Source organism: Galeopterus variegatus, unplaced genomic scaffold (genome assembly GCF_000696425.1).
Source record: "Galeopterus variegatus unplaced genomic scaffold, G_variegatus-3.0.2 Scaffold1769, whole genome shotgun sequence".
Taxonomy (NCBI): Eukaryota; Metazoa; Chordata; class Mammalia; order Dermoptera; family Cynocephalidae; genus Galeopterus; species Galeopterus variegatus.
The window spans coordinates 204,902-276,990 of NW_007727880.1; positions in this window are offsets into that span (position 1 = coordinate 204,902).

Sequence of the window (72,089 nt, forward strand, 5' to 3'; positions counted from 1 at the left end):
AACAAACAGAAAATTTTTGAAACAGTAAATTTATCCTTTAATTCCACTTTTCCAAGAACTTTTTTTTTTTGCAGCTGGCTGGTATGGGGATCTGAATCCATGACCTTGGTGTTGTTATAAAGCTGTGCTCTAACCTGAGCTGGTCAAAAGATATAAATAAAGGGCATCAAGACTGGAAAAGATTAAATTAAATTGTCCCTATTTGCAGATGATATGATTTTATATATAGAAAACCCAAGAGACACTACCAAAAAACTCTTAGAGCTGATTCAGTAAAGTTCCAGGATACAAAATCAATATACGAAAATCACTAGTGTTTTAATATTCCAACAACAAACTAGCAAAAAAAGAAATCAAGAAAGCAAACCCATTTAAAGGAGTCACTGAAAAATAAATAAATAAATAAAATACCTAGGAATACACTTAACCAGAGGTGAAAGACCTCTACAATGAGAACTACAAATCACTGCTGAAAGAAAGCAAACAGGACATCAAAAGATTGAAACACATTCCTTGTTTATGGATTGGAAGAATCAACACAGTAACAATGTCCATACTACTCAAAGCCATCTAGAGATTCAATATGATCCCCATCAAAATACCAGTGACATTCTTCACAGAAATAGAATAAACAATCTAACATTCATATAGAACAACAAAAGACCCCAAATAGCCAAAATAATCTTAAGCAAAAAAAACCAAAAAAACCAAAAATAAAACTAAAGCTGGAGGAATTGCACTTCTTGGACTTCAAACTAAATTACAAAGCTATAGTAATCAAAATAGCATGATACTGGCATAAAAACAGACACATGGATCAATGAAACAGAATAGAGAACCCAGAAATCAACCCATGTATATACAGCCAACTGATCTTCAACATGGCACCAAGAACATACAGTGGGGAAAGGAGAATCTCTTCAACAGATGGTACTGGGAAAACTGGATATCCATATGTAGAAGAATGTACCTCTCACCGTATAACAAAATAAATTCAAAATGTATTAAAAAGTTAAATATAAGATCTGAAACTTTAAAATTCCTTTAAGAAAACATAGGGGAAGCACTCTAGGATGTAGGACTGGGCAAAGACTTTATGAATAAGACCCCAAAGCACAGAAAACAAAAGAAAAAAATAAGCAAATGTGATTATATCAAACTTAAAACCTTCTACACAGCAAAGGAAACAGTCAACAGAGTGAAAAGACAACCTACAGAATGGGAGAAAATATTTGAAAACTATGCATCTGACAAGGGATTAATATCCAGAATATACAAGGAACTCAAACAACTTTACAGTAAAAAACAAAACAAAACAGAAAACAAAAAACAAACAAACAAAGAAACCCAAATAATCCAATTTAAAAAATGGGCAAAGGAGCTGAATGGACACTTCTCAAAGGAGGACATACAGGTATATGAAAAAATGCTCAACATCACTAATCATCAGGGAAATGCAAATCAAAAACACTTTGAGATATCATGTCACCCCGGTTAGACTGGCTATTATCAAAAAGACAGAGATAACAGATGCCATAAAGGATACAGAAAAAGGGGAACTCTCCTACACTGTGAGACTGTAAATTAGTGCAGCCATTACGGAAAATAGTACGGAGGTTTCTCAAACAACTACAGATAGAACTACCATACAATCAGCAATCTCACTACTGGGTGCATACCCATAAGAATGGAAATTATCATATCAAAGGGATACCTGCACTCCCATGTTTATTGCAGCTCTATTTACAGGAGGCAAGAGTTGGAATCAACGTGAATGTCCATCAATAGACAACTGGATAAGGAAAATATGATATATATACTCAATGGAATGCTACTCTGCCATAAAAAAGAATGAAATTCTGTCATTCACAGCAACACAGATGTACTTAGAGAAAATTACCTTAAGTGAAATAAGCCAGGCACAGAAGGAGAAATACTGCATGTCCTCACCCATAAGTGGGAGCTAAAAGGAAGAAAGAAAGTAATCACAATAATACATTGAACTTTCAAAACAAAAAAAAGAGAACAGAACTGTGGTTATTAGAGGTGGGAAGAGAGAAGGAGGAGGAGGTTAGAGAGAAATTAGTTAAAGGTCACAAAGATTGATTATGTTTTGTAAACATGAAAATACTAATTATCCTGATTTGATCATCACATTTATACACATGTATTAATATTCAAATCTGTACCCCACAGATATATATATATATAATGAATTATGTTTCAATAATAATTTTTTAAAAGTAAATTAGTTTAAACCTCTCTTGAACATCTTCATCTACAAGACTTTTAAAGATATAAGAAAATGCTATTATTTCCAACAGTCTTTTTTTTATTTTTGTGTGTTAAAAGAGACTTTAATGGTAACTTACTAACCTTATTATGCCAATAAAATTACATAACTGACACAATTCCTAACACCTGTTTTAAAATGACACTGCCCATAGCACAAGTTTACAAAGCATTAACTTTCTCACTCATTGTAGAAAGGTCACCTTTCTGTTGACAGAATTTTACATTTATTTTTTTCAATTTTATAATATCTCATCAATAGGTTATTACTGACAGTCACTTGTCATTCAATAAAATGTCAACACATTCACAGCACAGTTTTTTATAAAATAAAAATACATAACTGAGTTTTAAGTTTGACACTTCTTTTAAGGGCTACGTGGAAATAGCTAGTAAAATGTTACCAGATTTTCATAATAATGACTTATCCCAATAAAAACTATAACTTTACAATTCAAACACATTTTAACACTGACCATATTTAGGATACGGTGGTACACAATTATAGGACATCAAAATAAGCTGAAAGCTTATGCAACAGTGAGGACCACAATGTCTACCCTGTGGAAATCAAGCCTCCCTGAGAACATATGCTCTATAAAATGAGCAAGAGTTCCAACGACAAGCTATGTATTAAGTTGTAAAAACAAAATGCTCTCATGATTTAGATAAAAGTTTGCATACATTCTAATGTTTCTCCCTGTATTCTACAGAACACTTAATAAACTCCGGGAGATTTATGCCTGCTGCTGTGTAGGCAACCTATATCTGTAGTCTGCCAACAGTATATAATTGTTCGATCTCTGTTATAATCGAGTCTATACGGCGTTACCAAAGAAAATCTCGTTAATCCCATACTCGAAAAGTTTTATTTCTCCTCCTTGGCTACTGATAATGTGCAGATGACTCACCATGGCAACCATAGTTCACTATTTCCATATCTAAATTGGCGTTTCCACATGACCTTCCCCAGAAAAGTGAGTTATATGCATCAGTCATACTGAGAGCTTGCTTTCCAGTGGGTATGGCCTATGTTTTCCTATCTCAGGTCTTTTACTATTTCATGAACTCCTGCTCCTCTCTTACCAACATGGCTGCCTCTACAACTCCTTCTTCTTCTAAATTCACCTCATCCATGACTCTTTTTTCATTTCCCTTCCCCTCAATTGGGACTAGTGTGTGTGTGTGTGTGTGTGTGTGTGTGTGTGTGTGTGTGTGTGTGTGTATTTCACCACGTCTGTTTATTATCTTCCATTTTGTATGAATATGGGAATATGCCCTTTCTCTCCCACTACACTATATTATAGAGAAGTGTCATGACTTGACCACATGTATATCATTTTAAACACACATGCATGAATATATTATAGGCTTGATAGATTTGTCAAATTTAAATTTTGCTCTTTAATGAGAAATTTCACTTAGTAATACCAGAAAAATATGTTAAAAAGAGTTTCCTAGCATCCCTAGATCAGAAATGAGTATAATAACTTGTCAATTTCTAAGCTTTCTGCCAGTCCAGCTTCAGGAACAATATTTTGTCTTTCCCTGTTTGTTGACTCTTTTATAAATTGTTGCTTTATTTATTTCAATAATTATTTTCATAAAATGTTAATATGCCAAAATAATTTAAAATTGTGATTGTTATTATTTTTCTTGATGAGTTACCCTTAAGAAACTACAAACACTTTTGTAATAATTTAAGACCATAAAGGAAAAAGTGTATAAGACCCCTTAATTGCAGAAAGAAATGCTCTTGCATTTACACACACAATGAGAGAAACATGCTGCACCATAAATAACCACTAATCATTGATAAGTTCAGTGCACAATTTTTCTAGTTATTCAAGCACAAAAAATAAATAAACTCTGAACTTGACATTCCAGAGACCTTACAAATTCTGGAAGATAATGATGTATTTTTTAAAGCCATTTAATAAGCATTCGGCCACATTTCTTTTTTGAAAAAAGCTTGTTCCAATTAAACTGGAGAAGTGAAAATGGTTTATGCTTTTATTTGATGTGATAACCCCATATTTCAGAGTTACGGCATACAATTCCAGATAGCACAAAGAAGTAAAGATGAGCTTGAGGGCATTTTTCTGATATACAATTTTATGATTATAATAATTTTTTTTATTAAAATCTTGTGTTATCTGTTAATTGAAAGTGCATTGGATTATGAGTGGACATTGAAAGTTCTGCTGTAGATTTTAAATTGAGTTGTTACAAAATGCTTCACTGAGGTAAGTACTGAATCCAGAGAACTGCTAGAGGAACAAATCAAAAAAATAATATTTAAAAAAAAATTCTTCTGTCCTCAAGTGTAATTCTTTATTAAATGGTGCTTTTTTAATTGACTGTATCATTTCCTGCTGACTTCTTATTCCTGAGGTCAGCAACTACCATTTTGAAAAGTAAGAACGTATGAATAGAAATGGGTTATTTTGTCTCAACTATAAAATTGAGTTCTAGTCAGGGTTATCAAAATGTTTATCTGAACATGAAGGAGTGATCTTTTTCAACATGAGCAGTTGTCTTGCGGTTTCTTGAATCACTGGAGAGCATTTAGAACAAGTTTAGGACATTCATTGCTCAGAGTAAAAGATCTGAGTTCTAAAATGATGGTTCTAGCAAAAACAAATTCTTCATGCCTCGATACTGAATGTGCCAGTCTGAAAAAGAATATCTCTAGAAATATTAGTAAGTGTGTAAGAAGGTTTTGTAAAGCTACTTTTGGTACATGCGTGGTGAAGTTAATGAAAGTAATTTAGAGTCTCAGGCAGGTGCTTCAGTTTGTTTCAATTCTAAAGAGAATATTAAAGTGTATAATATGAAAAAGGTGAACACACCACTCCCATTTCCCTGTAAAATTTTTGAAACATTTGGAATGGTATGTAGACATTCTTTTATAGTGGAAAACATCAGAAAATTCTCTTAGTCATATTTTGTGTATTCATTTATTTAACTACTAAATAAATATTGAGTTTCTATTATATGAATTAGTCCTGAAGATAAGACCCATTACCTAATTTTAAGAAGAACCAAGCCTAATGGAAGAGATAGACACAGTGATTACAAATGTGTGCAGATTATGTGAAAAGGAGGAAGGGACAGCTATTCCAAAACTGAGTTGATTAGAAATGATTACCCAAAGAAAAGGAGAGTTGGACTGAATTTCGGTAGGTAAATAAAGATTATTAGACACAGAAAAGAGAAAAAGATATTCCAGTAATAAGGGACAGTAAATGCTAACAAAACAAGTATGGTGTGCTTGGGGAAAACCAAAACAATTTGAGGACTTGGAAGCACAAATTGAAAGGCACCACCTGATTAGATGTGCCTAGGAAGCAGATCAGGGCTGTCCTTGCATGTTAATGAAAGGCGCCCTGTAAGTGATGGGAAAAGCTTTTAAGCAAAGGAGTAGTGTGGTTAAATTGCCTTATAGAAAGACAGCTGGTGGCTTTGCAAACTGTGAATTTGAATGGGGCAAAAAGAAAGCAGAAAAACTACTTAAACAGAAAAATTAAAATAAGGCCTCATATGAACTTCTCCTGCCTTCTTTTTGTGATGTCCTCTTCACCTCCTCCTCCTAGTTTATTCTGTTCCAGTCACCCTGGCCTCAGTGGTCATTCATGAACACAATATGTACTCAGGCTTTTGCACTTTGTATTTCTGCATCCTGGAATGCTCTTTCCTCAGTCATCCACAAGGCATTCTCCTGCACATCATTAGGGGCACTGTACAAATTCCACCTTATTAGACAGCCTATATAAGTAGCAGCTCCCTCTCTACCACCCCATAGTGCATCATTTTCTATCCCTTTACTCTCTTTTTCTACATAGCACTTATTGCTAACTACCATAATCTACATTATTGTATTTTCTTTGTTCACCCACTAGAATTTACTTTTCAAAAGAATAGAAAACTTGTTTGATTTGCTACTTTATTTCCAGAACCTGAAATGGTGTATGACATATAAAAGACCCTCAATAACAATTACTAATGATAACGATGATAATGATGATGACAAAAATAACAATTACTGTTAACATTTTTTAAGTACTTACTATGTATCAGATTCTGGTTTAATTAAGTCCTTGATATATGTGATCGCAATCATCACAACGTGATAACATTATTATAACTGTTATTCCCATTTATAAATACAGCAAAGATTTGAAGAAGTCTTAATAACATATTTGTAAGGAAAGATTAGAAGAAACTAATTTTAAAAATATGTAGAGGTAAACTTGGCAAGATTTGGTGAGAGAGATAGAAGTAAATGTTAATGACCAGGTTGTCCACTTAGGTGAAAATTGTTGGAAATTCTTGCCATCAACTTAAAAAATACGTAAAGAGAAAATCCTTTAAAGGGCAAGACATTGTATTCAACATTGGAACATGTATAGTAAGCGGCATAAAAATTATTTACCAATTCTAACCATATCATCTTACTCTACAATATTTGACTTTATTTTTATTTTTAATTATGTAAACAATAACTGATCCAAAGATATTTCAACCAATTAAGTCAAAGATATATTACCAGGACTTGCTTATACTTTAGAAAGAAGGCATATAGCTATCTCATTTGGGAAATAAAAGGGGAAAAATTCAAATCAGAATAAAAATAAAATTTTCTCAATTATGTGTGTTTTTAACTTTAGGGCCACTTTCACTGATGAATTGTTTCATTGCAGAGTTTTAGAAATCCCTTATATCTAGTAAGATAACATTAATGGTTTGTTTTCTATAGTTGATTATTTTTTCTTATAATCCACAATCCTCTCTTTGTAAGGTGCACCTAAATTTAATAGAAAATAAAGCAGAATAGGTTGGTAAATTTCAAAATGGTCCTGTTTGATAGAGCAGTGCCTTTGGACTAAATTATTCTAACTCAAGAGTATTACATTTCTAACATGGAAAGATTACATAGAGCAAGTTAGCACATACGAGTCCAAGTTATTACCTCTTCTATAAGAAATACTATAACATGGGTAATCTGGTAACTAAAAGATATTGCAATTCCATTTGTCTTATTGCAACTTGTTTCTACTTCCTAATTTTCTGCCATTATACGGAGCACAGGTTCAGCAACAAAGGCCACACACCAAATGCATTGATTGGCTTGTGAAGCACATTTGCCTACAGCTGTATCTAGCAATGGGCTAGAATTCTTCCCAGCTCCATGTCTAGTGACATCACATTGATAGTTTGAAATGAGTTATGGTAGGAGTGTTTACACCAAGGAAATTAGCAAACAACATAAAACACTTTTCTGTGTTTGTGTATTTTTCGTTTATCCTAAAGAATGGTTGTTAAATATTTACTGGCATATCACCAGCTATAATCCAGTACTGATCATTCAAAGACTATACACTATCTCAATAAATCTTCAAAAGTAGATAAGATAGTGTGATACCAGCAAAAAAAGGGACATATTTCCAATGCCTCGTAAAATGGTGCACATGCAATACCAAATTAATTCATGTGTTGAAATCAATAAAAAGCATGTGCCAATTAGCTTCTAAAATACACAGAAATTAGAAGTTTAAAGGGCTTGAACGCATAATCTGTAAACCAATGACTTTAGAGAAATTACTGCATCCAACACAAACAGAATTTATTGAAGTTATTTACAGTCATGCTTTTCTATCTAAGGACCTCTACTCACCACAGCTCTGTTATTTAAGTCTCAACGTTGGAAGTAAGTTTTTATTTTTCTCAAAGAATCTTTTATTGTAGTAATATCAAAATTACTTCCAGAAATCTCCACATAAAAAAGTGTCATCAATGAACAAAAAAGTCAGTGATTTGAAAGTCACATACAAAATTATATTTTTAAATGAAAAAGCCAACATTAAATCAAATGCCACATAATAATAGATTTATATTAAGTATGCCAGTGTGTGAAGAACCATGTTATACATTGTAGCAATATTTTATGTATTATCACATTGAATCCTCATGAAAGATCCGGTTTATTACCATCTTCAATGTATACATATGAAAATTAGGACTTAGAATGATTGTATTGTGTTGAGGGTTTCTAGTCAAAAATTAGTTGAACCATGATTGAAACCTAAGTCTGAAACCCCAGGCCCCTTCCTCCTGCATAGTTGCCTAATCTGCTCTAACATTCTCTACTGTATGTATCTTGGGAGAAAAATGGAAGAGGAAAGTCGTTTGAAAATCTCACGAAGTGCAAAATAGAGTACCAACATAGAAAATAAATTTTAGAAGATAAAATCTGAGAAGTTCTGTTTAGTTAAAGAAGGAGCAGTGGTCTTAGAGTCAGTCAGGTGAACTTGTGCATATGAGAAAATTAGTCTGTCTGGGCCTCAGTGTTGTCATCTGTAGCACAGTTATGAGAATTAGATATGAAATTGCATATAAAGCCTCTAGAGCAGACTCAGGTAATAGTCAGGGCTCAATAACAGGTTAATATTACTGCTATTGCTGAAAGGTGAGTCAGAATGATAAGTGAAGAGAATATAAATATCAATATTGACTTCTTTTCCAAAAGCAACCTGCAAATGCACCAACAAAACACCTTTAGACATGGGTTTGACTTCAATAATCAATCTTTACCAAGGAATTTTTGTTTTATATACAGTATTTTGTTTTATGCTTAAATTATAAACTGAGGCTCAAGAAGGGGAATCATAAGGAGATGAGAAGAAAGAAAAGATTGGCTAGTTCTACTCTAAAAATCTACTCTAAAATTGGCCAGTCATTCTAAAATACTGTAATTTTTCTAGGAACTTGTGACTACAATAAAAATAAGACATTAAATAAAATCATAATAAATTACTTTAAAATCTATATAGTTTGCAGTATATGAACATTAAGAATATTAGAAAATTAGAGAGATTAAGTAGCCCTGGTATTTGCAAAGTATTTAGATTCAGAATAAGCATTCTTGCTTTATATTGGTGAATAAAAAATGAATTCATGGGACTGAACAGTTAATTGTAAAAGTAGCAAATTATGGACTGCAGTGCAGGCCAGGATAGGAAGTGATTATTATAATTCAGCGCCTTCTTCACCTGTCTCCAAAACTGATGTCAAAAGTTTAAGATTCTAATAAATATTCCTACCTCACGGCAGCTAATCATTCCTGTTCCAGGTGGTAGCACTGTCACTTTTCCACAGATAACACTTCCTGGGTCATGTCAGTGTCTGCAAGCAACACCAGTATCACTTGTTGGCTCTCTTCTCACACTGAAGCAATGAACTGAGGGTGAAAGTAAAGCTACTGTTGATAATTGGCAAGATACATTCAAGACTCGGAAAGCTGCTTTCTGAATTAAAACATCCATCAGTGTCTCAACTCCCCTCCCCATCTCTCTCCTTCCTTTAAAATAAAACTAAAAAAAAAAAAAAAGAAAAAAGAAAAAAGGGGAATATCTGAGAGGCAAGGAGGACTATTTGGTATTTAGAAACTTACTGATGCAATTCAAAGAACACTATTTTAATTTTTTTTCCTAATTTTGTTGTCATTGAAATTGTTTTAAATGAATCAGTGTTGTGATCCTGAAATTTTCACTCTATATAACTTTAATTTACTATTTAATATTAATTATTTTATACAGAGGATGTAATAAAGGAATCATAAAAATATTTGGGTTTTTTATATGTGTGCAAATCATGAAACAAACATAGTTTTATTAAATCCTCAATAAAACACAGGAGAGATTTGTAACTGTTCCCTATCATAGTAAGTAATAACCATATGTGTACACACACACACACACACACACACACACACACACACACACACACACCCTTCTTCATAAGAACAAAGAGTAATTTTTCAAAAGTGTCACAAGCAGAAAATTTTTTTTCATAGAAGGTATGTATATATATATAACACTGTTATTCAAACAAATTTATTATTAATATGATTTGTTTACTGAGAAGATAAAATAGACTTGAGTATCTTTACCTAGTTTTAACGTATATCTATTCTATTGAGTTTTACCATGCACAAAACATCTTTATAAAGGACATCATGTGTGATCCTCACAACAACCTGGAGGTAGGCAGGGCATGGATATTCCTCCTACTCGACAGATAATGAGTTTGGTTTTTAAACAGTCATATAGCTAGTAGATGGTAATTCAAAAATGATAATCCAGAAATTCTGATTCCCATATCACTGCTCGTTTTGCTTTATCAAGTGACCAGCTAAGCTACAGTGACCCTTAAAAATGGTTAAGTCAAAATATAATACAATGTTTAAAAGAATCAGAAAATTTAACATGACAAAACAAGAATGTGTCAGGCACTAAAGACCTGCACGCAAGGATTGGTGAAATAGAATTCAAGTCTTCAGTAGCTTCAAGGTCAAATAGGAGATAAATTGTATTTAAAGGAGTAACTACAATACAGCCTATTCAAGAAAATACAACTACATGAGATGTGTCTCATAGGGCAGGAAATAAGTATTGATGCATAGTCAGGGCTTAGATCTTAGAAAACTTTGAATTCCAACCCAAGAATTTGATTTTTTTTCCCTTACGGATGATATAATAGAAATAAAGAAATGTAAGCAGAACAGTAACATAATGAGACTTAGTTTTGAAAGCTCATACTGGCAGTAGTATAGGGAATAGATTGGAGGGAGAAAAGGAGACAGTACAGAGGTTATTTTAAAAATCCAGAGGAAGGAAGATTACATAGATAACAAGAACGAAAAATGGGACTCATATATACATAATTTATAATTGATTAACATTAGAAATATGTCCAAAACATTTATAGAAAAATGATGGATGATGGTGCCATTCAACAAAATAGGTAATGCATGATAAACTGCAAGTCTTGTGGGGAGTGTGGAGGAAAGGTGTTTTATGACATCTGATCACTATGAGTTTAAAGGGCATTGGGATGATAAATCACAAACACCCAGTGAAAGACTGAACCAGAGAGAGAAGGAATCACAGAGAGATTGGCTTTAATAGAAGTAACTGCAAATTTGAAAATCAAGTAACCAGTTTTTAGGTTTTTTCAGGGAAAAAGAAAGAAGATAAGAAAAGAAGTTTATTAAATATTTTTATTAAATAATTTTCAATCCTCAAGTGCCAAAGATACTTTTAAGTTTTCAATAAAACATATTTTCATCTAAGTCTATTATTTAAAACACCAAATAGAGTACAGTAAAGAGGAATCAGTACTTTAGGATACTTTTTTGAAAATGTACTTGTCAGAAAAGATATAACTAGGCACTGAGAAAATATAAATCAATACTTTACTGATTTATTTAATAGAATTAGAATTAGTGGGGATCAATGGATGACAAATAGGGGAACAGTGGATATTTTTCCTTTACCATAAAAAAAGGATTTAAATTTGCAACTTTTGATACTTAGAGAACAGTATGGTAAAGTAGCCATCTACCATTGTCACTGTCTAAGAAACCCAGCAAAAAATTGAAAAAGTATTAGTCATTGAATTCTTCATGAAACCAATTAGGTCAAATTTCCTTTTCATTCCCCTACTCCAGAATGACAAAAGACCCAATTTATCCTAGATGGATCTGTGTTCAACTATATGTATACAGAATTGTAAAAATTAAATATTTGTGTTGACTAAACAAATAAAGTACAAAATATTAGTTAGCTTTTTAGAAGTTAAAATGCGATCCTCACTGTTAACATCTATTTTAATTAAAAGATACCATTAGCTATCTATTGTAGTAGGGATAAGCTAGAAAGACAAAATAGAATCAAAGCACAACCACATAAATCATGCTATTATATAGTGTAGAAAGAAAAAGTTAAAAGGAGGAGAGTGGCCTGCCTAGGGCCTAAATTAGAAGGACCTACAGTCCAGTATAAAGACGACTGATTAATTGTGCAAATTGGAAAGACCTTGATTTTTCTGTAAATATAGCCAATTGGAAAAGGGACATGGTAATCAGCTTCAATTCTACTGCCAAAATGATTAATATGATCAAAAGCATTGGTAATGTTTCCTATTGTACTAAGTTCAAATTCACAGGGACCTAAATGTGGACTTTTGCTTAAAAATTATGGTGCATTTCCAGTCAAGATGGCAGAATAGACAGTCCCTAGTGTCACTCTCTCCCACAAATCAACCAATTTACAATTATAAGAAAGCAAAGACAGCCAATCTGGGGCCACTAGAGCTTAGGGGAAGAGGAGGAGAGACCTACAGAGTTCATAAAGGTGAGAGAAGCCATGATGAGAGAAAGAAAAAACTCCTCCAACCACTTTGAATCCCAACCATTTTCAGGCTGGAGCTGCTGAGGGCACAGAGCAAGAGCTGGCAAAAAGCCACAGCTGTGCCTTTCAGATGAAGCTGCTTCGAGGTGGCAGGGGAGAAGAGGGACTTGGTGGCCCCCAGGCCAACAATACCACCAATAGGGTTCTCGTGGACCCACATAGGACTAAGGAGCCACCACAACTGAAACAAAAGAGCCATTCAGATGCTGGTGAGTCATCACAAGGGACCGAAGCATGGCCCATACCATGGGAAGCATTTGAAACATGGGCAGTGGGGGAGATGGGCTCTCCAGGGGAACACTGGGGCACAGCCAGGACAGCTGATCTGTCCCCCAATCGGCATAGGACCACTCAGAGGAGAACAGACAGGAATACAGAATTGCATGTAGTGCAGTTTGCTGAAAAGACTCAGGCCCAGACCAGTGTTTCTATACAACCCAGGTGCACCAGATTTCACTAGAAATGGAAATACCTATAAAGTCAACCACTAAAACCTGAGCTGCACAAAAAGTCTTCCCTAGGGAATCAGCAGCAAAGCAGCAATTTAGCTCAACCACAGAGCTCAAGTTCTGGTCCTCACAGGAAGTTCCCCCATTTTAGAAGTAGGCAAAGGACAACAAATTAGTTCCAGCACAGAGTTTGGTGGTGGGAACAGCTAATAATCCAACACAGAACTGAAAGAAAAAAACAAAGTACTCATAACCAGAGACAAAGTTTGATATTAGCTAGTAAAGGTCTCATTTCACCAAAGAACAACTATAGCACTTAGAAGGACTGGAAGTCTCCTAGGCTACCAAACCAATAAGAGGGGAGGGACAGGGACCTCAGACATGCCCCAACACTTGAAACCAGTCCTGAGGGTGGGGGCCAAGGGCCTTGGCCAGACTTTCCCAACAAGTGCAACCCACCCAGCAATGACTGCCAAGCCATGGCAGGAAGTGCCCTGGGCTCTCCCAAGCCAGGGTGGTTGGGGACCTTGGGCCTCAGCCATGCCCACCCCAACACAAGCAACCAGCCCAGCAACAACCACTGAGCCACCATAGGAAGCACCCTGGGTTCTCCTGAGCCAGGGTGGCAGGGAGCAAAAGGCCACAGTCACGCCCCCAACACAAGCAACCAGCCCATTGATGACCACCAACCCGCCACAGGAAGTAACTTGGGCTCTTCCAACTGCAGTGGTGGGAGGCTGAGGGCCTAGGTCATACCCTCCCCTACATGAGCAACCAGCCCAGCAATGACCACCAAGCCTCAGCCCAGCAATGACCACCAAGCTACAGCAAGTAGGGCTCCAGGTTCCCAAGCTAGGGAGGTGGGAGGTGAGGGATTTTGTCACATGTCCCTGACATCTGTACCCAGCCTGTCAGTGACCAAGCCACCACTGGAAGCCCCCCAGTCTCCTCTGTGGGAAAGTTGGGGCTGCCGCAGGCCTCAATCCCACCCCTCCTTCTTCCTCCTTCTTCCCTCCCATTTCCTTCCTCTTCGCCTCTCCCTCTCCCAACTGCTCTGCAACATCATAGAATATAAAAGAGAATAATATTAATGAAATAAAATTTTAAAAATAATTTAAAAAATAAAAATTATGGTATATTTTAATTCATACAGATGAAGAGGAGATGAAGAAACATGGCTCTGGACTCTAACTATCCAAGATGATGAATAAAATCCCATTGACTAGCTTGAAGGGTAGTTATCACATTGGATATTATAAAGGTATAGAACCAAGCTGTATTAGTCTGTTTTGTGTTGAAATAACAGAATACCTGAGAGTGAGTAATTTGTAAAGAACAGAAGTTTATTAGGATTATGATTCTGGGACAGCTGCTTCTGGCACATGCCTCAGGCTGCTTCTATTCATGGCGGAAAGCGGCAGGCAGCTGATGGGTTCAAGCAGATCACAGGGAGGGAGGAAGCAAGAGAGAAAGAGAGGAAGTTCCAGGGACTTCCAGCTCTCATGGGAACTAATAGAGTGAGATCTCACTCAGGCCTCCCTCCCCCAGGGAGAGCATTAATCCATTCATGAGGGATCCACTTCCGTAACTCAAACTGCCACACCGGGGATCAAATTTCCATGAGTTCTAGGAGGGCAATACATCCAAACTCCATCACAAGCAAATTTCCTGGTACTTAATAAACTCTCAAAAATGCATTAAAAATGTTAGATTCACATGAGAGTCTTGCTCTAAATAGTCAATATATTTTCCTTCAAATAATTCATAAATATCAAGTTGTGTCATACTATAATATTCCCTTTCTGTAGAAGTCTCTCCTCACATTAACTGACATGATCAACTCCATCACACCCTTCAAGTCTTTGCTCAAACTTACTTTATCAATGCCTATCCTGAATTCTGAAATTTACCTACCCACTCCCACACGTAGTATCCATCATCCCTCTAAACTTGGTCTGCTATTTTTTTCTTTTTTTTTCCACAGCAGTTGTCTTCTTTTATGTTTCATTCAATTGAAACATTAATTGTACATATTTATGCGATACAGAGTTATGTTCCAATACTGTGTTATAATGTGTATTGATTGATCAAATCAGGGTAGCTAGCAAATTCATCATTGCAAAAATGTATTGTTTCTTTGAGATGAGAACAGTTAAGCCCCTCTCCTAGCTATTTGACAACATAAAATAAATTATTGTTAATTACAGATGCCTAGCACTACTGTCCACCAATAGAAATTATTTTTCCTTTGTAGCTGTAATTTTGTGTTCATTAACCAAAATCTCACTATCCCCTCTCCTTTCCTGCATCTAGTAACCACAATTCTACCAGTTAGTTCAGATGGTTACAGCGTAGTGCTGGTAACACCAAGGTCCAGGGTTCCATACCTGCCAATCACCCAAAAAAAAAAAAAGAACTACTAATTGTCTCCTTTTAACATACAACATATTTTGCCTTTTAGTTGTATTTTATATTTCTATCTACAACTTCTTCCTAGACTCTAGGTCCCAAATAATCAGATTTATTTTTCTGTTTAGTTTTGTTCACCGATGCATCCTAAACATTTAAAATAGAGCCTGATGTATGCTATGCATTAAAAAATATTTGCATTTGAATGAGCATAATTAATTAGATAGTCCCTGCTTCACAATTTTAGAAATTAAATATACGATTTGCTGTAAATATTGAACAGAATATATGTAAAAAAAAAAGGAGAAACAATTGATTTTATTCAAAAATTTATGGACAAGGAAACAGCAGACTGATAAAATCTCATAAAGGAAAAAAAGTGCATTCTAATCTAACCTAGAATTGTTACTTATCCTCCAAGAGAATTAACAATAGTCACTCACACAACATCACTAGGTTTTTTTTTTTTCCTTTTTGTCTTTTTTCATGTCTGGCAACAGATCGCAGCCCTCAGTGTCGCGCCCGCACTGGACCAGGACCGGCAACGGGACCGCAAACCTCGGTGCTGCGCCCGCACCTCGCTCAGCCAGTGAGCGGGAACCGGTCTGTATGTGGGATCCGAACCCTTGGCAGGAGCGCCACCATGCTCCCAAGCGGCGCACTGTAGCAGTGCGCCACCGGGCCGGCCCCAACATCACTAGGTTTTTCAGGCAGTTTTTCTAACTCACTGATTGGTTTTTGAAAGTTATTTTTCTCTATATCTTTTACTTGGAGATATGATACGATTTAATATGTCAATCTTTTTATCTATATAGATGTTCAGAGTACTTTTTTGTTAAGTAAAATATTAGAAGTATTTTTATGACAAGAACTGTGTGTTTGAGAGCAAAAGATATAAAGTCATAAAAGGTTTTAGATATTCAAACTCAGAGATTCATATTCATCTATCTTTCTAACTAATCTATGAGATGTAAGACTGGTACTCTCCTTAGATTTTGTGGAATTTATTTTTTTCTTTTTAACATTTTTTTCTTTTTCTTTTAACATTTTCTTTTTAACATCTGTATCTCACCACACTGGGATATGCCACGCATATTTACATGATGTATGGAAAGAGAAACACTTTAAGTTGTTGGAAACATTTATTTTTAGTCCTTCTCATCAAATATTGCGTTTAAGATAGCTACACTTCTCCTTATCCCTAACTCTTCCATACTGACTCAGTATATTTTTTGGCTTGCTGGAAAAATTATCTTCAGCTAAGTCATAGACATATTTCTTAGAGAAACAAATGTTTCATAGAAGCCCCAGAACTGTCAGATTCTGAGTCTCTTTATTCTCTAAAATTTCACAGAATTTAAGATCAAAGAAATAAGAATATAAGGCACAGTTTGTTTTAACGAGAATAACGTAGAAGTTGATTTGTGTCTAGCTTATACATAATAATTATGATCAATAAAATCTGAAAAAAACATTTAGACATTTCACTTTCTTGAGTTCAGTTAAATATACCAAACAAGTTTATCTGACACATAATAAAATATGGTTTATTTAAAAATAAGCAGTGAATGACTATTATATTCAAGGCGCTCCCACAGTTCCCAGAAAATAAGAAGTTGAATAAAAAAAATTATGATTTTCAAGAGGCCTACTATTTTCAATAAACCAAACCAAAGCAAAATATAGGCTTATAGGGACTGTTTAATTCTGACTATAGAGATGAGTAAAGGCTTTGTAAAGGAGGTTCCACTTGAAGAAGCATTGAAGAACTTTGTAATTTTGGTGAAAAAGATAAAATGTAAATAACATGGGCTAGGCCTATGTGATGCTCAGCATGTTGGTATCCTCACAAAATTCATGTTGGAACCTAATCCCCAATAATGTGACAGTATTACCAAGTGGGGCCTTTGGGAAATGATTAAGTCATGAGGGCTCCCTCATGATTGGGATTATTGTCCTTATAAAAGCAGCTTGAGGGAGCTCCCTTGCCCCTTCTGCCACATGAAGACACAGTTGGAAGGTACCTTCTTATGAAGTAGAGAGCAAGCCTTCCCTCACCAGATGCAAATCTATTTGAACAGTGTCCTTACTTAGAAAGATAAGTAAGTTGTTATAGATAGAAGTGTAATGATTAGAAGCTGGAGTATCAACTAAAATTTAGGTGAATGATATATTACATTACTATATTATGTTGTGGTAGTAAAACTTGCACTGATGCAGAGATTTTGTTATTTATATCCTTAATTATAATTTAATTACTGAATTCTAATCATTGAATGATATTCTTTTAGTATATAAACCTGAGGTCATCCTGAAGGTACAGCATCTTTCATTTCAGGAAACTAGATATAAAATTTGGTTAAATACTTATGCAAGCAATGACATAAAGTCATTAACCTAGTGCTAAAAACAATAAAATGCCTAAAGTTAGGTTAGGTAAAGTTGTATGTGAATAAACTGTGAAGGGAAAGTTTTTCAATTGGAAGCATAGGGATTCTTAATGACAATTACAGATCTCCAGTGTGAAGTCCGAGAGTTAAAACCAGAATTTATTAAAATAAACAAACAAAAAGCCATATCTTGTACAATAGAATAAAAAAAAAGAAATCCTTAGGAATAAATCTAGCAAAATGTGATCTCTCTACAGGCAACTAGAAAACTTTATTCAGAGATATTAAAGAAAACCTTTTAAAATGTAGAAAGGATATGAATAATAGTGAAGAAAAAATATTTATGACTAGGTCTCAATAGTGTAACATACCAGTTCTCCCAAAATTGATCTCTAGATTCATTGCAATCCCCATCAAATCAACCACATAATTTGTTGTGGAACTAAACAAGCTCATCCTAAAATTTAAGAACAGGGAAGACTATTCTAATAAGTGGAAGAACTAACTCAGATTCTAGGCCTACCACCAAGCTACATAGTAATGTAGATGATGTGGTAGGTGGAGTAGTGGCCTCCTAGAGATCTCCATGTTCCAATGCCCAGGTACTGTGAAGATGTTACTTTTTCTGATAAAATGAGTTTTGCAGATGTAATTAAGTTAGAAAACTAAAAAGAGTAAGATTATCCCAGATTACCTCTTCTAAGCATAAATCCACAAAAGTGGAAGACGAAGACAGAAGAATTGATGAGGGAGATGTGATTGTGGAAGAGAAGGCAGGAGAGCCTTAAAAGCCTGAGAGAGACTCAACTCAACATTACTGACTCTGAAGATGGAGCCAAGGAATGCAAGAAGCCTCTGGAACTGAGAATAGCCCTCAGCCCAACAGCAATGAGAGACTGAATTCAGCTAATAACTTAAGTAAAAAATATATAATCTTCTAGAGACCCCAGAAAGGAAGACAGCCTTGCCAACACTTCAACTTTAGCCCAGCAAGACAAATACCAGACTTCTGACCCATAGAACTGTAAAGTAATAGATTAGTGTTGTTTGAAACCACTAAGTTTGTGCTTGTCTGTAATGGCAGCAATAGAAAAGTAATAGAGACATTGTGGTATTGGAGGAAACTAGATAGATAAGAAAACAAAATGGAGAGTCCATATATAGGCATATATAAACATGTGTAAAGATGTCTCTGAAAAATCAATGAGGAGATAATAATCTTTTCGTTATATGATACTGGGATAAATGGATAGACATTTAAAAAATAGTATTACTTAGATTTCTAAATATAAAAAGCAAAACAGTAAAGAATCTAGAAGATAATATGAGAGAGTATCTTCATGATATATTTATTAAAATATACTATTAAAAGTGTGAAAATGCAAGGTTCAGAGTGGGAGAATATATTTGCAGCCTATAGTATTACATAATTTATAAAGAAGTCCTATAAATTTCCAAGAAAAGTCAGACCATTCAATAGAAAATATGGTAAAAAATTTGAACTTTACTAAAGAACAAAACCAATTTACAAGCAAATAGATGGAATAGTAGTCAATATATTAGTAATCAGAAAATATGCAAATTAAACCAAAAGCCCCTCTCCAAAGTGGCCAAAAAAGAAGGAAGGAGAAAGAGGGAAGAAAGAAAAAGGGGAGGAAGGAAGGAAGGAGAAAGAAAAAAAGAAAGAAAGAGACAAAGAAAGACTGATAATACCAAGTGTTGTTGAGGATGTGGAAAAATGATATCTCTTATTTAATGTTGAATAGAATGTAATTAAAAATCACTTTGAGACAGAATTTGTCAATATCTGATAAAGATGAAACTGCATGTCCTACAAGCCCTTGTGGAGAGGGTTAGAAATCTTGATTCTCATTTGATTTTTAGAATAGGGTTTTAGATAATGCATGCATGGGTCAAAAGTCCTTGATTAAGGGACAAAAGTCCATAGCCTGTGGGCAAATGGCTATCTAATCAATTTTCATCAAGTATATGTTAATGCCCATCTGATTTTTAGTATAGGTTTTTTAGGTAATATGTATATAGGGCAAAAGTCCTCAGCCAGGGGGCAAAAGCCTACAGCTACTCAGGCAACAGCCCATCTAATCAACTCTGATCACTGTTTAAGTATGGGATTGTATACTTTGATGATTTTAGAGCTAACAGGTGTTTGACATACCAATCTTGTTAAGAGATTTTAAAGAATCACTGTAGGAAAAAATGTGAAAATATGTTTGCTATGGGCAAGCTGTTTGTTGATGGAAACTTTAGAGACAATTATACTTCGATTTAAAAAATGATGTTACTACTTTCCATTGTTTAAGCTATACTTAGCCGTAGATAACTTTTGTCACATTGCCCATGTCTTTGTGTCCTTTTGAAATGATTGAATCAACTGATTTTTTTCTTATGAAACTTCTTTGTCTTTACTATAAAAAACAGAAGCTAACTTTGAATTGGGGCTGTACCCCATTTCTCCTTCTAACAGAGGAGTTGCTGAGGTACGGTCCCTTTGGTCTTTTCATTGCATTCATCTTGTTTTGAGTAATACTTTTTTGCATCTCCTTCACACAGCAAGAAGTGTAACTACCTTCATTTTACACCTAGGTATTAACCAGAAGAAACGTGCTATGTAATTCACAATTCATGTACAAGAATGTATAGCAGCATTGTTCATAATAATCCAAGCTAGACACACTGAAATTTACATCAAAAGTAGAAAAGATAAGTATAAAATGTATTTTATAGTGCAACAAAAATGAACAAATTGCATCTATGTACTCCTTCAGAGCAGCAGGTGTGCGAGGCAACTTAAAAAGAAAATGTTGAGTTAAAGAAATTAGCATAAAACAATAAAGAGAGTTTAATTTCTATTTATAAATTTCAAAACAAGTAAAAATTAATTATATTGCTTAGAGACACACACTTGGTGTAACTATAAAGAAGGCAGTGATTACCAAAAATGTCAAGAAAATGACTATTCTAGGAGTATGAAATAGATTTTGATTCGAAAAGCAAGCAATGACTGCGGGAGTTTGGAAGAAGTCTATGGTGTTCCCATAGTTGTTTGTCCTACAATATAGCACTTACATCTCATGTACTTTTTTTCCTTTTTGCACATTTTTGTATGTGTATTACCTTCCCCAGTAAAATTTTTGAATTTTATTTTTCTGTTTGTTTATTTATTTATTTTTATTTATTGACGTATAATTGATTGTACATATCTTTGGGTTTCAGTTTTGAATATCCATACTTGTGTGCAATGTGTGATGCTCAAGCCAGGATAATTAGTATACTCAACATTATACTATGTAATCACTTAGCGTTGCCTTCACAGTAAAATTTTTGAAACAAAGTTAAATTGTGTCCCTTCTCTACTGAAAGCCTGTAATGCCTTCAAGTCTCATTTGACTTGAGCTCAAAGTACTTCCTACTTCTGGGGTTTTTACTTGCTTGTTCTCTGCCTGGAAATTATTTCCAAAGACATTCTCATGGTTTCTTCCTCATTTCCTCTAAGTCTTTGCTGAAGCTTCACTTCGTCAGTGAACACCATGCTTAAAATTGTGAATTAGTATTGCCCCTGATCTCCACTGATAAAGGTTCATATTACACTTCCCTTGCTTTATATTTCTTCATATTTCTTATGACCATTTGACTCACTACACATTTTAGTTATTTATGTAGTCATTACTTTGTTCATTTGTTTTCATCAACTATGTAAAACTGGAAACTGCAAGAGAGCAGGGAAATCCTATTGAATCAGCCAATGAGTAACTGGGTGAATGCTTACGATACATAACTTTCTCATGATGCCAAATGATTTTGCCTACGACAAACATAAATTCAGTGAATATCATGCATTTATTTTCAAGTGCTTATAAATTTTGTGTGGTGGTATTTTTTTAATAGCAGTGTTGTTACAAGGGATTATTTTTAATCAGTATCTTCTGCTATTTGTTGGAGATGTCGATTCAATCATTAGCATTTCTGAATTCAGACTTGCATTTAAAAGCAAACCTTCATTGTGAATAAGCCCCTGATCCTTTGAAAAAAAGATTTTCCATGGGATGATCATCTTACTGCAACACAGAAGTACAGCATCTCAGGGTTTATCAGAATAAAGATTCCAATAGACTGTTCTTCATCCAGATAAGCCTATATTTGAACACAAAGCAAATGCCATACGTGCCAAAAAAAAAGAAAAAAAATTGTTAGTATTTGTGAATAGAAGTAAACTTGGCACATTTTGCCTGATAAAAGAAACTAACTTTGACAGCTTGATATATTTTAATTGGCTGACTATTCCAGGTATCAAAGTGAGCAAAAGAAAATACAGGAATATGAGGAAATTGGGAACGAGAGGCAAAGACAGTCACAGAAACACTGAAGAAAAAGGTTGAAATAATGTATGGGGATCTACAAAAGTAGAAGTGAAATTAGGAGAAAGGTCTGGGAGATATGAAAATGCTGTTAAGTAGAATTGAAAGTTAAGAGGAATGGAATAATTGTGAACCAGAAGTTGTGACTATCAAAATGGGTGAATAAATTTTTGTTCAAAAGTATGTTTAGATCAAAACATTAGTGTTAGAAAGAAACTAGTTGAATGAGAGAGTAAAGATTGGCTGGGCAGGAAAAAAATAATATCTTTCACTTTCCTCTTTCTGAGAATAACAGCAATAGTAACTATAATAGAAAATTCCTTTAGATACCAGATTACAGAGAAAAATCTAAAATCTAGGCTTTTGAAAAGAGTAATATAACAGTCAAATAGGCAAAAATTTATCAGCAGAGAGAAATGACCAAAAAGTGACAATTTTTAAGTGCTATCTAAGTTAACATCATGTGCTTTGGGAAAGGTTTAATAGAAGATAGGGAAAAAAAAAACATTGCCTCTTAGAATGTGAATGTATAAATGGTTGTGACTGGAAATACTATTGGCTGATATGAAAGATAGAAGGTCAAAATAGATTATACACACACACATACACACAGAATTACCATTTTTTTTTTTTACCTACAAAATTCTGGACTTTGAATCATGGCAAATATTCAGGAGGTAATGATGAAAATAGTATCAGATCATAACAGCCTAAAATACTGGAAAGCACTCTTCTCACTAATGGTATGAAGGTACTTCAAAAAGTTTGTGGACAAATGGAATTAAAAGATGACACAAATCTTCCCATGAATGTGTAGAAGACCCCTCACATAAAGTAAAAAGCTAATAAAAAGAAAATAAAGGTAAGAAATATTGGGCAAAACCTACTATTAAGTGATACAAAATTTCTTGATGGGAGCCATTATACTCTTGATACATACATACTGTTAGTAAGAAAACAAAACAGTGTTCCTTAAGGAAAGTAATTTTTTAAAAAATCCCACATTGAATTTAAAATATATATATATATACATTTAAAGCCATTAAATTTGAATGCCATTGCAGGCTATAAAGGAGCAATGATAAATCAATGTAAAACAGAGATGGTAGAAAATAATTATCTACTTATCCTATGATTAATTTCTGAAGTTCCATTATATCTTCTACTCTATTATTTTGAAGAACAGCTAATAATGTAGTTCTTCCATGTTCACCTTACTACAAAATGCATTTCATAATAAATATTAATAAAATATCCTAATAAAAATACTGTCTACTGTGCATTGCTATTAAATATAAACAAATCAATCTTCTTTTTTATGTCTTACTTATGGTCATGTAAGACAATGTAATAGATGCCACGGGATAGAAAAATTTCTGCCTCCAGACATTATACACAGTAGTATGGAGGAAACACACACTCACACACACAAACACACACATATATAGGAAACTGACAGTTAAATAGAAATAGATTTGATTCTAAAATTTACTAGGTTTAGATATTAAATTAGATGTAGGTTACAGATTTTTATGTTGTTAATGCCAGCCATGTGGCTTGCAGCTAATAAGTAAATATGAGCCCTGGAGCCAAGAATAACAGGACAGGAGGCTGTTTGTCCCTTTGTGCCCTAAAGATAACATCACTGACATACAGGTCACAAGCTGTCTTAAAATGTTTTGCAGAACTTAGAAGCAGGTCGCATCAGCCACAAGCAGGTCCTATCACATTAGATGCAGCCAAACACCCCTCCACTGGGCCTGCTTGGATGAGTGACCTAACGACATGTCAGAAGGCCTAAAACTCCATCTCTTTCGCATGTTAATGCCACCATTTTCTGAGTCACATCAAACAGCATGATGAGACTACTGCGAATGAACAAGGGACTTCCATATTCCTGTTTCTTTGTTCTTTACCTCCATCGATCACCCTTTTATTTCTTTGTTTCCCCTCCTGTCAACCACCTTTCCCCAGGACTACTCCTTTCCTGTACGTTGTACCTTAAATATACCTCACTCTCCACCATTGAGGAGGTGGATTTGAGGTTTTCCCTCCCATCACCTAGCTTTGCTATCCTGCGAATAAATCTCTTTTTCGGCTGCCAAGGCTGGTGTCTTAGTGTTTAGTTTGCTGCACATTGGACAACAAAGCCATGGTCAGTTACCTATATCTTTTAGTTTACTATGTTGTAGTTTAGTTTACACTTATTGAGTGCTTAATAAGTCTCAGGAATGCTATAAAGCATGCTATGTACATTCTCACATGCAAATAAAAACACCTACCATAAAGGTAAAATTACAAGTGCATAAAAGTGATACACCAAAAGAGAACTATGAGAGTCCAGGGGACAGAGATATCAGGATCTTCTCCCACATGGTGTTCAATGATAACCTGTCCAAACAAAATAAACAAGCAAACAAAAAAGCTTGAAGAGGTAGGACTTGGATGCACAAAGCAGGAGAGTACAGCATTCTATTTAGATGCAATACTGTCAGCAAAGCAAAGATACAGAGATGGCCAAATGAGTTCAATTATTGGCATGTAGCAAATATGGGTGTTGGGAAGTAGTAGGAGAAAAAAAGAAAACTAAGTTGTTTCATGTTTATCATATTCAATAATAGTATGCAAGGTAGTAAAGCTAAATATCTTGGCTTTTATTGTCATTATTATTATTGTTGCTATTACTTTGTACTCCATGACTTGATGCAAAAAGTATTACCATAATATTCTCATTTCTTAAAAAAATCAGGTCAAAGTATAGTTAATGCCCTTAATTCATTAATTCTACATACGTTTGTTAAATGTTTAATTATAAGCAAAGGTAAATTTGTCATACTGCCCGTCATGAGTATTTTGTTTTACCTTACACATACAATATTTGGTAGAAACAAAACCCAAAGTTTTTCAAGAGAAGAAAATGACTCTCATGAACATTTGCTGTCAGGCTTCTTTCTGTCATGGAAATCGTTTCTCCTAAGGTAGCTGTAGGGAACATTCCCTGAAGTGATCTGCAATGACTCACAACCTTGCGTAGTCCTTTCCCCTTCGGTGGAAGTACAACCAAAATAGGGCAAAGGTGAAAGGATCTTACAGATATAATTAAGGTCTCAAATTATTTGATTTTGTTCAGAGACTCACTTTCCTGCTGGCCTCAAAGCAGCAAGAAACCATGAATTCTATGGCCACAAGAAAATAAAGTATGCCAACAACTGAGGTAGCTTGGGAGTTATTTTTCCCCAGTTGTACCTCTGATGAGAATTCAGCCTGGCTGACACCTTTATTGCAGCCTCATGAAATCATTAGCAGAGGACCCAGCTAAGCTATGTCTGGACTCCAGACTTGTTACCAAAACCCCAAAGGTCCATTTGCTTGCCACTCAAAAGCCAATAATCAAGAGACAAGAGATGGTGTAAGGAAAGGTAGCTTTTAATCAGGAAGCCAGCAGTCTGGGGAAATGGTGGACTTATGTCTCAAAGACTATCTCCACCTCTAACAGGTGTGCCAAAGGGTTTTATAGGGGTCTGTGGTGGAAAGTTGATTCATGGTGACCAAACAGGGATGTGCAGACATGCTTGAGCATTTCAAATAATCCTCAAGGGTGGGAGCTGACCAGCATTGTGATTCATTCTCCATGAGTTTAGTTCTTTTTATTCTCAAATAAGATCAGGTTAGTAAGCCAGTAAAGAATGGCCACCTGGGTTAATAATTTTTCTCTAATTATTTGTGTACAGCAAGAGTTGTGTTCTGGCAACTAGCTGCAGGCTATGCTGTTTGGGTTATAGGAGAGAACAGGTTTTTAAATTCAAAGATTTAACAAAATGGAGTCACTTCTGACAGACCCACAATAATTAATGTGTTGCCACTAACTTTGTGGTAATTTGTTATATCACCATAGAAAATTAATTCAGGAACTAACATAAAATATCTATTTTATTCCAATTAGTAATGAGAATTTGTTGTACAGATCAAACCAGAAAGGAGTCACTCAATCAAATTGAACTTTGAAATGGGCCAGTTTCCCCCCCAAAAAAGCTAGGCAATTCCAGTCTACCTGAGTCAGTATAATAACAAAGTCCCCTTTGTTTAACTCTGTAAGGAAAGCAAATTTGAAACATCCAGTCTGCTTTTTGTTGTCTGTTTCTGCTTTCTTCAGCTCTTCTGTCTATAAAACCAACCTTCTGCTCAGCTCATCAGAGCATCCATTTTACATCTATTTTACAGAGTGAGATATTGCCTGATTTTAAATAAAAGCCAATTAGATCTTTAAGCTAAATTTTTGTTAATTTTTTCTGTTGACAGAATAAAAACAAAAGATTCTACATGTGAATACAAACTCTCCCTCTTCCCCTCCTTCCCCCTGCCACCCCCAAATAGAGTAAAGAACTTGCATGTGAGGACTACAGTGCTCTCAGGCACATACTTACAGAACAATGTCTCCCTCACGTCTTTTGTGAAACATAGGGTTAGTGAATATTTTTTCTCTTTTTCTGCTTGCTTTGAATCTGTGCTAAGCATTTGTTAAGTAAAGAGTGAAGAAATACTAACAAAGCAAACAATTAAATAGCAATCAAGAACATTTGTTTTACTAAAGATACTTTGACAATGTGGTCAGTGGGCCTATGGAAATTTGAGAATTAACTGTAAAGATTTCTGCAGATTAATTCTAACATTTTTTCAAAGTACATAGGCATTAGAAGCTTTTGTCTAGCCATGTTTTAATAAAAGGATTTAAATTGATAAAAGCTCAAGCATTTAATTTTGTTTTTCCTGACTTATGTGCATTGTCTGATTTGGTTTTACCTGGAATGAACCTTTGAGAGTTAAATATTTCATATGGAAGCATGTTAACTTCAAATGGCAAGAGACCCCAGGAGAGTATTGAATAATAAATAACGGCATTTCTTCTTTGTTAGTCTCTCATATCTATGCTGACTGAATATCATGCTGAGTATCCAAAGAGTGTGTGTTTGAGTGAAAGAGAAACAAGATACTACAGAGCCAACTTCAGTCTAACTTCAGAGGATCTCTTGCTGTGCTATCCAGACAATTAAATCTCCAAATTCCCTTAGTGAGTTACCTGGAACACAGCAGTGCCTAGAAAATAAAATTGAATTTATCTTGTTTTTACTGTTTTCTTAGAACCATTTTGAGAGTGATTTTAAAGGACTGATTTTTAATATTGTTTGCTTACTCTGCTATTGTAGTACATGTAAGTGGATTTTTCCAATAATGGCCTATAACATATTTTTTAACCTAAATAAATCTTAAATGGGACTACAATTGAATAACTGCATCGATAAAACACTGAAAATGAAAGAGAGTTTTAATGGGCACCTAAGAAAGTAAGTAGTCCTGTAAAATTAATCAGCTGCTGTGACTTCACGGTATGATGACATATGATGACTAATACTATGACTAAGATCAATGACAGAGAGAAACCAAACAGTAATGCTGAAATAACAAAACTGAAAGAAAGAGGTTAAACATGTGGAAAACTTAACTCTGAATGCAGGAAAATGATTTCTGTATCAATCATTATGACCACATCTTAAGCAATAATGAACATTTAGCTCAGAAAGAGCATTTTCCAACTACGAAAGCAGTAAATTTTCCTTTTCAATTAGGTAAGCCTAATGAATTGATATTCTGATAACAATATAAAATGTTATTGACAGAATTATTTCAATAATGATAGAAAATGGATTCTGCTTTTAAACTTCCTACATTGACTTATCTTTAATTCTTTTTAAAAGTTCAGTGGAATCATTCAATTAAAAATAATAGTATTTTAGTTAATGTAAAAAACCAGAAAGAGTAGTATAATTTAATTCTTTTTTGTTTTCTAAAACATCATTTTTGTAACAAACACATCTTTTTATATATTCTTTTATTTACAGTGTATAGATTTGTCTATATTTTAGGTGGTTTAATTTATATACTAAAATATGACTTTATAATAATGTCCCAGATGGATTTATACTTAGATGAAAGACTGTTAAATATCTGCCAATTTTCACAAAGTTTGCTTAGAAAATTGTAATTTTCCTAGGACATTTATATTAGCAAGTTAAGGTGTTAAATTTAGTTGTCTACATGAAAATTTTATTATTTGCATACTTGAGTTACATTAAATGATGATAATTGTGACCAACAGTATTTTCTAAGTAAAGTCAAAATATTATCTCCTGTCAGAGAGACTTATTTGTCATGTGACATTGTCACTCCCTTATTAAGAGTTAGAGTCTATTTCTCTATCCCTTTTAATCTGGTAGGTCCTGTGACTGCAATGAGCAATAGAATACAACAGAGATGCTGTGCCAGTTCCAGGTCTCAACATTAACTAGGCTGCAAGCTTCTGTGCCTTCCATAAGAAAGCTGTTCAACTTCATGAAGTACAATTACCCTGACACCACCATGCTGTGAAAAGGTCAAAGTTTAGGCTCATGGAGAGGTTTGTGGAGGGTGGGCTGTCATATGGAGAGAGAGAAAAACAGTGAGACAGACAGAGAGTTACAGTGGGAAACAGAGATATCAGAATCATTGGGGTACCAGACATCTGACTAACAATGCCACCTCGAAAGTGAAACCTCAGTCTGCAGTCATCTTAAACAGTACCCATGGATAAGAAACCACCTAGATGAACCACCTAGATGAACCTAGATGAATCTCTGAGTCATAAACATTTGAACAAAATAAAATGATTTGTAAGTGATTATGTTTAAGGATGTGTTGCTATTAGTTGTTCATATGGAGCATGTTCAGTGGAAGGGGGAAGCTGCCATAATAAGGCAGTGAAAGGAACCTTAAAGGGACTCAAGGAGACTATACGGGGAGACTGGAAAGACAGGGAGAAAATTCTATTCAGACTACAGAAAGTGAAATGAAACTGGTGCCTGTGGTAATGCGGAAAATAGTAAGTTTTTAATGAACTGATAGACCTGAAGAAAGTATCCAGACAGGGAGCTGAAAATGCCAACTGGTTTCTTTAAGCCATATTAAAAAAAAAAAAAAAAAGAATTTGTAGAGGTCCTGGAGGGTGAAACTATGTGGAGAGAGATCAAGTTCAAGTAGCTCCAAGGCATCTGACATATAAGTAAAAGCCTATCTTGAAAGTACATCTTCCAGCTTAGTATCCCCAGCTGACACCACATTCAAATACAAATCATCCATCCAAGCACCATCCAAATTCCTCTGCTTAAATTGTGAGCAAAATAAATTTTTTTTAAGCCACTTCGTTTGGACTCTTTTTTAATGCAGTGATAAATAACTGGAACCCAATGATCATTTTCCTTATGTAATTTAAAGAGATCACTCTGTAAATTTTTTTAATTGCAGAAAATAAGTTATTATACTTGTTCTAAAAGTGCTGTTTAAGGCTATAGAAATTTCCAAACCGTAAATAGCATTTAGATTTTACAGCTGGATAATTGGGCTTTTATAACTGTTTTATATTTTTTAAATACTATATTATCTAAACATATGGATTAATTTTTGCTAAAATGTTATTTTCTTTGTTTATGTTTTCTTTTATTTAAGGAAGGCCAAATAAAATATTAATAAATCTAACAGGTGACACATCCAAAAATGATCGTATGTGCACCTGTATGTATGTTTGTGTACGTTTTCTGTCAGTCCTTTGAATACAGTATCCCACTACCATCTGGCATCTATTTTTGTTGCTGAGAAGCTTTTTTCAAACTATCTGTCACTCCTTTTGTAGTCAATTTGTCTTTTCCTTCTCTGGTCGCTTTCACATGTTTCTTTTCTTTACTATGTTTTGCAGTATCACTGCAGTGGACAAAGGGTGGATTTAGTGTATTTGTCCTTTCTAGCATTTTGTGTGTACTTTTAATCTGAAGACTAAGATAATTCTTCAGTTCTGGAAAATTCTTATGCATTTTCACTTTAGATAAACTTTGCCACCTATTGTTCTCTCGTATCAGCTATGGTTAAGTCATAAGTATATTCTCTACATCTCTCAATTTCTCTTATTTTGAATTTTACTATCATTCTATGCTGCCTTCTAGGTGAATGTCTCAATACATTTTTTTTCATTTAATATGTCTGTCTTTGTGTTTTTAGGGGCAGAACGGTGTGATACTTTTCTTCCCCATCATAAGGATTATAGCCAATACCCCTATAATGAAAGAGAGGTGAGCAAGAAAAAAGCATAACTATTTATTTAATCAAAGTATATAACACAGAAGCCTTCAAAAATAGACATAGAGATCCAGGGAAAACTATGTTTATGCTTAGGTTAGGTGAAGAATAGACAGCCATGTAGAAATGTGATGGGACAAAGGGCATAATCTATTGGTAACAGACGGAGGAGGAAACCCTACAAGGCCTGTCTGTTCGGAGTCTTCTTGGCCTCTCTGTTTAGCATTTCTATGCTCCCTCTGGATTGAGGGTCATCAAGGGAGAGGGGGCAGGGAGAGAATGGTCTTGCTGGGTTTTATGTCTTGCTTTGGGGGAGAGACATTTTAGTTTATATGACTTGCCTTGGGGAAGAGAAGTTCTGGTTTCTATGACTCACATAGCGGGAGAGAGAGGGGCAGGAAACAGGAGGATGGGAGAAAGTCAGAAAGACCTTGGTTCCAAGGCCTTTCCAGTTTCCTTCAGTTCAAACTACTCCGCATGCCAAGGTGCCATAATTTTGGGTATTGTGTTCTGAGCCCCGATATATTTACTCTAAAGATTATAGTACTTCAGGGAGTTTTATTTTTACACCAGTTACTGGATTTTAATATTCAAGATCCATAATTTGATTTTACTATCCATCAGTTCTTACATCATTGTCTTTGTTTTATAATTTCTTACTCCTTCTAGAAATGCTATTTTTTTCCAATTCTCTTTCAGCATCTTTAACATACTTTAAAATCATTTTGAAATTACTCTAACTTTAAATTTTATTGACTTGTTCTTATTTCTCAACAGTTTATTTTGCAGATCAAATCTCATTTGAGAAATCTCTCCACCCAATTCCCATCCCTTTTTTGTCCAGTGGTTTTGCTTTTGCCTCCAGTGGCCTCCCAGACCCCATCCAGAATCAGGAATTCTATTGGCTTTCATACTGTAATGAAATCTAGTCACTGAGCTAACAAAAAGTTCATCCCAGACCTTGCCTAAGATGATTTCTGAAATTTCCACTTCCTCTCTAAGTGAACAGCTTTATAAAAGTTATACCTACTAGAAATGGTCAAAGCTTTTTCAGTCTCCTTTTTTTTCACAGATAGAAAGTCTTACTCTAGCAGAGTGGCTTGTTCATGTTCTTGGCCCCAGTGATTTTCCATTCAATACCTTTACCCCATAAAAGTTGAAATGTGATAATGCATCTTTTATTTAGAATCCTTCAAACCAGCATACTTACAGTATTAGGACTAATCTATGAAAACACACTTTTTATTTTTTCCAATTTTAGTTTGGTCAAAAATTTTAGTTTTGTTTGAAAGAAAAGGGAAGTACAGTTGAATTCACAAAGCTGTCTTGACCAGAAATCCCCTAAGAGCTCACTCTTGCTTACCTTTCCCCACCCTTCAGTCTAGACACGAAAGCCTTGACTATAAATATCAGGCCTTGTTCACCTTTCCCAGATATCTGTATGCTGTAAAAGATCCTTAGCCAGGAAATGCATAAGGAAAATAAAAAATGTTTATTAAAAAGGAAAGAGTTTACACACAGTTGTTGAAAGTTGTAATATTCATTGTATAAAAATTATAAAATGAATAATAATGATAAAGTGTGGTCTAATGACTTCTATTTCCTGCTTACCAAGTAACAGGGAATAGATCTAAACTAGTTAAACTAAGAGTATGCTTTGGAATCTGACTAGTCTCCATTTTGTACATTTGTGGTCTTGTTGAGTATTCCTGATTGCCTTGCCATATGTCTTACATTGGGTCTTTCAACATTTATCACAAATAGTTATTATTCTTTTTCTTTTTAAGCCTTGAAATGGCTATATGAGTATAATACTCTCCACCTTTCTCTCTGACCAGATCCCTGGAAGTGTGTTTCTCTCTGTTGGAGTCTGTGGTTCTGCTCTGCCCTCGATAGGTGAAACTTTTAAAATTAACTTTGGTAAGAAAAGAAAAAAAATGCCACTTCAATCTAAAGAGTGACCTCCAATGGCAAATGATGTATATATAATGAATCTTCCCATCCAACACCATTGAATTTTACTTACAATCAGTAGTTTGCCCCACATAACTGTTTAGTTACTCTTGATCAACATCACGCAGGTCAAATAAGGATGCACAGTGCCAAATGTTGATAGGAGTATTCATTGAAAGGCATAAATCTTATTTTTAAGGAGCTTGCAGTCTATTTGGAAAAACAATAAGAAAAATTTTCAGTGTATTAACTCTGCTCTTTGCAGGTTAGATTGAAAGACAATGTGAGCAACAGGGAGATTAGATAGGAAAAAAATTCTAATGACAATCTGAAATAGCAAGTGCCTAAGTGATAATGACGGCATGGGAATGAAAGGAGCAAGCCAAAATACAAACCAAAAAGGAATCAATTTACTGGGGGACAGGACCTGAGAAATAAAAAACAAATAGTTAAACATAATAATAAAAAGGTCAATAGCAGTAAGAACAGTAACAACAGGTTACATTTGCTAAATGCTGACTAAAATATATTAAGCACAGGGAACCAAAGCAATGCTAGTGTCAGTGTCAGAACCTTTTGAAAAGAGAGCCACTTTAATAAGGAAAATTATTATTGGGTCATAGAAATTCTAAGTTTGATACGACTGCATGCCACACAAAGGGAGAAGCCCTGAGTCTGTTGAAGACTGAATTTTCAGGCATCAACAGAGTCAAAATTTAAAAGGCAGTAGAATGAGGAGGAGCAGCAAGTCTTGAAGAACACCCGAGAAAGAGAACAAAATGAGAAACGTGCAGTGTAATTTATTACCTTAGAAGATTTAGTTAATTTTATTAAATCTGCATAAGTTCTGAGGACTTGGAAAGAGGGAATTTTACATTTTCGTTATAGCTTCAACAAAGTGAAGCAATGTCTTTTTTATAATTTAATTCAAAAGAAAAGTTTTCATTTTAGACATACAGAAACATAAATTATGTCTGAATCTACTGCAGTTTCTGGAATTATCTCTTTGGAATGTCTTACAGTACCTTGCAGTATACAGTGAATTAATAAAACTGTGACAATTTTCCTGGATTTTTAAAAAAGCAACTAAGATACAAAAAGAGAAGAATTACCAGTACATGGAGATTGGAGTGACCATTACAGTTTGTTTTTATAGCTCTTTGATTTCAATTTAATGTTTTCCAATAAGCTAGCATAAGCAATATCTCTAAACAAACTTTGAAGGAGCATGTTAATATGGAGCTCACAGTATCATTTGCTTCCCTTTCTACCCTGGCACAATAGCCTAGTGTGCAATGTGTTCCATGGAGAATTCTGTAACACTGGGTGGCGATATTTACTAACAGAAAATATTTACTTAGCACAAATATAGGTTTTCTTAGCTTCAGTGTATTTTTGCAGCCTTCATATCAACTATCACTGGATATAATTTTGTGGGTCCTTCTGATATTCCATTCACACAAACGTCTGGTGCAAATTGGCCTATTAGGAAGAAAATGTCAACCCTGTTGCTCCAACTAGGTGACATGTTCATGATAAAGCATTATAACAAATAAACTGGAAGAAAATAAAAACGTTTGATAGAGAAGCATTTCTCCCTCATGCTGATGACTGAGGATATTTGTTGAAGGGAAACATTAAACAAATTTGCATAGCCAATGAATTCCAAAGTAGCATCACATTTTCTACAACCTAGTTGTAAACAGTGATGCAATAATTCATCAAATGTGATATTAAAGTTATTTAATTTATTCTCCTAGATCTTCCACAGAGTCACTCACATAAATTGAGTTATTTTTTCAGGAAATTGGATACCATGGTATTTATATTCAAAAGAGACAAATAGGGCCGGCCCGGTGGCGCACTGCTACAGTGCACCACTTGGGAGCGTGGTGGCGCTCCCGCCGAGGGTTTGGATCCCATATACAGACCGGCCGCTCACTGGCTGAGCGCGGTGCGGGTGCAACACCGAAGGGTTGCGATCCCGTTGCCGGTCCTGGTCCGGTGCGGGCGCGACACTGAGGGTTGCGATCCCTTGCTGGTCACGAAAAAAGACAAAAAGGAAAAAAAAAAAAAAAAAAAAAAGGGACAAATAAATAAAGGTTTTTCAGAAATGTTAACAGAGTATGTTATGTAATTGAAGACAAAACAAGTATATTGGAACAATTTACTAATAAAACATTACAATCTGTGATTAAAATAATAACAAACATAAAATACATCTTTGAGGGCAGGAGATTTTCACTTTGTGTCTTACCAGTGATATAAAATTAACACACATTGTCTTTTAAAATTATCAAATAAAGAATATATTAGCATGCAAATTTCTCTTCCACCTGCCCTCTCCCTCTGTCACCATTTATACTCTATACCGGGAGATAAAAGTTGTCACATCCATCCAGTCTTTTTTACCTGCACAAAGTACATTTATTTATATATGCACAGATTCTATTTTATCCTAATAGGATGATACTGTGCATATTGTTTGACAACTTGTTTTTTCAAATTAAAAAGAGACCTTAAGTATCTGTCTGTGTCACCATAATGGTTTAATTAACTCTTTTTAGCAGCAGCATGATATGATGTAGCATATGTATGCCATAAATTTTTAACCATTTTTCTAAGTATGTTTTTGTGAAAAAATTAAATGGCATAACAAATTTTTGCAATATCTAAAAACTTTTATATATATATATTGTCAGAACCTTTTGAAAAGAGAGCCACTTTAATAAGGAAAATTATTATTGGGTCATAGAAATTCTAAGTTTGATACGACTGCATGCCACACAAAGGGAGAAGCCCTGAGTCTGTTGAAGACTGAATTTTCAGGCATCAACAGAGTCAAAATTTAAAAGGCAGTAGAATGAGGAGGAGCAGCAAGTCTTGAAGAACACCCGAGAAAGAGAACAAAATGAGAAACGTGCTAACAAAGCAATGTAATAATCTTTATGGTAAAATGTATTGATTAAGCAATTAAATCTACCTAAGCATTAGTTGAGAATTTTTCAACTGTAAAACACTTTCATAAACAGAGTGAACTATAATCCTGTCATAATACATGTACCACAGATTTATAATTTAAAGTTTTCTTTAACTTGAATTTATTTTGTTTTTAATTGGTATTAAGCTATACATCTTAAAGATAAAGATGACAGTCAGTGAGTATTAAGAAATCAAAAAGCATCCATTGTATAGTTATTTTAATTGAACTAAATGTATTGTTTGGAATATGACTAATTGGAACTACTAATTAATAACATCACATCAGTGCCTTTTTTCCCCCTTTAGTAATTGTTATTGCTTTAGATATGTGGGATCTATACCCATAGCACTCAAATATCAGCAATACAAACTACTCAATCTGTTCATTATATCTTTATTGTAACTATTTTCTACACTAGGATGTATTTAAGATCACTGTTAAAACTCTAGCCTATCTTCATTCTATAATGGTCTTTATGGAATCTGGACTTTCATATTAACTTTTAAGTCAATATAGAACCACTCAGATTTCTTTATATCAATATTGCTTTTAGTCATTGTTTCTGACTGTGTAGACTTCTAAACAGGAACATTGCAAAACTAGATTATTTTAATTCATGCACTAACAATTTAGCTTTATAAATGATCATTATTCTATAGGAAGAGAAAGAGATAATACTGATAGCTAAAAACTTATTAACTTGTTAATTTATTAAATAGATTTTATAATTTATTAAATTATTAATTTATTAGTAATTAATTATTTTTATTAATTTTAGCTTTTGTAAATTTAAGATTAAGATTATAATATTTAGCTTTTGATTTTTTTGTGTTTAATATGATTACAGGCATAGATTTTGTCAAAGCCTAATGTAGTTATTCTTTTTATCAATATTAATCGTTGCCAACATATAATAGGGAGACTTACAGCATTTTTTGTACATATAATCATATTTTAAAAGCCTTTAATATTTATTTATTTGAGGAAACTGTAATACTCCAATGTGAACATGTCTACACTTATTTTGCTGAAGAACTTCCATAGCAATTTATTCTTATTGTTAACATGCAGTTTGAGGATATTTATAAAAGAACTAGGAGATTATTATGACTGTAATAAAGTAGGTTTAATATATTAAAACTGCACCTTCATCTTTAAGTGTGCTATTTCTTATTCCAGTATGTTTTAAAACAGGCAATTTTAATACACGCTGAAGTAAATGATGAAGATACTATAGCCATACCGACTCCCACTGTTTCCAACAAAGATTTTTCTAAGAACATTTAACATGTTACTGATACTTTATACACCTTTACTTATAGTGTCTACACTAGTCTTGTTGCTCTATCTACCCTGTTTCTCCCATATCCCATTTCTAACCATCTCAGAAAGGCCAGAGAGTGTGCTGCCTGCCACATGGTGTTGCCATGGAGGTATGGGACTTAGTACATTGATGTAATTGAAGCCAATTTTATCTAAGCAATTGCTAAGAGTTATAAAACAGGGAATTTGCAACCAGAGTCTTCAGGAAATTAAGTTAAATTGAGAAGTTCATGCCAGAAACTAAACAGAAACCTGTTTGCCAGCCTCAAGTTTCTTCTCCCATGCCTGAGTTGGGTTTGTCACTTGTTGCCTTAACAGACTTCTTGGCTGGTTCTGCTCCAAATTACAGAGATGTTCACCCAAGCATGCTATGCCAAACGAACATTTTCCTTTAAGTCTGTATTTAAACATAGACTTCAATATTAGATTATAATTTGGGGTGGTGAGAAGATGAATGCAGATATGTGTTTGTCTCTATAATATTTTCAGCTGAAGTTTTACAATTTTTGAAGTCATAGGCTATTTCTTCCATTTTTGTTTTATCCCAAACAAGAATAATTTTTTGAAAAACTACTAGATTAATGCTTGCATGTTTATCTTTAAAAATAATAAAAAAAATAGTTAGCTCATAAAATTGTAAGGATTCATGATTAATATATGTAAAGGGATGAGATTACCACACTGAATGGCACATAGAAAGGACTTCGTATGTGATTGCATAAAAAAGAATATTGAAAGATCATTAGTGTTTTATTGCCATTCATTATCTCACAAGAGAAAAAGGAAACATTGCAATCAACATTCTTTTTACCAACTCTCTTCCCACTGATATGCTTCTAATATTCCAGACTAGTGCCACATAAGTCTCTCCACTAATGACAGGAGAGCTAAAATCATCAATTAATTGCATGAAGCAAGTTAAGATAACCTAAGCGAAGGAAAGTGAGTGAACTTTAAAGTCAGATAGATGTGACTGAAATACCACTTACTAGTTGAGAAACATTGGTTACAATCTTAACTCTCACTAAGGCTTGAATTCCTCATCTGTAAAATGAAGATAACAATATCTCCTTTATAGAGTTACGACAAACCTGGAATGCGAGAATGTGTGTACTTCATTAAACACAGTGTCTCACTTTTAGAAACTTACCTCAAAAAATTTCAGATTTTCTCAAGTATTAATAAAATTGTCCTTGTATCCACCTTAGTCATCACCTTACTATGTCCTTAACTTCAGAAAATCATGATGGATGATTAATTAACAGTTTTACTCTTAGCTGATAAATCACAGGCACATTATATGTTATCATTTTTCAATTATTATAATGGTAACTTTTTGAATGAATGACCATTTAAAATAGCATTAGAACAATTCTTTTGTCGGACGCACTTATTGCTGGATTCCAAGATAAATGGTTTTCCACAGTTGCTCCTAAAAAGAGAAAATGTAAAACCTTTAATTTGACAGATAACTCTTCTTATCATATGATTCTGCCTGATTTTATCAGCAATGTTTTTCATCATTCTTTCACACCCATAACAAATTAGATTTTCCTAATCGTGCGTTGCTCTCTGTATCTCTCTAGATGTTATTTCCTCTTCCTGCCCCTCCATCTTCAGCTCTCTTCAGTTAATTAAAGCCCACTCTTTGCTCAATGTATTCTGCATATATCAATCTTTGTTCCCAAAAAACCATTCACCTTTCTATTTTGCAGGACAGTATTTCTACGGGTTAAATGTGTCCCCCAAAATTTCATATGTTGGAAACTCGCTCCCCACTGTAACAGTGTTAAGAGGGTGGGAAATTGAGTTATGATATGTGAAAGATGGAGACTATGAGAGATGACTGGGTCATGAGGATTGTGTCCTTGTAAATGATTTATCTATTCATGCAGTAATGAGTTATCATGGGTGTGAACTGGTGGCTTTATAAGGAGCACATGAAAGAGGTCTTGCCATTTCTCTTGCCATGTGATACCCTTTGTCACCTCAGGATGCTGTTGAGAGCTCCCACCCAGAATAGGACCCTTGCCAAATATATTCCCTGGACATTAGACTTCCCAGCCTAAACAACTGTAAAAAACAAATTCTGTTTCTTTATAAATCACCCAGTTTCAAGTATTCTGTTATAGGCAACAGAAAACAAATGAATACAAGTGTCTACCAGGATTTCCTTGAAATAGGAGTTATTTCCCCATCTCTATCCTCTCACATAGGATAGAGCCAGGATAATCAGCACTAAATAAATAATTGATCGAACAAAAATAAAATTAGAAGTATTCAAATTCAAATAAATAGAAATCTTTTGACACACTTTCCTAATGTGTAGGATTACAAAGAATTGTTGAAATCTGTTATGAATTGATAGTTGGTGTCCTCTTAAAAAGCATATGTTAAAGCCCCAACCCCCAATGTGACTGTGTTTGGAGGTAGGGCCTGTGAGGAGGTGATAGATCTTATTTGAGATAATAAGGATGGAGCCCTAATTCCATAGAGCTGGTGTCCTTATAGTAAGAGGAAGAGACACTGGAGCCCTCTTCTCCACCATGGGAAGACACAGTGGGAAGGCAGCTGTCCACAAGCCAGGATGAGAGCCCTCACCAGGAACCAAATCAGCAGGCAACTTCACCTGAGACCCCCAGTATTAAGAACTGTGAGAAAATACCTTTCTATTGCTTAAGGCACCCAGTCTGTGACATTTTGTGATTGCAGCATGAGCCAACTAAAACAAAACCTAACTATGCTCTATGTAATATGGTAGGTTTTACAATCTATATAATATTCTTCAAGAATTATCCCACACTAAAATAACCCTGCTCATTGAATGAGTATAATTAGTTTACCAAAGCCAAATTAATATTAATAAATTATGAGAAAAAATTGCATTTGGCATTTGAGACTTAGCTAAATGATATGCAGATGCAAATACATAGAGTGTATTAAAAATGCCACTGGCTGCCAAGGATCCTAGATAGAGTTGAGCTGCCTCCAGTTTTATACATTCATTACAGAATTTGTTCTACTTAGGGCATTTTAGACAAGCAGAGTGCATTTTTGAGACCCAAATTATACCACTTAACAAAGCTTTGAACTGTGAAAAGCATAGCTGTAGCCCCTATAAGGAACTCACAGTGAAAACAACATGTAAGAAGTGTTTCTTTCATGAAGCTACTCTGAGATTCAATTGTCCTAATATTTTATTAACATAAGGATTTAGACTCCAAATTTTAAAATAAAGAAACAAAAAAACTTCAAGCAATTTTCAAAAAATCTTCCAAAAGGAAAATTTTGGTATTAATCTATACCTCTTCCCAGGTATGGGACAATGCTAGGGTATTTCTTTTTTTTATATCTATCTATCTATTTATTTATTTTTTAATTTATTTTTTTAATTCCAATTTTCTTCATATTTCCCTTTTATTTATAAAATTTGTTTATTTATTTATTTTTCAAATTTTATTTTGTCAATATACATTGAGGTTGATTATTGTGACCCATTACCAAAACCTCCCTCCCTCCTCTGTTTCCCCCTCCCTCCCTCCCAACAACCTCATATCTGTTCACATGTTTTATCAACTTCAAGGAATTGTAATTGTTGTGTCTTCTTCCCTCTTCCCCCAATTTATTTGTGTATTTATTTATTTATTTGTAGCTCCCAAATATAAGTGAGAACATGTAATATTTCTCTTTCTGTGCCTGACTCGTTTCACTTAATCTAATTCTCTCTAGGTCTACCCATGTTGCTGCAAATGGCAGTATTTCATTCTTTTTTATAGCTGAGTAGTATTCCATTGTGTAGATATACCACGTTTTCCGTATCCACTCATCTGATGATGGACATTTGGGCTGGCTCCAAGTCTTGGCTATTGTAAAGAGTGCTGCAGTGAACACTGGAGAACAAGGATACCTTTGACTTGATGATTTCCATTACTCTGGGTATATTCCCAGCAGTGGGATAGCTGGGTCATATGATAGATCTATCCGCAATTGTTTGAGGGACATCCATACCCTTTTCCACAGAGGCTGCAACATTTTGCAGTCCCACCAACAATGTATGAGAGTTCCTTTTTCTCCACAACCTCACCAGCATTTATCATTCACAGTCTTTTGGATATTACGCATAAAAGCTGGGATGAAATGGTATCTCAGTGTGGTTTTGATTTGCATTTCCCAAATGCTGAGTGATGTTCCGCATTTTTTCATGTGTCTGCCATTTGAATATCTTCCTTTGAGAAAAACCTATTTAGCTCTTTTGCCCAGTTTTTAATTGGGTTTCTGGCTTTTCTGTTGTTAAGTTGTTTCAGTTCCTTGTATATTCTGGATATTAATCCTATGTCAGATGTATATTTTGCAAATTTTTCTCTCACTCTGTTTATTGTTTTTTAACTCTACTAATTTTTTTTTTTTTTTTTTTTTTTTGCTGTTCAGAAGCTTTTTAGTTTGATATAAACCCATTTGCTTTTTTTTTTTTTTTCCATTGGTTGCCCATGCTTTTGGGGTCATATTCATGAAGTCTGTGCCCAGTCCTACTTCCTGACCTGTTTCTCCTATGTTTTCTATGAGAAGTTTCATTGTTTCAGAGTGTGTATTTAATTCTTTAATCCATTTTAAGTTGATTTTGATATGTGGTGTGTGGTATGGGTCTAGTTTCATTCTCTTGCATATGGATATCTAGTTATCCCAGCACCATTAGCTGAAGAGGCAGTCTCTTCCCCAGTGTATAGGTTTGGTGCCTCTGTCAAAGATCAGATGACTGTAGATGTGTGGGTTGATTTCTGGATTCTCTATTCTATTCCATTGATCAGTGTGTTTTTTTAAATCCCGGTACCATGCTGTTTTGGTTATTATAGCTTTGTAGTATAGTTTAAAGTCAGGTAGTGTTATGCCTCCAGCTTTATTTTTTTGCTCAGCATTGCTTTGGCTATGCATGGTCTTTTGTTATTCCATATAAATGTATGGATAGTTCTTTCCATTTCTGAGAAAAATGTCATTGGAATTTTGATCGGGATTGCATTGAATTTGTATAGCACGTTGGGTAGTATGGACATTTTCACAATGTTGATTCTTCCAATTCAAGAGCATGGGATATCTTTCCATCTTCTTGTATCCTCTCTAATTTCTCTCAGGAGTGGTTTGTAGTTCTCATTACAGAGATTTTTCACATTCTTGGTTAACTCAATTCCTAAGTATTTTATTTTTTTGGTGGCTATTGTAAATGGGCAAGCTTTCTTGATTTCTCTTTCTGCATGTTCACTATTGGAGAATAGAAATGCTACTGATTTTTGTGTGTTGATTTTGTATCCTGCAACTTTGCTGAAATCATTTATGAACTCCAAGACTTTTTTTGTAGAAGCTTTAGGCTGTTTGTTACATAGGATCATGTCATCTGCAAACATGAACATATTGACTTCATCTTTTCCAGTCTGGATGAACTTTATATTGTTCTCTTCTCTGATTGCTCTGGCTAGCACTTCCAACAGTATGTTGAATAGAACTTGTGAGAGTGGGCATCCTTGTCTACTTCCTGTTCTTAAGGGAAACGTTTTCAGCTTTCCTCAATTCAGGATGATATTGGCAGTGGGTTTATCATATATGGCTTTAATTGTGTTGAGATGCTTTCCATCTATATGTAACTTGTAGAGAGTCTTTATCATGAACGAGTGCTGAATTTTATCAAATGCTTTTTCAGCATCTATAGAGATGATCATATGGTCCTTGTGTTTGATTTTACTGATATGGTGTTTCACATTTATTGATTTGCATATGTTGAACCAACCTTGAATCCCTGTGATGAATCTCACTTGATCACAGTGTATAATTTTGCATATGTGTTGCTGTACTCTGTTAGCTAGTATTTTATTGAGGATTTTTGCATCTATATTCATCAAGGATATAGGCCCGTAGTTTTCTGTTTTTGTTATATCTTTACCTGGTTTTGGTATCAGGGTGATATATGCTTCATAAAATGAGTTTGGGAGAATTGCCTCTGTTTCAATCTTTTGGAATACTTCATCAATTCCTCTTTGAATGTTTGGTAGAATTCTATAGTGAACACATCTGATCCAGGGTTTTTCTTTGTTGGGAGCCTTCTGATAACAGCTTCAATCTCTTTTATTATTATTGGTCTGTCAGATTTTCTACATCATCCTGGCTCAATTCTGGTAGTTTGTATGTTTCCAGAAATTTATCCATTTCTTCCAGATTTTCAAATTTTTGGCATATAGTTCTTTATAGTAGGCTCTATGATTCCTTGTATTTCACAGGTATCAGTTCTAATATCAACTTTTTCATTTCCAATTTCCTTTATTTGTGTCTTCTCTCTTCTTTTTTTAGTTAGCCATGTTAATGGTTTGTCAATTTTATTTATCTTTTCAAAAAGCCAACTTTTTGATTTTTTGATCTTTTGTATAATTATTTGGGTTTCAGTTTCATTAATTTCTGTTTTGATCTTAAGGATTTCTTCCCATCTGCTAACTTTGGGTTTGGATTGTTCTTGTTTTTCTTGTTCTTTAAGGCAAAGTATTAGGTTGTTCACTTGCCATCTTTCCATTCTTCTGAAGTAAGCATTTAATGCGATAAATTTCCCTCTTAATATTGCTTTTGCAGTATTCCACAGGTTTTGGTATGATGTATTATTGTTTTCATTAGTTTCAATAATTTTTTTGATTTCCTGTTTGATTTCTTCTTAGACCCATATGTCATTAAGTAGAATGCTGTTTAATTTCCATGTGTTTGTATAGTTTCCAGAATTTTGTTTGTTATTGATTTCTAATTTTAATCCATTGTGATCTGAAAGAATACATGGGATAATTCCAATTTTTGAATTTGTTGAGACTTGATTTGTAACGTAGCATGTGATCTGTCCTGGAGAATGATCCATGTGCTGATGAGAAGAATGAATATTCTAAGGTTGTTGGATGGAATGTTCTGTAGATATCTGCCAAGTCCAATTGATCTAGAGTGTTGTTTAGACCTTGTGTTTCTCTACTGATTCTTTGCCTAGATGATCTGTACAATATTGATTGTGGGGTGTTCAAGTCCCCTGGTATTATGGTATTAGTATCTATTTCCTTCTTTAGGTCTAATAGAGTTTGTTTTATAAATCTGGCTGCTCCAACACTGGCTGCATATATACTTATGATTGTTATATCTTCTTGATGGATGAATCCTTTTGTCATTATGTAGTGGCCCTCATTACCTATTTTTAAGGTTTTTAGTTTAAAGTCTATTTTATCAGATATAAGAATGGCTACTCCAGCTGGTTTTTCATTTCTATTTGAATGGTTATTCTTTTTCCATCCTTTCAATCTTAGTCTATGTGAGTCTTTATAGGTGAGGTGGGTCTTTTGCAGGCAGCATATAGTTGGGTCCTCCTTTTTAATCCAGTCAGCCAGTCTGTGTCTTGTGATTGGGGGATTTAATCTTTTACATTAAGAGTTGTTATTGAAAAGTGTTGATTTACTCCTAGCATTTTATTGATTTTTGTTTGGATGTCTTAAGTGTCTTTTGTTCCTTTCTTTCTGATTTACTGTTTGTGTTCTGTATTTGTAGGTTTCTTGGGTTGTAGATAAACTTTTTTTCTCTTCAATGTTTTCATTTTTATTTTACTAGTGGGTTTTGATTTTTCTTGAGTTCTTATGGCAGTGGTAATTATTTTTCAGGTAACAAACCTAGTACTCCCTTGAGAATTTCTTGTAAGGGTGGTCATGTGGTAGTGAACCCCCACACTTTTAGTCTGTCTGAGAAATATACTATTTGCCCTTCATTTCAGAAGGATAGCCTTGCAGGGTAGAGTATTCTTGGCTGGCAATCTCTGTCATTTAGTATTTTGAATACATCACCCCTTCCTTTCTGGCTTTTAGGGTTTGTGATGAATAGTCTGATGTTCATCTGATTGAGGCTCCCTTATAGGTGATTTGATGCTTCTCTCTTACAGCTTTTAAGATTCTCTCTTTGTCTTTGGATTTTGCCAATTTGACTATAACATGTCTTGGAGAAGACCTTTTTGGGTTGAATACATTTGGGGATCTTTGAGCTTCCAGAATCTGACGATCTGTGTCTTTTCCTATACCTGGGAAGTTTTCTGCCACTATTTTGTTGAATATGTTTTCAATGCGATCTCCTTTCTCCTCCCCTTCTGGAATGCCTGTGACTCAGATATTTGAGCTCTTAAGGTTGTCTGATATCTCTCTTAGATTTTCTACAATATTTTTAATTCTTTCTTCTGTTTTTTTTTTTTTTTTTTTTGTCTTCCTGTGTTATTTCAAATAGCCCATCTTCAAGGTCAGAAGTTCTCTCTTCTGCTTCTGCAAACCTGCTGGTTAAACTCTCTGCTCTGTTTTTTATTTCATTGAATGAATTCTTCAGCTCCCCAGGCTCTGCTACATTCTTTTTCAGGGCATTGATTTCCTTGTACTTTTCTTCTTTCAGGTCCTATATACTTTTCCTTCTTTCATCATGTTGCCTAGCTGAGTTTTCTTGTACCTCATTTAGTTTCCTTGGACTTATCACCTTGAAATTCCTTGTCTGACATTTCAAGGGCTTCCTGTTCTATAGGATCTAGATCTTGAGAGTTATTACCCTTTGGTGGTGTACTTTCTTGATTTTTCATATTTATGGTATCTTTCCTTTGATGTTTAGTCATTGTGGCAAGGGATTTCATGGTCCACTGGTTCAACACTATTGTCTGGCTAGCATCCTGCTGGGAGGACAATTTGGCATGGCTGTTTGGTTGCTTGTTGTCACCTCAGGTGTGTGGTTGCTATGGGTCTCAGGCCTCTACAGGTAGGCACCTCTCTGATTGGCATGCACTTGGCCGGGCTGGGGATGGGGCCAGCAGCTGTGAGGCCTACCTGCTCTGCTGTGAGCTGGCACCATGGGGCACGTGGTGTCTGCAGATCTTGGGCCTCTCCGGGGAGGTACCTCTCTGGTCAGCATGCACTCTGCCAGGCTGGGGATGAATACTAGCATATTTCAAAAAGTTTGTGGAAAAATAGAATTAAAAAATAATACAAATCTCTCTGTGAACTTTTTGAAATACTCTTGTATAGTCAATTTATTATTATTTCAGTCTCTCACAGTTTATCTTCATATTCCTTCAATAAGCAGGCCGAAAAATCAAATAGTTTTTGTTTTCTAGCTGATTTACTGAAAGGAATGTCCTTTTTCATAAACTTTTTCATAAATTTCCAAATTATTATCGGAACTTTGAGAAACTTATGAAATATGTATAGTGGAAGGAGCCCTCATATTATTTCAGGGTATAGTGAAGGAAATTTTGCATGTCAAATCTTTTCATCTCACCCTTGCACCCAACCCTAAAAGTTTGGTGTTATCCCTGTTTAATAAAATGAGCACGTGAAGGAAAAAGTTGGTAAGTAACTTGTTCATATTGACAGTACGTGGTAAAGCCAGGACTTAAATTACATTTCCTTTACAATGTCTGATGTTGTTACAAAACTGAGGAGTAAACAGTAATAAATACTACAATAATAATAATTAAATAAAGGTTCCTCTCTTCTCCAAAGCTGGTAACATGTTGATGAATATATAACAGTTAGTTATATTTGAAACATTTGAAACATTTAAAAACATTTCTAAGATATATGCTGAAGATATTAAGTTATATGTCCATAAGTAGAATACAAAGTCCAAGATCAGAGAGAAAATACATACTACTAAAGGCATGGAAGAGTTCATAAGCAAAACCAGTTAGTCAACATTGTTTATTTTGCATCTTAAGCACAATAATGACATGTTATATGTAGTATATGAATATTTTTTCTCTACAAACTACAGTGCCAGGTTGTGTTATATGTTCCTACATTATACCAATTTTAAGATGAAGAAACCAACGTTAAAGCAGTTAAATGACTTGTCCAAGGTCACTTAGCCAAAAGATGTCAGTGCTGGATCGAGAATCTAGCTTTTGCACTCTGGTGCTGTAAGCCTTTTCTTAAAATCTTTGAGACCAGAATAAATACCACTTCTTCCTCCACAAAGCTGTGCGTAAAATTGCCTTCAAGCTATAAGTAATCTATACGTCTTACAATAAGAAATGCTAATATTCATTAATCAAAGCACTTGTTTATTGGATTTGTTATCAAGGTAAAAGACATACTTTGAATAAATATTTAATTTCATCCTAAGGGCACCAAACAAATAATACCATCCATCTTTTATTCCTTGTACATTCAGGCAGAAAAAGGTTGTTGAAAACTAAAGAGATTGCAGGGCTCAATATTTGACTATTTAGATTTACAATTCTTGGTGGTAGTGATGTTAGTAAACATAGCCCGTTTGTCACTTTTTAGTTTAAATTCAGAATGGAAATAATATTTCTCACTTCTCACAGTACATGTTGAATTATGAAACCAATACAATTTAGATCAAATGTTAAGTAAGAGGACTGATACAGGCAGAAAAATGGATCAGGCTGATATAAACTTACTAAGATTTTAATTTAGAAAAAAATACAAAGAAAAAAGTCACTGAAACTGTTTAACAATTTCAGAGTACAATCTTATTTTCCTTACATCCCCAGCATAAAGATGGATATTCTTGTAATAGATTTTAAAGGTATTTGAAAGAGACATTATAGCCTTATATGGTACCGACAGTTTTAAACACTAAAATGCTGCATTTGTTTTTAGTGTGAAATTTTTAAATGTGGAAATGGCATTAAACATCATACAACCTAATGATTACTTGTACTACTTGAAGGCTGGAACTTTTTTACTCATTAGGCAGATGATGGAAATAATTAGTAATTAGGGTGCCTATAAAGTTGTTTTGCTTCCAGTTCTTTCAATAAGTTCACATTTTGATTAATTGCCTTTTCTTTCTTTTTGCTGCTGTTATTACCTAGAAGAATGTCTATTATCATTATGTATTCCTAAATGGCAGCAGGCTGAGGGGAACTTGTTAATGTCCTTCTTTTACAGGTTGATATTTGTACACTTGAATAACTTAGTTACTGCTGACAGTTCAACACTTCGGGTTAATTATAAGAGATGGGAGCAGGATTTAATTTTAACTTATCCATTCATAGTCATTATTCATTAAGTTAAGAGATATATTTAATTGGTAATAATACTCACTGCTGGCAAGACAACAATTTCAGAGTTCATTAAAATCTATGATACAATTATATATTTTACTTTAACATTGTCACAAAATTCTAATTATGTTGAAGTATTTTTCTACACAACCATATTTTTTGTAATTATATTCATTATACCTTCCTTGGTTGCCCAAAGAAAGTCAACAATTAACATATGAAAGAAGATAAAAATTCATTAATATCCTCTCATTCTTCTATTTTTGTAGAACAGAATACTGTCATTTCAAATGGATTTTACACATTTGATATGCAAAAATCAGTGCTTTTTAAAATATTGACTATTAGTGAGTTGCAGGTTCTATTAAGTTTTTTATCTCTGGGATTGAGATCAAATCAGACTTCGGGTTCTCTATATGTAAAATGGTAAAAAATTAAAACATTCATAATGATGCCAAACCAATAATATTCTGCAGATAATAAATATTTAATAGTTGAAAATTTCCAATATTTTCTTCTCTCATTCTTAGTGAGTTGACATCATTTTAATCAGAGATCAAATATTTTCTATGTAAATTTTACAATGGAGGTATGATTAAACAATCTATATCCATTTGATTATTTTAACAAGTTTTACTTCCGCAATTTTTAGATCATTATGTCTTTGAAGTCAGTTTTTCTTTGGCTAAACTGAATAGGTTAAAATATGAAGATTTTTTTCCTTCCATTTTTAGTCATCAATAACAATTTTTACTCTTTTAAGAGTTGCCTGTTTAATTTTGTATTGATTATGCTTACCAAATGTATTTTGCCAGATAATTGCTTTGTACTTTTCAATATTGCTAATTAGATGAGGTTTTTCTGTCAGTTGTTACTCTGTTAAAAAGTTTACCACTGCAATTTTAAGTTTTATCAGGGTTATTTTGAATAACATACATTCTTTGTGAAATGGCTAACAGATTTTTGTAAACTTTTGGTGAAGATCAAAGAGCATCTCTAAGGTAAAGGCTTAGGATCAAAACACAGTCAAAAAAGATAGCCCAAAATGCTGACATTACTTTCTGTAATGTAATCCAGAAGTGGATGAAGAGTTGACTGCTTTTGTATTCAGATTTAACGCCACCCATTAGCCCAATATGCAGATGCATAACCTGTCATTTTACCCTCATTGCTTTTATACCTTGCAGCATTTTTAAAAATTATAACAAAGAATTAAACTTTTTGTCTTTTATTTTATCATTACACAATGTAAATATTTTTTGTGGCCCTTTACCAATTTTTTCCGTAACCCCTCCCATATGAGTTATGTGCATAGAAAGGGATCTTTAAATACATAGAAAGTTCTTGAAGTTTATACTTTGTAAACTTACAGAACTTTCTATGTATTTAAAGAACCCTCTTTATGCATATAACCCATAGGTAATTCCAAGCTGACATTGGCAAAAGTACTAAAATGAGAGTACTTGGCTTTTCCTCTATAGGCAAGTATTTCCCAACTTAAATTTCATTCACAGTTACAAACACTTGTGTATTATTTTCTTCCTGTCTCACTGATGACCGTGTGTGAAATTATGTCAGCTGGGATATAATTTGATATGAATAACATGAAAAGCTCCAGGAGGTTGATACTATTATTACCATTCTCATAAGAAAAGTAGATGCCCAAGGATACACAGCTGATAATCAGCAAAACAGACATTTGAATTCAGGCTTCTTTGATTGATTTCATTTTATCTTTGAACTATTGATAAAATGTTTTTGTTCTTTTGAAGGATGCATATATCCAACAATATATTTAAATACTAAAAATATAGAAAGAACCCTGTAAGTCAAAAAGAAAACTAAAACTTCATGGACAAAAATGAAAAAACAATGTAAACAGGCACTTCAAAGAAAAAAAAATTACAGAAAAACAAATTAAAGTATGCTCAAACTCATCTGGGAAATGCACATTAATACCTAACATTTGATCCTACCCTACACTTACTAATGCAAAAATAGACAAGCAAGTCAAATGTTAGCAAGGATGTAAAGTAACCAGAACTCTTATGTGTTGCCAGTGAGAGACTAAGATAGTACTAACACTTCGGAAGCTGATGGTATACTAAAGCTGAAACCATGCATGTTTTATGACCTCGTAACTCCATTGCTAGTATATATCCAAGAGATGTGTCTAGAAATGCGCATAACATCATTATTCATAACAACCTAAAAAGCTTAGCACGACTCTAATATCCATTCACAGTAAAACGAATAAATAGGCAAAATATATTTACACAATGGCCTATTATACAACAAAACAAATAATGAACTATATTTGTATTCAATGACTTCTATGCTTCTCACAAATATGATGTTAAGTGAAAGAGGTCAGTCAAAAAGAAAAAAAAATAAATGCACTTTTTGATTCCATTTAAATAAAATGAAAAAGAGGGAAACTTAATCTATTTGAAAAGTAGGGTAGTGTCTATCTTGGAGAAGAGATTATTGCGAGACTGGAGAGCAGTATTGCTTCACGTAAGTTAAAGAGATGTTTCACTTCATGATAATTTATCAAGGATTACACTCAGGATTCGTTTGCATTTCTTTGTGTATTGTATACTAAGGTAAAATATTTATTAAACTTGATTAGTACTTTTTTGTCTCCGCTACATTTTTAATTTAAATATAACCATATTAAATAAATTGTCATGCAGGAAATTTGATATTCACATATTATATACTGGGCTTATCTTGTATCTTTGAGTATTCATGGAAATACCACTTCTGTACTCCTGAAATTACACATATTGCAGTTTAAGAAGATAGTAATCAAGCTCTCTTTAGCTAATCTCAATTTGTTAGTTAATAATGTAACTGCAAATAGTAGGAAAGTGCAATGGGCACCAATGTGAGTGTCAGCGTAGCTCCACGGTTTTGGTTTAGTTACTAGTATCAGTGTTTCTTCTCAATGATTCTATTCCCTTGGCTTTAGGTGAATGAATATAGGTGAAAATATCACCTTAACTGGAAAATTTTGATTCCTTCTCTGGAAACTTAAGTTGAAAAATACTAAGCCAGCCATGGCCTGCTGTATTTAGTAAAGGTGATTTAAACCAGAAAGCCATTAGTGTGCCAGTTTCCAGTGCCTTTGGACTAAAGAGTAGAAAATGCAGGTCTAAAGAGGGAAAAATTTGAGCAAATGTGCAGAAAGGAGAAAACATTGAAATTCAGGAAGAGATATCTGTTGATTTTTCAGTGTAGAATTCTAGTTCCTTGTTAAGACACAATATCATTTCTGCCCTGGGTTCCACAACCATTTCTACTATTTAAAAAAAAATTGTTCTTCTTGTTTTTAATGACAAACTTCACATGCATCACAATTTTATCTAGAATTATGCATATTTCATATTTGCACATGTATACATGAGAGTGTGAAAGAGGAGCAATGCAAATTTTTTCAAAGGAAGACATTTATGATGGGATAATGGGTATTTTTACATCAAGAATTTAGATTTTTAAAATTAGAGTATTTTGGCTAATGGATTACTTTTATAACTAATTAGAGATACAGATCTAAATCAAAGGAAGACTTAAATGACACAAATTACAGGTGTATAAATAGAATAAACAAGAGTTAATGCAATAACTATTAGTCCCCATTGACCAATAACATTAACTTAATTGTAGATTTACACTTCAGCAAACCATTATATTGTGATGAAAGTTTGTCCTGACACTAAATGTCTGTAGAGAAAAAACATCCCTGAATTGTCTTCACAAGCTTTTCATTACTATGTATAAAAAGCATCCCTTATAGTGACTTAAAATTTAGCTCAAATTTTTAGTTAACAAGTAATCTTAATGACTCTATAATGCTAACTATGAACATAACTTTAAGGTTATAGAATTACATGCATGTCAGAGGACCAGAATTATAGTAGAAATAATCCATTCTTTACATATTTGCACATTTGAGAATTATAAAGCTCCATTACTAAAGAAATTAAAACAAAGCGAAACAAAAATCTCTTCTGCTTTGCGGAAAGGAATTACGGAAGGGGTGTGTGTGTGTGTCTATGTGTGTGTGTGTCTTGCTTTAAAGAATATATGGATTAAACATTATTAAAAAAACAAAATAAAAAGCATTTTATATTAAACAAAATAATTAGTTGAAGTAAGCTACTTTTTTACTCTTGTATCTGTAGAAAGTGTGATCAGCCAAATATAAGCCTTACATCAGGTTGCCATTTTAACTATTATGCTCTAAGGAGCTGAGTAAATAATAGAAACTAAATTTCTGTGTTTTATATTCCTTGGAGAAATTGGACTAACATCTAATGATTATTCTTCTTCCCCCTTTCTGCTCTGCCATCCAGTAACAGAACCAATGTTATTTTCATATTCAATAATTGGGTGCACAGGGTTCAAGTCAGTATGATTCCAAAAGTGCTCAATTTGTGATTCGAAGACTTAGTGTTCTATCCTTGCTCTGCAAATAGCTAGCTGTGTGACAAACAGGAACTTACAGTTTCTCTGAATGTCATTTCTTCTTATTTAAAAACTGAAGGCAATAGTACCTTTCTTGCATATATATATATAATGTTCCTGCCATAAAAATTATATTTGTAGTTCATCATTTCTTCTTATTTGCAGGTGTGCTACTTGAGATCCTGATATTATTGTCATCATTACTCAACAGTTGCCAAATATTTACTGAACATCTTCTCTGATTTACATTTTGAAAATACAGTGGTGAATATAATCTTGTCTTTTTAAAATTTTCACTAAACTGGAGCAGGCTAGTAATTAAACATGAACATGATATGAAATTATTTATAATAAACTCTGTAAAATAATAAAACAGGACAAGATCATAGAGAATGAGTAGAATGAGATGGTCAGGGGTGGCCTTACTGAGTAGATGATATTCGAAGGGAATAATATAAAAAAAACTGGGCACTTGGAGACTTTGAAAAGAAATAAAAAGAAGGAAAGTATTGCTTTATTGTAGTAGGACTAAAAATGGGAAGACAGTGTATGTGATATTGAAAATATGTCAGATATCAGCTCATGTAGGGTCTTGTATAGAGTCTGATTATTTTATATAAAACACAAAGTCATTTGAAGATTTTTAATCAAAAGAGGACCATGATCTCTTCCATGACTTGGTTTACAAGGCCCTGCACAATCTGTGTTCACTGTGTAGATGCATTAGAAGAAGATGAGTGGAAAAGCCAGAAGATGAGTAGAAAAAGGATTATTTACATAATCCACAGATGAAACGTGCCTTCCAGTATTAAAAGTAGGATCGGAAATATATATGTCCCAAGGAAGAGGTTAAAAAATCAACTTAAAAAACTCAGCCTTTGTTTTCTTCTCATCTGCACTAAGAAGCTCAATTTTCTTAGAAAAAGTCACACACTAACAATCAAGTGCATGCAAATACACTTTAGGTCACTAACCCCACATGGACTGTCTTACATATTTCTCAGCATCAATCTGAAACCTGACTAACAATCCTAAAACACTGCTCGAAATTTATAGAGCAAATAAAAGCCATCAAATTAGTACTCTTTAATCTTCCTAACAATAAACAAAAATTTGAAGATTAAATTTTTAATCTTCCTAAAAATAAATAAATAAAGGCATCATTGCCTTGTGTTTAAAAAAAATTGCTTCCCTTTCTCTGAAGCTAATAATGCATCTCAAGTCCAGAATTTCACCAACTTCAGGAACATTTTACTATGTATTGATCTCTATCATTTTTTTATGTAAATATTACCTCAACTATACCTTTCAATAAGTTTAGTACCTGTTCAACGTTCTTCTGTCAGTAGCTTTGTAGTAATCGAGGTGGGAGGATAGTTTGGAAAAAGGTAATAGCAGTGAAGTGGAGGGAAGTGCGTGTGTATGTGTATGAACATTTATGCATGTATACAAACACATATATAAACGTGTACATGAATATGTGTTATGCTTTATATTACTCCATTTGTGTGTTTCTGTAACAGAACACCTGAGACTGGGTAATTTATAAAGAAGAGAGGTTTATTTGGCTTACGATTCTGGGACAGCTGCATCTGGCACGGGCCTCAGGCTGCTTCTACTCATGGCAGAAAGTGGCAGGCAGCCGGTAGGTACAAGCAGATCACATGGTGAGAGGAAGCAAGAGAGAGGGAGATAGGAAAGGTGCCAGAGTTTTTTAAACAATCAGCTCTCATGGGAACTAATAGAGTGAGAATTCACTTACTACCCTAACTCCCCAGGGAGAGCATTCATGAGGGATCTGCCCCCATGACTCAGATCATTCTCAACATTGCTAAGTTGGGGATCAGATTTCCACATGAGTTTTGGGGGGACAAGAACATCCAAACTCTATTACTTATGTAGAATATATTCAATAGATATTTAGAAAGTACAAAGAATCAAATTTAACAAATCAAGAAACAGAGAAAAAGGTGATAATGCAATTCAGTGTCATAGGTGATTCAGACAAAAAAAAATGTAAGGAAATAGCAGGAGCAGAAAAAAGACTACAATAAGACAAAGTAAAGTAAAAAGTAGAGGTAGGTGAAAGTAGTTTACTCTTATAAGGAAGTTTGGCTGTAAAGAAAAAGTGAAAGAAAGATAGAATATAAAAATCAACATTCAGTTGGAGTAGGGTTTTGAAAGAGGATGATGCTTTTATTTTATTTTGTTGTAATTTTTTTTTTTTTTGTCTTTTTTCATGTCCGGCAACGGATCGCAACCCTCGGCGCTGCTCCCGCACCTTGCTCAGCCAGTGAGCGGGAACTGGTCTGTATGTGGGATCCGAACCCTTGGCGGGAGCGCCGCCACACTCTCAAGCGGCGCACTGTAGCAGTGCGCCACTGGGCCGGCCCCATTTTGTTGTAATTTTTGAGCCTTGGAACATTTATGTACTTATGGAAAGTGGCTGGTAGAAGGAGAGATATTAAAAATCTGAGTGAGGGTAGCTAATATCTTAGAGCCACATCTATGGTGATACACACAGAGCTTATGCAGAAGGTAAGTGGATTGGCATTATACAGTAAAAGGAACATCTCTTTAAGTTTAAGAAGAAAGAAACAAAAATGTGTATGCAGGTGCAGTCACTTATGGATAATGATAGAAAGTTGGAGGAATTTCAAAAGGATGATGTTGTAGCCATGGGAATGCACCACTTGGATCTTTTTTCAAGAGGGAACTTCTGTGAGGAGTGTAGTTAGCTGACAGCCTCCAGCCACTGCCCCTTCAGAATCCATTACATCGTTTACTCTGAAATCACCTGCTGCCTGGACTGCTTATAGAAAAGGCTGAACACAGAGAGGGTACTAGAGCCAGACCATTTCAGCCCAATATAGGCCTCTTCTAATGGACAATCTTTGTTCCGAATGTCCCCAGTGGCATGGCCAAGACTTTCTCAGAAATGCATCGAACACAGATTCTTCCTACCCAGTCCTTCCCCAATTTCTCTCTTCTTTCATAAAAATCAAACCTACATTGCAATCTGAAGATGTTTTCTGCCAACTCCTGCTCCTTTTCTCTTTATCATTCACAGGCATATAAATCTTTTGTATGTTTAATTCCATCTTGATGCTTATTTCTCAGAGATCCTGAATTGACAGAGATACTGTTCCTCTTTAATATAGGATTATATTTAAGAATGACTAAGAAAATATTCAAAATAGACTACAGAGAGAATTTTTGCTTACTAGATATTCAAACATATCAACAATCAACAAGGTATAATAAGCAAAATACACAAGATTAAGACAGATGAATTAAGTATTACAAGCTTTTCAGTAACACTCATGCTGGTAGCTCTACAATTCTTGGATCCCAGTGGTGGTCCCACTTCCACAACTCCACTAAGCATGACCCTGGTGGGGTTTCTCTGGTGCAACTCCAGCACTCTGTTTTTGCTTGGCATTGCTCTAGTGAAGGCTCTCTACAGTGACTCTACCCCTGTGACAAATTTCTTCCTGGGCCCACAGGCTTTTCCATACATCATTTGAAATCGGGATTCCATAGCTGTTACATTCTGTGAGCCTGCAGACTTAACATCATGTAAACTTTGTCAAAGTTTCCAACTTGTATCTTCCAAAGCAATGAGTTCATCAGCACCTGAAGCCAATTTCCCAAGGGCTGGAGCACCCAGAACAGCTGGGCTGTAGGGAGCATCATCTTGAGGTGGCCCTGGTTATTGAGCCCATGGAGGGCTCCCCAAGACTCTTCCCCAAAACCATTTTGTCTCCCTAGGCCTCTGTGCCTGTGATGGGAGGGGATGTGTCAAAGATCTCTGAAATGCTGTCAGGGTCTGTCTTCCATTCTCTTAATAATCCCTTTCTTCTGTCCTGAATTCCTTAGCAAAATAGTTGCTGAGCTACAACCATTGTTTTCTCTACTGAAAGTGCTTTTTCACTCTTTATATGGCCAGGCTGAGAGGTTCCCAATTTTTTTACCCTCTGCTTCCTTTTTAATTATAAATTTTGACTTTATGTCATGACTTTGTCACCATGACTAAGCATAGTCTGTTACAAGTAGCCATACAGCTGCCTGAATGATTTGCTGCTTAGAAATTTCTTCCAACAAATATCCTGGTTCATCCATTTTTTTTCTTTTTCTTTTTTGGTGGCTGGCCAGTACAGGGATGAAATGCTGGACCCTGGTGTTAGTAGCACTGCACTCTAATCAACTGAACTAACCAGCTAATTCCCAGTTCATCACATTGCATAAAACTTTGGGGCATGAACGGAATGTAGCCAAGTTCTTCAACTCTATAAAAGGTGTTACTTTTTCTCTAGTTTCCAATAAGCTCTTTCTCATCTCCATTTGAGACCTCCTCAGAATGACCATTACCATTTATATTTCTATCAGTATTCTGGTCACCACCACTTAACCAGTCTCTAAGAATTCTCAAACTTTTCCTGGTCTTTTTGTTTTCTAATCTCTCATCAGGATCTAGAGATTTTTCTAGCTTTCTCCACCAAATTCTTACAGCCTCTGCCTAGTACCCAGTTCCAAAGCCACTTCCACATTTTCAAGCATTCATTTTCAGCAATGTCCCACTCTCAGTACCACTTTTCTGAATTAGTCCATTTTTGTTGCTTATACCAGAATACCTGAAACTGGGTAATGGAAAAAGAAAATGAAATTTATTTCTTATAGTTTTGGAGGCTGGGAAGTCCAAAATCCAGGGAACACATTTAGTGAGGGCCTTCTCAGTAGATGACTCTCTACAGTAATTCAGGGTAACATGTGGTGAGAATGGGCTCAGTAAGAGAGAGCTAACCTTCTGACTTGCCCTCCTTATAAAGCCATCAGAACCACACCTGTGATTCCATAAATGTATCAATCCATTCATGAGGGCAGTCTTCATAATCTAATCACCTGTCAAAGGTCTTACCTTTCAAATACCATAATTGGATTTCCCACCCTCTTAACACTATTACAATAGGAGTCAAGCTTCAGTAAGTTTTGGAGGGACATTCAATCCTTGGAAATACTCCAGTGAAAGAAGTAAGAAAATTTGAGGCATTTTGCATACTATACATGCTCCTGTCCCCAAATAGCATATTATGCAAAGCCAGGAGAAAACCTCCTATACTGGATCCCCTCCCTCAAAATGGAAACAAAAGAGCAGACTATGCACTCATGCATCTAATATTCTAATTCATCTGGGGAACAGCCAAGAGACTGGATTCTTTCTCATCTGACCTAGTGTTGACAGACTGGCAGCAGAGTTTGGAAACCACTGACAGCAGAGGTAAGCACTACAGCACTTTAGAGCTGAAGTTCTACAGAAAGATGCCAGGTGAAGCAAGAGACCAGAAAAGGTTTCAGAAGTCCAACAAAACTTTAGTCAAGCCATTGATGAAGATCTTCCACTGCACAAAGACAGAATGCAAAAACTAGGAGAAAAGGTTGTTTTTTCAAATGCCCAAAGAGAAGCAAAATATTACAAAGCACAAAAAGAAACAAGAAAACATGGTCCAAACAAAGGAAAAAAAATAAAACTACAGAAACTGACCCTAATGAAATCTTGAACTATAAGTTGCCTAAAAAATAATTTTAAATTACTGCAAAAAAGATGCCCAATAAACTAAAAGAAAGTACAAAGAATTAAGTGAAATTGAGAAAACAATTCATGAACAAAATGCAAACATCAACAAAGAAATGGACACTATAAAAAGGAACCAAACAGATAATCGGAAGCTAAAAAATATAATAAATGAACTGAAAAATTCTGTACAGGGGTTTAACAGCAGACTTCATCAGGCAGAGAAAAAAATCAGCAAACTTGAAGACCGGTCATTTGAAATCACTGAGTCAGCAGAACAAAAAGCATAAAAAACAAAACAAGTGAAGAGTGCCTAAAGGAATTAGGGGACACTATCAAGGTGACCAATATATGTATTATAAGAATCTCAGAAGGAGCAGAGAGTGAGAAAGGACAGACAGCTGTTTGGAGAAATGGCAAAAAAATTCCCAAATCCGAGGAAAGAAATGGGTTTCCAAATTCAAGGAGCTCAAAGGACTGTAACTATGAAAAATCCAAAGAGAAATACACTATGATACATTACAATCAAATTATCTGAACTCAAATTCAGAGAGAGAATCTTAAAAGCAACAAGAGCAAAGCAACAAGAGCAAGGCGACTCATCACATCAAAGGGAGCTCCCATAGATTATCATGATATTTCTCAGCAAAAAACTTATAGTCCAGTAGAGAGCAGGATTATATATTCAAAGTGCTGAAATAAAAGAAAAAATGTAAACCAAGAATACTGTATCCAGAAAAAAACATTCTTCAAAAATGAAGGCAAAATTAAGATTTTCCCTATATAACAACAGCTGAAGGGATCCATTTACACTAGATCTGCTCTACCAGAAATTTTAAAAGGAGTCTTTTAAATTGAAATGAAAGGATGCTAGACAGCAACAAAAACTCAAATGAAAATATGTAGTTCTCCAGTAAAGGTAAATCAGAGACAAATACAGTAGCCCACATTGTTGTAATTTTAGTGCATAGATTTAAATGACAAAAACATTAAGAAACCTACAAATCTATGTTAATGGGTGTACAATATATAAAGATGTAGTTTGTGACATCAATAACATAAAATGGGGAGAGCAGAGATGTAAAAGAGCAGAGGTTTTGCATGTGATTGAAGTTAAGTTTTCATCAGCTTAAAATAGAATAAATTTAAGTTTAAAATAAATATAAATTTAAGGTGTTTTATGCAATTGCAATGGTAATCACAAAAAATCTATAGCATATACACAAAAGGAAATGAAAATAAAATCAAAGCTATCACTACAAAAAAATCAATGAAGCATAGAGAAAGACAGTAAAAGGGAAAAGAGTAACAAAAAATCTATAAGACAAACAGAAAACAATTAACAAAATTTCAATGGTAAATTTTTTACCATCAGTAACTACTTTAAATGTAAATTATCCAATCAAAAGACATAGATGGCTAAGTAGATTTTTTAAAAAAAACAGGATTCAAATATATGCTAAGAGATATATATATAAAGAGATTCAGTTTGGATCTAAGAGTACACAAAGGCTGAAAGTGAAAGGATGGAAAAAAATATTTCATACAAATGATACCAAAGGAGAAGATGGGTGTTTATACTAATAGACAAAATAGACTGTAAGTCAAAAACTGTTACAATAAACAAATAAACCATTACATAATGATAAAAGGCTCAATTTTAACACAAGATGTAACAACTACAAATATGTATGCACCAAATCTCACAGATCCTAAATAAATGAAGCAAATGGAATTAAAAAGAGAAATGAGCAGCAATGCAGTAATAGTAAGATAATTCTATACTCCATTTTAAATAATGAACAGGATGACCAGACAGAAGATCAATAGGAAATGTGACTTGAAGAACACTATGGACCAGTTAGACCTTACAGAATATTCCACCCAACCTCAGCAGAATATGCATTCTTCTCAAATACTATGGAACATTCTCTAGGATGGACCACATTTAGGCCAAAAAACAAGTCTTAAAAAATTCAAGAAGACTGAAATTATGCAAAATATTCTTTCCAATCACAATGAAACTAGAGCTCAATAGCAGAAAAATAACTGGAAAATCTACCAGTATATAAAAATTAAACAACACAGTCTTCAACAATCAATGGAAGTCAAAGAAGAAGTCACAAGTCAAATTGGAAATACCTTGGGACAAATAAAAATGAAAATGCAACACACCATAAACTTATGGGATACAGCAAAAGCACTGCTAAGATGAAGGTTTATAGCTTTGAATATGTATAAAAAAAAGAACAAAGATCTCAAATCAAAAATCTAACTTTCCACTCAATAAACTAGAAAAAGAACAAAGAACAAACTGAAGCCAAAGTCAACAGAGAGAACACAATAATAAAGATTAAAGGAGAGATAAATGTAATAGAAAATATCAATGAAACTAAGTGTTGCTTATTTGAAAAGATCAACAAAATTGACAAACTCTTAGCTACATAAACTAAATCAGAAATGAAAGAGGGGACATTATAACCAATGCCACAGAAATAAAGAGGATTATAAGAAAATATTGTGAACAATTATATGCCAACAAACTGTCATATAATAGACTGACATATAATAAACTGGCATAACCTAGAAGAAATAGGTAAATTCCTAGACAGATAAAACCTACCAAGACTGAATCATGAAGAAATAGAAAATCTGAACAAACCAATAACTAGTTAGGGGTTCAAATCGGTAATATAAAACCTTCCAACAAAGAAAAGTCTAGAACCAAATAGCATCACTGGAGAATTTTACCAAACATTTAAGGAAGAATTAACACCAATCCTCCTGCAATTGTTTAAAAAAATTGAAGAGCAGGCAACACTTTCCAGCTCATTCTATGAGGCCAGCATTAAAGTGAAAGAAAGAAAGAATAAAAAATAGAGAATTGGCAAATATTTAATGCTAATTAAAGGACAAATAACGTATGGTCTGGCATTTTTTAACCTTTGATTATGAACACCAAACACTTTTAATCTATGGCATATCTGCCTATATGCAAGAGTGTCATAACATTTTCCTAATCTCTTAATTTTGGCCTGAACTTATAAAATTTTAACGATAAACAACTACTGAATTTCTTATTTTTTCTTTTTGCTTTTTGTATGAAGAATACTCACAGCATGAATTTTATAAATGCACCATTGTAAATTTAAAAATATATATATACTGGTATATTCTTAATATTTTTAAAAAAATATATTAAAACATTATGGCCCCAACTGTCAAGCAAGCAAATATTTATAGAAAATGAAAACTATGTGACAAATAACCACTCAGTAATTCAACCTCACTATTAATCAAATAAATTTGAACTGAGATAACAATTAAATGACACATTTCAAATAAGAAATTGACAGAATATTGAAAATTGGCATCATTCAAATCCAAGAACATTGTGGTTTAACAAACTCTTTAAGAGAATTTTATTCAGGAATACTTTTGGCAATGAAAGTATAATCTGATAAAACTATGAGGGTAGGTTTCTACTCTCCTGCCCTAGTGAAGAAGCAGAGGCTGGCAGCCCCAGACTTAAAGGTGCTGAGTAAACAAAGCAGCTCTTGTACACAATTGGAAGATTACACAAAGGATGAAAACAAATGTCAGAATTATGTCTAAAGGCATAACAACAATGAGGTCAGTGGTGTTCACTGTAAGTCAGATATAGAAGAACAGATAGAATATAAAATGACAGCAAAACACAACAGTATATGTAGCAATATGTCAGTTGAGTTCTTCTGTGGAAGGTATTTTCATAAACATATGACTTATTTGAAAATATCAATCAAGGATGTAAAAAGGGACAGTGAATCTTAGAATGATTAAGAGAGCTGATAGTGTACAGAAAATAGGCATTTGTAGCCAGATATACATCAATAAGATAGGGAATATTGGGTGTTTTTAAAACCAACAATTCTTTACTTTGTATATTTTAGAAATTTTTTTCACTCATCTTATTAATTCAAGAAATTTGTTTTATTTTTTTAAATGACCGATATTATGTTATTTTTTATTTATTTTATCTTATTTTACCCTAGGTTTTATTTAAATCCCCACTTTAGAAATTGTGTTATCTTAACCAGGTTTAGATAAGGATAATGAGAAAAAAAGTTTATGTTGGACGAAAGGAAAGTAAGAATTTTATATCCCTGGGAAAGGATATTTATGGGAGTAGAAAGTTATAAAACCTCATGAATAAAATAAAAAAAAGATTTGCTAGCATTATTTCTTAAAAAAAAATTTTTTTTTATGTTTGTAGGAAGGCTTGGAACATTACTTGTAGAAGGGTGAAATTTCCTTAACTATTTAATATAGAAGCTAAAATTTTAAATCATCCATATTTGGCTTATGAATAATATTTTTTAGCAAGATCAGCCCTTGGTTCTCACATTATTTGGGGCATGTATATGGGGACTTTTTATGAGTTAACACCAACTAAAACCTCAGTGTGTTATTATGGAATTGATTCTGATGTTGAAAAGATTGTAATTACATGCTAGGCTACTAAGCATAAATGCTTAATTTTTCAAACTTTAGTTAGTAATCCATTTTAAGTTTGAATTATTATTAGAGGAAAAGATGGTAAGCATTATCCCAAATAGATTGGAAGTTTTCCATGTTCTCTCTCAACCTCTTATCTCTGCAGTCCCAAATATGAATTAGTTATTTGAAGAATTCAGAATAGACAACAAGAAATTACTGTTTCTGACAATGAACCCTCACTGGATTGAGTATAAAAATGTGTGGACAGAATTTTTTTCCAAAATCTCACAGTTGCTTCTAGTCATCCTCAAGCACTAGTCGCTCTGAAAGAATAGCATTAGGTGATGAGGGCTCACTGAAGCTACATTTTGAAATTCAGTTACCAAATGTGTGAAACTTGTCTCTGTACAAACTTTTGCCCCATATTCAAACACAGGGTAAAATATAGGGGCTAAGAGAATTACATTTTGATTACTGCAGACCTGGATCTGAATTCCAGCTCTGTCATTTCTTAATACAGTGACACTTTCCAAGTTATTCAAATTTTAAACCTTAATTTCCTCATCTGTAAAAATAGGATAAACAATTCCTACCTTACAGATAAATAAAATGCTTGCCTTAACTAGTATAAGGTAGGTAAGTTTTAAAGTAAATATTTAATGGATAATAGCTACAGTAGTGGTAATTGCAGTAATAGTAGTAGTAGTAGTAGTAGTACTTTACTCCTTTGAAAATTTATCATATCTAAATGATAACTTATTGGACTCCACTTTGAAACACCATTATTACAAGAAGAGAGTGAAATGTTGAAATTTGATTAGTGGAGACAGAGAATTAAAGTGCTATAGAGCCACTGGAATAGGTTCACTAGGAGCCTTTTATTTAATAGAAAAAAGTAAAATTAACCTCAGTGAAACTGTTTAATGGACTAAATGCAACTACCTGCAATGGTGAATAGTTAAAATTTATGTTCAAGCCACTGAAAGAGACTTCTATTTTCTCTACCCTATGGTCATGAGTTTCTAATTGAAAACCAGTAAGAAAAAAGGAAGAAGAAATTGTTCAGAAAAAGTAAATGAGTTCAAAACTGTGTATACATACCGAATACAAACTTCAGGTGACATCTAAGACTGGGAAATGGTTTCTAGAATTAGTGAAGGAAGAAGACAGGCCATAAAGATTTAGATCAAAACAGGTTTTAAAATTGCACTTATCTCTTTCAGGTATGCTAGAGAAATGAAAAGTGATCACTATCGCTAAATTACCTGTAAGTAGTAACTAGATGAGTATTATCTTATTCAAAACGTTCATTAAACCCACATCTAAATTAGATGGTGGTGATGCTCTGATGGGCATCGTGAACAAGGTAGCTTAAAATGTATAGTGTCTCACCCTTTCAGAAAAACAAAAACAAAAACAAAAAACCTGTAAATCTGGCACAAAAAGATAAATGAAAAGCATTAATTTAAACATATTAATAAGAGTATGTGTATTAGGTTTTAAGACAGAAAAAATAAGAAAGCAGCCCCCATGTTCCAAAAAGATTCTATATGGAAAGAATCTCTTCCAAAAGAATATCAATTTGAAAGGTTATAGTAATTACATATATTGTGGCATATTTCACAAATATCACTTCAGCACATTTGCAAAAACCAGAGGAAATAGCCAGTCAGTGTTGGGTACATTCAACAACCCGTGAATTTCAAAAATGTCATGTTTAGAATTATCAGAATAGAAAGATCTCTTTACATATGATTTTATATGAGTTTTTGTGTGAGTAGGTGCCTGCATTGTACCATATTTTAACTAATGTGTGACATAATCAGGATATTCTATTATGTACGTGTTTGTGTGAATTACAGAATGTGTATGTGTCTGTATTGCTGTAGAGAGGGATGCATCAATGTATCTGAGAAGAGGAGGTAACTGGCCAGAGCGTTGAGAAGTCTGTGCCCTGCACGTTTCTGAGTCAACATGCCAAACACCACATATCATTAAAAAAAAAAAAAAAGTTTAGAAGAATTAATCAAAAATCTTCATGAAATTATTATTTCTTTAAGAATAGTCTAACTAGGTATAGAGAATACCAACCTCACTTTTTTAGCACACGTCAGTTCTCGTTGTACATTGAAAACATACAGAAAATGTGCAGATGTTTTATAAATGGACAAACTTTGGTTTAAACTGTTCCTTTTATTCTTATGTAAAGAAAAGATAGCATGAGCCAATCAAAAAAAAAGAAGGAAGAGCAATTCAAGGAGAGACTGTTTTATTGCTAATTTCCAGAGGGAATTAAACAATCTTCTGTATTATGATAGAATCAGCATATCGAGGGCTGGATCTATAGATAATGTCAAAGCAGAAGAGGTGCTTTCAGCGTTGCGTGCCTGCTGAATCTTAAATATGAACGACTGCTGAGCTTCTGTTTGCTCCATGATTTTCGGTCAGGTTTCATCAGATTGGAGCCTGCTGTTTAATCTGTATTTAGGACATGACCCTAGCAGCTGGCTCCACTGAATGAGCCACTTCAAGGTGGTTATTACTATGCATGTAATAACTAAAGAATTTGGAAGAGCTAAGAAAAGCACTTATCCCTGTGTATTCTGTTGAATAGTTTGGTAGATTTGAAATCCGACTAAGCAAGGCACATATGAAAAATGAAAGTACGGTAATTTAAACTAAAAATAATTTTAATATTACCATCTGGATGAGAAAAAAATGCCATATGACTATGTAAGAGTAAGGCAAGTCTATTTTTTGTAAATGCCCACAGCTTAAAAAAAGTTTGTAAGTTTTTACTGTTTCATAAAATTAAAAGCATATTCCTGCAAATAACTGATTTTTAAGTAACATCTGGCAAAGTAAAAATGGTCACAATACATTTACTTTTGTATCCACTGTCTATAAGGATAAAGATTATATCTTATTCACCATTATATCTCAGTAGGACATACTACATTGCAGGACATTTTATCCCTGTAGAACATATTATATTGTAGTCACAAATATGCATTTTTTAAATTTAAAGTTGTCTATTGACATTTGAAAACATCAAATGAGAGCTTTGGAGAATGACTGATGAAATTTAAAAACCACTAAAAAATGTATCTTATAATATGAAAAAATACTGAATACCCCAGAAAAACTCTATCCTGTACTTTCTGTGAAACAGACTGAAAACAAAAGTACAGGCTAATGACAAATATTATATTTCCAATTATTTAGATAAAGATGAAAATGAAAGGTAATGATTATATCCTTGCTAGGTCTTGTAATTTCCATCTGACTCCAGAAAAAATAATATTAAGAAAAGGCAATATCATTTTTTCATATGATAATCAACTGGAATGTGATCAATATAGTGATACACACACACATATATCACCAAATACTTCTGTAGGTAGTTACCATTATCAGGGTTATTAAATAATTTGGAGGTACATAATGACATATGCTGACAATTGTTGCTAAGTATTTCCATATAGAGTGGTAAGGAAACAAGTTTGTTTTGGGGTAACAATCAAGGGTTGCTTAAACACTAAAATATTCATAAAAGATCTCAGGAGAGATTGAGGCATTAGAACCTCCTAATACCAAGAATCTGAACAAAATTTTTAACATAAAACTAAAATGTTGGGAGGATTAAATGAAGAAATTTTATCAGCATTGAAACTGGGATAAGAAATCGACCATATTTTGTAACATTACATTACAAAGTAGTACTGTTTTCACCATTGTAAATTATGAAAAGCCATAGAATTTTAAAATATTTCTCTTTCTGTAAAACACAAGTAAAAATTCCCATGGCCTTCTTTATTCCCAGTACCCAACTGAGTGATTTGCTGGAACTAAATTGTATCTGATCAAAAGTTGTTTGGATTTAATCTCTGATGGTAGGCTCAATTTCTGCATTCAAAAGTAGCTCTGTGACTATCCACAATCTCCTTCCATCCTATTATGGTGGCAGTGTCACTTGGATGGGGATATTATAACCTCTTCCAGGGAACTACCACAGCACAAACATTTAATCTCCTCAGAAATCTGGGGGATACTCTTTTAGGTTGTATAAAGCTAACCTCACATTTATCTTTACTAAGAAAGTTCAGAAATGAACATTTTGTACAGTTATATAAATACAAATAAATGTTTTAAGTTAGAGCTTCTCTCTATTGACCTGTCTCTATTCAACACAGACTTAATGGATTTATTTTGCTTCCACTCAATTCTTTCCTATTCATTCTAAATTCTTAATGCAATTGCAAGTCATTATATTGCAATTACTCAATAAGAAAATACTTTTTAAATGAGAGCTTATGAAAACATTTCACTGTATTTCAATTGGAGCCAAAATATACCTGCCTGTACAATTACTATTTTTTAAAAACAACTACACAGTAAGTAAAAAAAACTGCTTTTTTTCTTCATGTAGATTGCTAAAGGTCAAATATGGACAGTTAGAAAAATACCATATTTTGTCCTCTCTTTATGTTAGGTAAAATGTGAAGAATTTGGTTGGTGGACTACAATGAATTCAAACTCACTTATTCTACGGTAGTTTTCAGCAATTACATATTAACTTATCCCCATATAATAAAGTATTTTTATTTTACTGAAACTGTGTTAGCATAGATAGTTCTTTTTAAAGTCACAATTAAAAAATATTCTAAAATTGAAGTAAAACATTTATACAATAAATTAGTAAGTGTATTTAAATAGCCCATACTTAAGATTCTCAAAATATTTAATATATTTAGTTTCTAACCTTTAAATTATATGTTTGAATGACTATAACTTATAATATGTAGTTTCACATGCAACTGCATAGCATTTGAAAACTCTAGCTAATAAATAAAAAATTAGTAATAGTATAAATTATAAGAAAAAAGACATTATAGTCTGTGTTAAAGTGCTTAGTATATGTAAGAACATAAGTATCGATTCCAGTTTCTTTTTCTTCACATAAGAATTTTCTACACAATTCCTGACATTTCATACTTAAATGCAAAATATATCAAATTACTGTTGTCAATTATTTAATTTTCAGATGATTTCTATATTTGTAAAGAAATATATAAATAAAAAGTTGTTCACCTATAATAAAACCAATCATTAAACTGTCCAATTTGGAATCAGTGCATCTCATCTTTCTTCTCCTATCTTCAAAATACACAGGATGGCTCTATTAGTGGTTTCTCTTCTACTTAAAGGAAAACTCTAAACATTATTTCTTGCTCATCTATTAAACCAAAATAATAATAAGCAATTAAAATAAAATAAAGAACTAAATTAAAAACTGTTATGGTGCCAAAAAGAGTAATGAGAGACCAAACCACTTAGTTTTTATAATAGTGTATACAGAGCTCTTCTGACATTACTTGAATTAGTACTGAATGTATGTTGAAAACATATTAGAGTAAGTTATTTTTTACAATGTATTTAAAAGTCAATCAGCAAATATGATCAAGTGATATTTATTCCTGGAATATAAAGATGCTTCAACATACAAGAATTAACAAATGTGATACACCATAAAACAGAATGAAGGATAAAAACCACATGGTTATCTCAATTAATGCAGAAAAAGCATTTGACAACATTCAACATCTTTTTATGATAAGAATTTTCAACAAGTTAAATATAAAAGAAATATATACCTCAACATAAAAATTTCATGTATAACAAGCCCACAGCTGACATCATACTTAATGGTGAAAAGCTGAAAGCTTCTTTTCTAAGATCAGGAACAAAACATGGATGCTGTCCCTTAACACTTCTATTCAACATAGTGCTGGAATTCATAGCCAGAGAAATCAGGCAAGGGGGAAAAAAAGGCATCCAAATTGGAAAGGAAGAAGTAAAATTGTCTCTTTTTGCAGATGATGTAATCTTATGGAGAAAACCCTAAAGACTCTACTTAAAAAAACCTGTTAGAATTAAAAAAAAATTCAGTAAAATTTCAGAAAACAAAATCAATATGAAAAATCAGTTGCATTTCTATACAAACAATAAACTATCTGAAAAAGAAATTAAGGAAAAAATATCCCATTTACAATAGCATCAAAAAGAATAAAACATTTAATAATAAATTTAAAAATAAAAGTGAAATATCCATACACTAAAAACTATAAAACATGAACGAAAGAGATTGAAGAATACACATAAATAAAAATATTCTGTGTTCATGTACTCAAGTCACTAGTATTATTAAAATGTCGATACTACCCAAAGAGATCTACAGATTTCACAGAAAATTTTAAAAAACCCTGAAATTTGAATGAAACTAAAAAAGACTATGAATAGCCAAAGCAATCTTGGACAAATAGCAAATAAATAATAATAATAATAATAATAATAATAATAATAATAATAATAATAATAATAATAATAATAATAATAATAATAATAATAATAATAATAATAATAATAATAATAATAATAATAATAATAATAATAATAATAATAATAATAATAATAATAATAATAATAATAATAATAATAATAATAATAATAATAATAATAATAATAATAATAATAATAATAATAATAATAATAATAATAATAATAATAATAATAATAATAATAATAATAATAATAATAATAATAATAATAATAATAATAATAATAATAATAATAATAATAATAATAATAATAATAATAATAATAATAATAATAATAATAATAATAATAATAATAATAATAATAATAATAATAATAATAATAATAATAATAATAATAATAATAATAATAATAATAATAATAATAATAATAATAATAATAATAATAATAATAATAATAATAATAATAATAAAAAACAGAACTAGCAGCAACACACTGCCTGATTTTAAAATATACTACATATCTATGGTAATAAAAATATTATGGTACTGTCATAAAAACAGTTATATAGGCTAAGGAAACAGAATAAAAATCCCAGAAACAAATTTATGAATTTATAGTCAATTGATCTTTGACACACAACAGAATATTGTTCAGTCTTAAAAAGAAGAAAATTCTGGCACCCTGAGGCACCCACACCAGAGCAGGTAGGTACCACCGTGGGATGTCCCCAGCCCAGGCAAGTACATGCCACCCACAGAGGCCCCCCATAGAGGCCCGAGAGCTGCCAGGACCAGGCACCCTGAGGCACCCACAATGGACCAGGTAGGCACTGCCATAGGATGCCCCCAGCCCAAGCAAGTACACACCACCCAGAGAGGCCCAAGCTGTCTGCCCACAGGCACTGAGGCAGGCTTGCCAAATTGGCAGTCCTGGCAGGATCCTAGCCAGACAATAGCGTCAAATGAGTGGACCATGAAATCCCCTGCCACAATGACTAAACACCAAAGGAAAGATACCAGAAATATGAAAAATCAAGAAAGTACACTACCAAAGGGTAATAATAACTATCAAGCTCTAGATCCTATGGAACAAGAAGCCCTTGAAATGACTGACAAGGAATTTTGAGTGATAATTCTAAGCAAACTAAATGAGATACAAGAAAACTCAGCTAGACAACACAATGAAATGAGGAAAATTACACATGACCTGAAAGAAGAACTGTACAAGGAAATCAATGCCCTGAAAAAGAATGTAGCCAAGCTTGGGGAGCTAAAGAATTCATTCAATGAAATAAAAAATACAACAGAGAGTTTAACCAGCAAGCTAGAACAAGCAGAGGAAAGAAATTCTGACCTTGAAGATGGGCTGTTTGAAATAACACAGGCAGACAAAAAAATAAATAAAGAAAATAAAGAAAAAAGAATTAAAAGCATTGAAGAAAATCTAAGATAACAGACAACCTTAAGCAATCAAATATCTGAGTCATGGGTATTCCAGAAGGGGAAGAAAAAGGAGATTGCATTGAAAACATATTCAACAAAATAGTGGCAGAAAATTTCCTAGGTATAGGGAAAGACACAGATCTTCAGATGATGGAAGCTCAAAGATCCCCAAACTTATTCAACCCAAAAAGGTCCTCTCCAAGACATGTTATAGTCAAGCTGGCAAAACTCAAAGACAAATAAAGAATTTTAAAAGCTGCAGGAGAGAAGCATCAAGTCACCTATAAAGGAGCCCCAATAAGACTAACATCAGACTTCTTGTCACAAACCCTAAAAGCAAGAAAAGAATGGAAAGATATATTTGAAATAATAAAAGACAAAAATTGCCAACCAAGAACACTTTACCCAGCAAGGCTATCCTTCCAAAATGAAGGACAAATAGTATATTTCTCTGACACACCAAAACTGCAGGTGTTCACTACCACACAACCAGCCTTAAAATAAATTCTCAAGGGAGTACTGGGTTTGGTACCTGAAGAACAACCACCTCTGCCATAAATACTCAAAAAAGTCAAAACCCACTAGTAAAATAAAAATGCTAACAATAAAGAGAAAAAAAAGTTTATCTAACACCCTAAGAAACCAACAAATACAGAAGACAAACAGTAAATCAGAAAGGAACAAAAGACACTTAAGACATCCAAACAAAAATCAATAAAATGCTAGGAGTAAATCAACACTTTTCAATAATAATGTAAAAGATTAAATTCCCCATTCAAAAGACACAGACTGGCTGACTGGATAAAAAAGGTGGACCCAACTATATGCTGCCTTCAAGAGACTCACCTCACCTGTAAAGACACACATAGACTAAGAATGAAAGGATGGGAAAAGATACACATGCAAATAGAAATGAAAAACGAGGTGGAGTAGCTATTCTTATGTGTGATAAAGTAGACTTAAAAACAAAAGCCATAAAAAGAGATAAAGAAGGCCACTATATTATGATAAAAGGATTTATCCATCAAGAAGACATAACAATCATAAATATATACACACCTAACATTGGAGCAGCCAGATTTATAAAGTGAACAGTATTAGACCTAAAGAATAAGGTAGACACTAATACCATAGTAGCAGGGGACCTGAACACCACACTCTCAATATTGGACAGATCATCTAGACGAAGAATCAGCAGAGAAACACAAGATCTAAACAACCCTTTAGACCAATTGGACTTGGCAGATATATATAGAACATTCCATCCAACAACCTCAGAATTTTCATTCTTCTTATCAGCACATGGAACATTCTCCAGGATAGATCACATATTAGATCACAAATCAAGTTTCAACAAATTCAAAAAAATTGGAATTATCCCATGTATTTTTTCAGATCACAATGGATTAAAATTAGAAATCAATAACAAACAAAATTTTAGAAACTGTACAAAAACATGGAAATTAAACAGCATTCTACTTAATGACATATGGGTACAAGAATAAATTAAACAAGAAATCAACAAATTTATTGAGACTAATGAAAATGATGATACATCATACCAAAACCTGTGGGATACTACAAAAGCAGTACTAAGGGGAAATTTATCACATTAAATGCTTACTTCAGAAGAATGGAAAGATAGCGAGTAAACAACCTAATGGTTCACCTTAAAGAAGAAGAAAAACAACAACAATCCATACCCAAAGTTAGCAGATGGAAAGAAATCATTAAGATTCACAGGAGAACTTAATGAAATAGAAACCCCAAAAATGATACAAAAAGATCAACAAATAAAAAAGTTGGTTTTTTGAAAAGATAAATAAAATTGACAAACCATTAGCATGGCTAACAAAAAAAAAAGAAGAGAGAAGATTCAAATAACAAAAAACAGAAATGAAAAAGGTGATATTACAACTGATTCATCTGAAATACAAGGAATCATTCAAGACTACTATAAACAACTATACGCCAACAAGTTTGAAAATCTGGAGGAAATGGATAAATTTCTGGACACACACAAGCTCCCATAACTGAGCCATGAAGATGTAGAAAATCTGAACAGACCAATAACAATAAAGGAGATTGAAGCTGTTATCAGAAAACTCCCAACAAAGAAAAGTCCAGGACCAGATGGATT